Raw genomic sequence first — 69,695 nt, 5'->3', positions numbered from 1 at the left:
ATACTTCTTCATATATGCCTCATATATTATATATATTTTTTGTATTGAAAAAAAATTAAATATATTTTTGGTTCAGAATTAAAATTATTTTCGTCTTTATTTGATATTAAAAATTTGATTTATTAATCGCTAATAAAAAGTATGGTGCCAAAAAATTTTCCTATATCACTTTGTCTATTTTTGTCGTTTATTTTTTATTTTAATATTGTTAGTTTTTGGATATATTTCAATTAAATTAAAAAATTATTGTCTTCAGAACAGTAGTGCGTATTAGTGTTGTCATTAGTCATACGCTCTCATATAAGTATTGTGTTAATAATTACATTTTTATGAAAATAATTTTATGTTTATAATTCAATTTCGTTTTTAAATAATTTTATATTATTTGAAAAATATTTACTATTTTAAATATATTGAATTAGTAAGATAAAAATACTTAAAGGTGGCGTATAACTAACATCAACACTAATACGCACTATTGTTCGTGAGGTTAGTGTAACGAATGGGGAAGATTATAAAAGGCGTCCTCCTATTTTCATACATTTAATAATATTTTTAGAACACCAGTGCGTATACATAAAAAATCTTTATTAAAAAATGTATACGCAACCTTATAATGTATTTATGAAAATAATTTTAATATACATTTTTGAGTTTATTTGAAGACACTATTAATTAATAATAATAATTATATATTTTTTGGATCTTTTGCTATAATCGGAAATGTTATTTTTATAAAAAATTACCCGGTCCACGTATATCACAAAATTATGTATAATAATATTTTTATGGCGCCAGATAAATACTTCCTGATTTAACTTCTTTGAATTTATTTATTTTGTTTTTGTTATTATTTTGTTTTTATATTGTTATTTTAGATAGCCAAATTATTTTTTTAGAAATAGAACAATGGTGCGTATTAGTGTTATCATTAGTTATACGCTCCCTTGTATGTGTGGTATATTATTAATTAGATGTATTTATGTATTATACACAATCAAATTAATGTTTTAAGTCAATATTAGAAGAAATTTACATATAATTTTTGGAATTTTTTCTATAGTAGAAAAATAATTTATTTCCCTTGTCTCCGCTTGACACACAATTTTATTTTTGATTTATTATTTGCTTAATAATTTTTTGTGGCGCCAGAGTAAATACTTCCTATATTATGGTCTTGTCTTCAGCTAGTTATTGTTGTTGTTTATTTTGCAAAAAGAAAATCGTTGGTATTTTGTCTTAGCCGAGCAGAAAAAATCATCCAATCAAATGATATTTGACCTCCAAAAAGGCAAAATAGTTTTTCATTTATTTTTTTTTTGGTTATTTGGGTTTTTGTGATTTTTTTCTAAATTCTTTTTTTGTGATTTGTTCCTATTATTTGTTTAATTTAACTAAAGCTGAAATAGTTTTTTTTTGTTTCAACCATCACAAAATATTAGCAAGGCAATATATCATTTCATCAGCCGCACACAGCATACCCTAAGTTTTTCAGAGCACAATATTTAGGTCATTGAGTTTCAATGACTTTAAGGTAAACTAATTTTATTTTTTTCTTCTTCTTCTTCGCTTGGTTGAAACAATTTATTATAATTATTTTCAGTGGTCAATATGTTTGACATAGTTTTGAAATTTCGAAAGCAAAACTATTGGTGTCACATGCAAAAATTTAAGTGCAAAGAAAAATAAATGAATAGAGCAGGAAAAGAATTGGAGCGCAATTACCTTGATTTCAAACAGATTTTTTTGGCTCAAAATTGAAGCAAGAAGAAATATATATGTGGAATGAAAACAATTAAAAAACAAAATATTACTACGCTAATTTTTTATTTGGAAAAGTAGAAAGAAATGCAATTTTTAAATATTCCAGTTAGGCCACTGGGGTGTACAAGTGTTGTCATTACTTATACGCTCCCATTTTTATTAATATGATTTTATATTAATTTGTTTAATAATTATTTAATTTATGGGAATTATATTTTTAAAAATATTTATTATTTAAAAAAAAATAAAAAATATATTTTATATAGTACAAAATTAATTAAAAATATATTGTTTTTTATATTAAAAACTTTTTTTATATTAAAACAAAAAAGGACCTAAAATATTCCTATGCTCATTTTTTTTGTTCAGAGAAGCAGAATGAAATGCAATTTTCCGATATTCCATTTAGGCTAATAGAGCGTATAAGTGTTGTCATTATTTACACGCTCCCTTTTTTATTATTAATATTGATTTGTTATTATTTTTTATTATATGGGCATTATTTTGAATAAAATATTTATCCGTTTTAATAAAACGTACAAATATATATTTTTTTTGGAAAACAAATATTGCAAATATTTTTATAAATCGATAGAAAAAAATGTGTTTTTTTAATACAAAAAAGTATTTTTATGTTAAAAATTTTTTTTATATTAAAAAATATTTTTTCTATCATTATATTTATATTATTTTCGTTCCCTACATTTTCCTCTTTAAATTCAACCGAACTTTCCCTATTATTGACGGTTTAAAATTCATTTTATTAAAATAACCTTTTTTAGAACACTAGAGCGTATACATGGTGTCAATACGTATACGCACCTGTAATGTAATTTACTATTTATGAATTTTATGTGAAATCCATTAAAAAACCTGAAAAAATATTCTTCAAAAATCCACGCTTCCTTTGGAATTTTGAAAAAATTCTTCCAAAATCCAATATTCCTTTTGGACAAATTATTTTTTTTAAAAAATTGTCTTATAATTATCACATTTTTTCTATCATTTTATTAAAATATTTTTCATTTGTAGGGGGAATATAATTTAATTTTTGTTTCTCATTTTTGGCACACTCACAAAATTTCCAGAACATCCATCCATCTGCATACATTACATTAAATGTAAAATATATGAGATGGCACATAGCACCGGGCAACCATTACTTCTGTGTGTGTTCGCATTTTTTTTTTTTTTTTTTTTCTTTTTTTGTAAAATTCAATGTCTTATTTTTTGAAAGCACACACGACGCCACACAGTGGCCACTTTACCACACGTTGCGTTTAGCTAACAAAAAAAGCTAAACGAAATTATTTCAATAGCTATGTGTTTGAAATATGTGTGTATGCAAAGAATTTAGAAACGAAAAATTAAGAAAAATCACAAAATACCACGCGCCATGTCTCAAGGAGGAAATAAGTCGCCTAGAGTCTGGCATAGATGAAACAAAAAAAATTCAAAAAATTTTTTCTCACCAAAGAAATCATCTTGAAAATATTCAAGACCCCCATATATAAAATATATATATATAGATTAGCCTCAGCCTATTAAATTGTATTTAGCTATGTTATGGTTAATGACTGTTTTTGTGCTGAAGAAGATGAAAAAATATTAAAATTTTTTTGGTTCGAAAACTTTTTTGTTTTATAAAAATTTACAGCCACAACTGGAGCGAAACACCGCAAGTTCAACGACATTTTTCAAGATTGTTTTTATTTTTTGCTCATACATAAATTTTGATTTTATTATGATTTTTTTGGTTCCACCTCATAATTCATATTTTCCATCCACCACACAAAAAAAAAAACTATTTAGATCTGGAATCTACCTATGCCTACCTGTTGTTTCATTGTCTAAAGCCTTTGTGACCAATTTTTTTTCCCAAGGCTAAAAAGGTCATGTTCTCATTTATTTTTGTTTAAAATATCTCAAGAGCTGCAGGCCATAATCCCAATTCAATGTTACCTTAACATTCTAACCGGTTAAATGGGGCGGTTGAACAAAATAAAATTTGATGGCATTTTTATTGATTTTTTTCGAAATTCCTCTGCTTTGCTATTTTTGGGTTAAATCAACAATCGACGGTATGAAGGTCAATTTTTTCTTATTTTACAAGATTTTTTAGTTTACAATTTATTAAGATTTTTATTAGACACACACATAAACATAATATTTAAATTAGTTAAATAAACACTTTTTATATAAAGAAAATATAATAAAAAAATTCCACAAAAAAAATAGATTTTGTAGTAAATAAAAACATATTAAGAATAAAGAAAATAAACATAAATTTTAATAAAAAAATCAATGATAATAAATATTTTAAAATTTTCAAAATTGTGAGGAAAGTATTAACAAATGTGAAGGATTATAAAGTTGCCTTATCTTCATTTAGTTGAGTTTCAAACCTCAAAATCTCCTGAAGGTAAGGGCCTAGATTAACAATTTCTTCATTGATTGAAAGAGAATTCAGTTCTGCAAAATATCTTCTTTAAGATCATCTGAACTTTGTCTACTTTGGACTATTTAAAACTTATTTTTTTGAAATACCCACTTTTAGAACACTGGAGCGTATACATGGTGTCAATACGTATAGGCACCCTTATACGGAAAATAATTTTCAAAAATCCACTCTTCAGTTGGTCGTTGATAAAATTTATCTTTAAAAAATTTACTGTTCATGAAAATGATCTTTAAAAATCCACACTTCTGATAGATGAGGAAAAATATTCAAAAACAAATCCACATATCTGGAAAAATATTCATTCAAAAATCCACACTAACTAACAAACTATTCTCACGCTCTTTTAAATCTTGAGAAAATATTCCTTAAAATTAACGATTTTTTAAACATCGAAAAAATATTGTTTAAGAAATACAGAGTCTTTAAAAAATCCACTCTCTTTTAGTTCTTCAGAAAGTATTCTTTAAAAATCTAGGCTTTCTTTATCCTTGGGAAAATATTCATTGAAAAATCTACTATTTCTTAATCATTGAAAAAATTTCTTTGAAAAAAAAACCGTCCAATTTTAGTCTTTGAGGAAATATTCTTTAAAAAATCGTCATCTTTTAGTCCTTTAGAAAATATTCATTCAAAAATACACGCAACTATAAAAAATATTCTGTAAAAAATCAACCGTATTTAATTATTGGAGACATTTTTTATTAAAAAATCCACGCTCTTTAATTATTTGAGAAATTTGTCTTTAAAAAATCCACCGCCTTTAATTATTTGAGAAATTTGTCTTTAAAAAATCTACACTCTTTAATTATTTGAGAAATTTGCTTTTAAAAAATCCACGATCTTTAATTATTTGAGAAATTTGTATCCACGCTCTTTGTCTCCTCAAAATGTATTCTTTTAGAAAAATCCACACTTTTAATAATCTTTATAAGATGTTTTCTTTAAAAATCCAGATTTCGGAATGTCTTTTAATATATATTATTCTAAAAATCCTTGCACCATTGGTTTTAGCCATAATAAGAAGGAAGGCGTATACATACTGTCACCACGTATACGCACTGTATGCCAAAAATCTTGTTCCCAAATCTTTACGCATTTTTCATTATTAAATATTAATGTTACCGATTTCTTTTCAATGGTGACCTATAGTATAATTGTATGGAGAATATTTTTTTCATTGATATCATTCTTCTAAAATAAAATCCTACCTGAGATTTTCGCTCATTTTGATAATACATCAAATTTCAAAATAATAAATCTAATGGTCTTAAAAATTCTTGCATTACACAACCAATCACACTTTTTAAACTGCGAGAAAATATTTTTAAAAAAAATTCTCTTCCTATAAAACTTATAAAAATGTTCTTTAGAGAAAAAACAAGGCTGTTTTTATCCTTGGGAAAATATTCAATGCAAAATCTATTAGATTTAAACCTTGAAAAGATATTAATTGAAAATCCACACTCTTTTAGTCCTTGAGAAACAATTTTCTTTAGACAAACCCACAACCTTTTTTAGGCCTTGAAAAACTATTAATTGAAAAATCCACTATTTTTAATTCTTGAGAAGTATTCTTAAAAAAATCCACCTCTTTTTATATTTTGAAAAAATCATGCTTGATAGAGGCTTTTAAAAAATCCTTTAGATTAAATTTGAAATCATTAAAATCTTTAGTCGTATATTTGAGTGTCAATATCTCCTGATAAAATGGGCATATGTTACTGTTATATACATAAAGCTAATTCCGTTTCGTACATTATCTTCTTTCTTCTCATTTACATTAAAGCAATAGTTTTCTGTTTAAACCCCAATTTTTCAGTAAAATTACAAATTAACCCATATTGCGTATACGTTGTGTCGTTACTAATACGCTCCTTTGGGAATATTTTAAAATCAATGGAAATTGACGGTATTGGTTAAAGAAAATATAATTTTTAATATCATTTCAGATATTTCAAATCAATCCCTCTATTTTTTAAAATTTCTATTTAGTTGTCGTAGTAATTTTCAAGGTTTTTGGGGAAAAAATGACGCAAGAAACTTTAGTTTGTTGATTCTTCTCCCCTATGAAATCTTCAGGGTTCTGATAAATACTTTCGATATCACAAAATTTACCATACTACTAATTGTTCTTATCTCTTATCGCGTAGCATCGCAAAATATTGTTACCTTGTCCCATATATTCAAATATCAACAAAGACGGGTTTCCTTTTCCCATATTGTCTTTCTTCCACAAAAACAACAACAAGAAACAAAAAAACATATTTTCACCTTGATAACACCATGGCGATCCGGCAATTAATCTACATGCAAACAATTCTAACTATTCCGTGTTTATTTTTTCCTATTTTTTCTACTCAACAAATGACCATTTTCAATGGGTTACCATAAATTTTGTGAACAGCATGTCATGGTCATGTTGATGAGTTGAGGGTGTTTCGAAGTTAAGATACCTGTGCAATTTACACGTGCCCACATAAATCTGCAGACTATCAATTTCTAGGACTGCATTGTTGCTGTTATTGTCTATATACCATAGATAAATTTTCATGTGACATTATGGGCCGTTTTGTTGTTGCTGCTGTTGTTTTTACTCAGACATTCAATTAACAATGTATTAGATTACAAGATAACAACCAAGCCAAACCAGGTCAGACCAGAACCCACCGCAACCAACCATACTTGGCCAAACAATCGACTAACCATTATATCCGGTAAAAGCCACTACGTAAATGAAAGGAAAATTTTGCGAACGTGAGCATCAGCAGCAGGATAACATCAATGGAAGGTACGAATTCTAAACTTCGCATATTTTTTTTTTTTTTTTTTTGTAAATGAATAAAATTCACGTTTATGGAATTAATAATTTTCACATGGCCAAAAAATGAGAAGAATATTGGGAAAATGCTCTAACTCATTTAAATTAATTTGCTTATATAAAAATTAATAATTGATGTTGGGAAGTTCGTTAGTGTAGGAAAAAAAGTAAATTAATTGGAAAATCAATAACATAATGCGTAAAATATTATTGAATAGGTTGCTATGGAAATCATGGTAAAATTTAATAATATTTTTAGTAAGGGATTCCAAATCAATTGTATTGAAATTTTCTTTAAATTGATAACGTATTAAAGACTGACTTCGAAGTGAGTGCAATGAGTTTGCTCTTTACCATTTCTACAATTTTCGTAAGGTCATACGATAGATAATTGTCTCATCTTCAAATTTTTGTCTGCAGTTGCCCACAATTTTCCTTAATTCATTTGAATTTCGCTATAGTTTCGTGTTGAAAAATCACTTCGAGACCATCAGTGCGTATACATGGTGTCAATATGTATACGCACCCATGTATGTATTTTATTCTTTATAATATCCACGCTTAAAAAATTCATTAAATTAAATATCGTTAAATTGAAGTGCAACCAATTTGTTTATTTCTCAAAATTCAAACTTATCTAATGCTGTACGTTTAGTAGCTGACTTCAGAGTTCAGATTTGATTTCTTTATACCAAAAACTTAATTTTTTTCTAACTTTTCCTTCCATTTTTTAAATTTAATCCCCTTTTTTTCTTCTTCAATTTCGTCTATTCCTCTTCGTTAACATTAAATAGTATTTAGCATATTCACTCGAAAATATTTAACTCCTACATGAATTTTGAGAACATAATATTGCGGAAATTTAATAAAATATTTACATACCATTTATGCGAATTAAATTTTATTTCAATTTGGCATGCACTCGTATATACAAATTGCTTCGTATTTAAATTCCCATTTTGTTTTGCTATTATATATTTAATTTGCCTTTTAAATACCAGTTGGCGTATACTTGACACCAACACATATACGCCATGAAAGGAAGGCGTATACATGTTGATATTATGTATACACCATGTAGTATCGGGGTATACATATTGACATTATGTACGTACACCTTCTATCATTAAGGATTTTTCATATATTTATGAGGTTTTTTGTTGGAAAGGATGAGGAATTTGAAAGATAAATTATATACATAATACTGCAACTAAAAACTACTTCTGTGAGCTAAAGTGGGAATTATGGTTGATGAAAATATGATATTAAAAAAGCTGATTATATAAAAAAGCTAAGTTTGTATAATGGCATTGTAAAAAATAAAAAAAAGAATTGTTTTTAATCATTATAGTTATTGTACATTGATTAAATATTATCCATCAAATTTCTATGCAATTTTAGTCATTATACATTTTATAGTATATTTTTAAGGAAAGGGCCATTATTTTAGATAATGATTTTTAATATATGCACCTAGAAGAGTTCAAAATAATACAATTTATACAAATTGTATTAAATGGTACGATTAGCGTATACATACTGACCACACGTATACGCAATATAGGTTCAAAACGTATTCCTAAAGTATTGCCCAAAATTCGCTGATATATATTATAGTTACAAATTTCTTTTGTGTGGTAACATATAGTGAAATTTTATGAAGAATATTTTTTCCTTTGACTCCATCCTTCTAAATTTAATAATATTTCAGATTTTGACTCATATCAATAACACCCACAAAATTTTAAACAATGGATTTAAAAATTCTCATTAGTATTTCCTGTATGAAATGAAAATCTCACTGGATAATTTTATGAAAAATCCATTTGTCATTGATGTCAAATCTGTAAAATATAAAAAAAATATAGTGGGATATGAGCTTGGATCGGAATGTCTTCAAAATGAACAATTATTTTGTGCCTAGTTTTGTCATGAATTTTACAGCTTTTCCCAATTTTAGCCAGTATGAGTAGTAAATAGAAACATATTGTCGTCAAAGACTTATGGTGAAATTTAATGGGAAACATTATTTTCTTTAGCTCCATTTCTCGAAAATAAATAATTATGGTAGATTTCGAGAAGATTCGAAAGTTTCCAAAATATTACAAGATATTTAATATTTTGGTTTCAGTTCCAGAAAAGTATAACCTGGATTACTTATATTAATATTATAAATTTTGTGCCTAGTTTTGTCATGAATTTTACAGCTTTTCCCAATTTTAGCCAGTATGAGTAGTAAATAGAAACATATTGTCGTCAAAGACTTATGGTGAAATTTAATGGGAAACATTATTTTCTTTAGCTCCATTTCTCGAAAATAAATAATTATGGTAGATTTCGAGAAGATTCGAAAGTTTCCAAGATATTACAAGATATTTAATATTTTGGTTTCAGTTCCAGAAAAGTATAACCTGGATTACTTATATTAATATTATAAATACAAAATTTTTCAGCTTCCTTTATGGAAATTTGATGGAGAATATTTTCGTTCTTTGTATCCAACTTCAAAACGCAGTATTACAGGAGATATTGGCAAAATATTGTTATACGTATTAATAAAAAATTATTTTTTTCTGTATTTCTAAATTTTAACAGATATTGGTGGTATTTAGAATTTAATAATCCTTGACAATTTATAGAGAAATTTGATGGCGAACATTATTGTCTTTCGGTACTACCCTCTAAAATGCGATATTATGGGAGATTTTTTACAGAACTTAGAAGCACTCAAAAGTAGTAAATATTTTAGTTTTTCTTTATGTTCCTGTATTTCTAGCCCCGTTTCCTTAACTAATTTCAGATCTACCGATTTGCTTTGTTCAATGACTAATAGTGAAATTTCATGTAGAATATTTTCTTTCTTTGTGCAACTTCTCTAAATTCGATATTACATGAGATATTGACTAAATACTGATATGCGTATACATAATGTCAGCACTTATACGCACTGTATACTTAAAATAGGATATTTTTTGTTTCTTAATTTGAGGCAATATAGATAAGACATAGAAAGTTGCAGTCGGAGAAGACTTAGAGTGAAATTTCATGGAGAATATATTTTTCTTTATGTACACCATTGAAAAATGTTCTGGTATGGGAGTTTTTGACATAATTTGAAACTTCGAATTTCTTAATTTGGTTATGAAAGATTTTGACACAACATAGATGCACTCAAAAGTTTTAAATAGTTTATTTTTTCTATTTGTTCCTATTCCTATTGTTAGCCTCATTTCCTCATTTAATTTCAGACCTACGATTTGGTTTGTTCGGGGACTAATAGAGAAATTTATGCAGAATATTTTCTTTTTCTTACCACTTCTCTAAATTCGATATAACAGGACATATTGATCAAATACTATTATGCGTATACATAATGTCAGCACTTATACGCACTATATACATAAAATAGTCTGTTTTTTTGTTTTTCTTAATTTTAGGCGATATAGGTAAAACATAGAGTCTGAGAAGACTTATATTGAAATTTCATGAGGAATAGTTTTTTCTTTATGTACACCATGGAAAAATGTTTCTATATGAGAGTTTTTGGCATCATTTGGCATATGGAATACTATGAGTATTTCTTTGAATTATTTAATTCAATTGTATTGCATAAATTTAATTTATTTGTTGACTTTTTTATTGAGAATAGGTTTCATTCAATGTAAATACCAAAATAAATGCGTGGGTGATATTAGCAAATAATTGTCAGCACGTATACATAATGTCAACACGTATACGCATGATGTGAATAAGAGATTTATTTTTTTATTTTTTTTTCGTTTTGTAAATAATAATAAAAAAATGTTAAAGGAAATACATAAATACATCTCTTAATTTCTTTCCTTCTCTAAATTCGTTATTACAGGAGATATTGAATAAAAATGCCAGCACATATATGCCCGGTATTTAAAGTATGGTATTTTTTAATTTTAGGCGATATAGGGATTGACTTTAGACCTATGTTACGTATACGTGCTGACAATATGTATACGCCACTTTTCAAAAATTATTATTCACTACTTTTATAATAAAATTTCTAAAAGAAAATAATTAGTAATGATTCATAAAATGAAAATTTTCGAAAAATTTTCAAAAATGCAGTACAGTAATTTTAGAATTTTTCAAATAAAATAAATTTTGTCTTTACACATTTTTGTAATTCTCAAAACAAAGTGCATTGCATTATTTAAAATAAAAAAAAAATCCATCACGATAGGTAGTCCATATCTGTGGTGCTCCCTATGTTTTTACATTCTAAGAATCCATTAATAATTTTAATAATATTTTGGATACTATTGTTTATTTTACAAATTATTATATGCAACTGCATGTTTTGAAAAATTAGTTGCTATCATTTCACAACTTTGTGAAATAAAATTTATTAAAACAAATATTTTCAAAACAATTTATTTTATTATTTTATAAATCACTTTATGAATTTACGATTTTCTGAAAAATTGAGTTCATTTTTTTCCATTTCACAACCATGTAAAATAAAAATTATAAAAGAAAATATTTCGGGGATACCACTTGAAAATATTTATTTGTTAAAACATCATCTCAAAAAATAATTAATATTTTCTTTACACGTTTGGGTAATATTTACTAGGGTGCATTGCATTTGTTTTCAAAACAATGCAATCCCAATGGGATATCCCGCATTATTTTTCATTGCACTCTCCAAATTGCATCATTACATGTTTTCCATAATCCAAAATCCCGCTGGGAATGATAGATATATTAATCTCAAAACAAGATTTAATTGTTTGGAAATTAACACCCCCCAAAAAAATATCCCTTCACACTTCAAAAGTCATTTCCCACATGCATTTCTAATTAGTCACTACTTTTTGGATGTTTTCTTTGTTGTAGTCCTAACATTATGACCCAAATTTGTCTAATTCCCCCAAAAATCATCAAAGATTTCGTAATGGAAACACATTAATTTTTCTCTTTCTTTTTCGGGAAAGTTGTGGGGTTGGGGGTGGGGAAAGACCTTTGTCTTTTTTTAATCTTTACCTATCACAATAAATCTTCCCAAAGGGCCCCTACTACACTTGTAGCACAACTGCTGACCTATGACAAGACAAGAAAAATTAATTTCATGCATTTCCATTTTTTTGTTGTTGTTTTTGAATCGTGGCGTTAATTTGTTAACAGGTCCCCCCCAACTAATCCCCCTCTGAAGAACAAACATCGAATAAAAACATGCTTGTCCCCTTTTTAGCTATTTTTAAAATATCGGGAAAGCAAACAAATCAAACAGATTCCACTTGAACAAAATTGATATTTAAAGTGTTTTAGTTGTTGTAGTAGTTGTTGTTTTTGTTGATTTTTTAGCTTACCTCTCTTAAATGATCCAAATCGGCTTTGTTCCCCACCAAATATGCTGTGGGTGCATTCTGTAGTGCTTTGAATTCGGCCAGACATTTGGCCGCATATTCAAAACTGCTACGTTGTGTGATATTGTAAACGATCATGCAGGCATCGGCCCAAAGAACCTGTAAAGAAGAAGAAGAAGCAATAATAAATTAGAGAAAATTTGAAATAAAAAAATTAAGAGAACTATACAAAATTTTGTTGTTTAGAATTGTTTGGTTTTACAAAAGGAATGATAATATTAATAAATTAAAATTTTATAGAATTTTGAAAAATTGCATAGTTTTTTAATTGTTGTTGTTGTTTTTATGGTTTTGGGAGTGTGGAATTTAGTTGTGGGCCATCTGGTAATTTTTTCGCCTTACTTTTTTTGTTTGTTTTGATTGGGGTTTTTTAAAATTCATGTAATCTATAGAGTTCTAATTCTTTTGCGGATTTTTCTTGGGAAATTTTGAAATTATGGAATAAAGTATGATAAATAATATTTCATTTTTATAATTGCTGTTATAAACATATATTGGAAATATTTGAAAACATGGCCAGATCAAAGAAGCCCATATCAATTTTATTTGTTGATCCTAAGTACAAAAAATCCTTTGTAAAAAATAAAGCAAAAATATTTTTTTGGGCCCTTAAAAAAAGAAAACAATTTGGAAAGACTTCAAAATATCGAAAAACAATATTAAATAAATATTAAAAAAATAAAATTATAATAAAATATCAAAAAAAAAAAATAATAATAATAATAATATTTAAAAAAATTAATAAATTGGGTATTTAAAAATTACTGCATTCACTTTTGATATTAAAAATAAATTTTCAAAAATTATTAAAAATCAATATTTTCAAAAAATATATTAATAATAATTATTTATTTTTATTCTTAGTTTTATTTATGGAAATTTATTGAAGTCATAATAATATTTAAATAATAATATTTAAAAAAGTTAATATAGTGGGTATTTAAAAAAATTATAAAATACTGCATTCACTTTTGATATTAAAAAATAAATTTTCAATAATTATTAAAAATCAGAAAAATATTTATTTTAAAAATAATTATTTATTTTTATTCTTAGTCTTATTTATAGAAATTTATCTAACCCATTAATATTTGCATTTTGTCATTTCAATATTTTCACAGCAATATTAAAATACATTGTAATTAAGAATATTAACAAAACATAGTTTCATTAATTTTAATATTTTTAACACATATTTTTGGTAAATTTCCAATGGACAGAAAAATAAATTCAAAACATTGTGTTTTAAAATCCGCACTCAACATTTCACATTTCACAAAAAACACAAACACTCACACACATTCCATACAATAACACCAATGGCAATGTCATTATCAATTTTTATTAAAGCCAAAGAACATTATTTTCCATTTCCCCCTCACCCCGCAAAATGGACTTTACCCCCTTCCCAACACTTGTTCAACAACATTAATTTGCCAAATTAATTATTTGTTGGCTGTCTTGTTTGTTTTATTTTAATTTTTAGTTGTTGTTATTTCATTTACTTTTTGGAAAATGGACAAGCTAATAAATGTTTTTTTTTCGAATTCCTAACATGCCTTCTATTTGAAATGGTATTCATATGTATGTTTTCTATGTATGTCGTTTTTTCTATATATGTATTTAGAAGACAGATTGATGTTCCTTTTCGTGTGCCTCTAAACCAAAGAAATATCCATTAATGTTTTAAAACATTATTTTTTTGAAAATTTGTTGTTCAAATTGCAATGAGCAATAAAAATCCAATAAATGGGGTTTTTGTGGTTATATGCAAATTGCGCTTGCGACCATAACAGTAAATATTTGTATTGTGTTGAAATTTCTAAATGAAAATATTAAAATTAAAATTAATGCATAGCATTTTTGATATATTAGAAATTCATTCAAAATAATGTGATTTGTAGTGAAGAAAATTTTTCAAATTTTTTTTTTGGTGCAGGGTGTTTGCAAGAAAATAAATTTTGCTTGATAGGAAATAAAATAATTTTGAAAATTAAAGGGCCAAGCAGAATGCTCGCGTTGAGCCATCCGTCGCGTTATATGTTATCGAAAATACAACAACCACAAGGAAACGATATGCGTTTGTGTTTTCGTTTCCTTGTGGTTGTTGTATTTTCGATAACATATAACGCGACGGATGGCCCAACGCGAGCATTCTGCTTAGCCCTTAAATTTTGTACATGATATTTGTTGAAAATGTATGATAGCTATGGATTTGGTTCGTTTGAAAATCCATAGTAAAATTCGATTAAGAATATATTCTCTATTGATATTATTCACCTAAAATGAAGTATTGTGGTACTTTGATCCTATATTTGAATCAATAATTATTCCCGAAATTTTCATTATTTTATATAATTACTTTTTTCGATATGAAATATTATTGTTACAGATTTCCTTTGTTCGGAGACTCATAATGGAATTCGGTGAAGAATATTTTCCTCCTTTATACCATTACCCTAAAATGTAATATTGCGCCGATTTTGAACCCCTTTTGGAATAATTGCAAATCTTGGTCTCTTAAAATTGAAAAAAAAAAATATATCCAAATTTTGAACCGATATTTCATTGATAAATATTCTGTCTACCGATTTCTTTTGTTCGGATAATTATAGTGAAATTCGATCAGGAATCTTTTTTCCATTGGTACCTACCTCAAACTCAAATTAATAAAAAAAAATTGTACTTAAAGAAAAACATAGTTACTTTTTATTTAATATCCGAATTTCTAACCGATATTCCATTGAACTGTATTATATCTATCGATTTCTTTTGTTCGAAGACATACAGTGAATTTCGATCAGGAATATTTTTTCCATTGGCAATTTCCCCCTAAAATGTAGTATTGTGGATATTCTGACCTCTAACTCAAATTAATACAAAAATTGTACTTAAAGAAAACATAGTTTCTTTCTATTAAATAGGCGAATTAACCTATATTTCTTTGAACTGTATTATAGCTACCGATTTCTTTTGTTCGGAAACCTATAGTGAAATTCGATCAGGAATCTTTTTTCCCTTGGTACCTTCCCCCTAAAATTTAGTATTGTGGGTATTTTGACCAGAAACTCAAATTATTAATACAAAAATTGTACTTAAAGAAAAACATAGTTTCTTTTTATTTAATATGCGAATTTTTAACCGATATTTCTTTGAACTGTATTATAGCTACCTATTTCTTTTGTTCGAAGTCTTATAGTGAAATTCAATCAGGAATCTTTTTTCCATTGGTACCTTTCCCTTAAAATTTAGTATTGTGGGTATTTTGACCTCAAATTCATGTTAATACAAAAAAGGTCGTTAAAAAACATAGTTTTTTTTTTTTTTTAATATCCGAAATTTAAACCGATATTTTTTTAAACTGTATTATATTTTGTATTGGATACCGTGAAATTCAATGAAGAATAATTTTAATTTGGCATCATATACCACTTTTTTCAGTATATTTTGACCCAGTTTAGGAATTGTTGCAAATATTAGTCTTTGTAAAACCAAAAATATTTTCCTGATTTATATATCAAATTTTTGCTAATTTTAATATTTTTTTATATATCCTAATTTCGAAGCGATTTTGATTGGCATAGATTTCTGGCATTTGTAAAAAAATTGACATTTTCTAGAGAATATTTTTTCATTACTACCTTATGCGTAAAATTTAGTCTTGTGGGATTTTTCGTCCCATCTTTAAAATAACTCAAAAAATCTAAAATATTTGTATATATGTATATATCAATAATTCGGTCCGATATTTCGCTGAATCTACTATAGCTACAGATATCATTTGTTCGGAGACTAATATTGGAATTCGATGTAGAATATTCTCCCCCTTGACACCAACCCCCTAAAATGAAGTATTGTGGACATTATGGTGCAATATCTATATATCTTATTATCGAAGCGATATTTGATTGGTATATATCCTATCTATCTATCCTATCTACCGATTTCTTTAGTTCAAAGGCCTATAGTGAAATTTCCTGAAGAATATTTTTCCATTAATACCTTATTTATAAAATGTAATCTTATAGTTTTTTTGAACCCAAACTCAAACATTTTTAAATATTTTTATTTTTTTTTTTACATCCAAAATTCTGATCGATATTTCTTTGAATCTACTACAGCTACAAATTTCTTTTATTCGGAGACTAATAGTGAAATTTGATGTAGAATATTTTTGCCCCCTTAAAAACTACGGCCTGAAATGAAGAACTTTGGGTATTATGTTGCAATATTGGGAAAATTCAATTATTAATCATTGTAAAAACATTTTTCTATATATCTTAATTTCGAAGCTATATTTGATTGGTATATATCCTATCTATCGATATCTCTTGTTCGGAGGAGTATAGTGAATTTTTCTCAAGAATATTTTTTCTATTAATACCTTATCCCTAAAATGTAATCTTATGGCCTTTTTGAACCCATTCTTTAAAATAACTCAAAAATTTAAAATATTTTTTAAATATCAAAAATTCTGATCGATATTTCGTTGAATCTACAGTAGCTACAAATTTGTTTTATTCGGAGACTAATAGTGAAATTCGATGTAGAATATTTCACCCCTTAACACCAACCCCCTAAAATTAAGTGTTGGGGGTATTTTGCTCCCTTTTTGTAAACAAATACAAATTTAAGTTTATTAACATAATTAAAATTCTTATCATTCCAATTAGACCACCCATTGCTTTTTAATTCGAAAAAACATTTTCAATTTACAAGTTCAAATAAAGCTTTTAAAATTGAAATTGAGAAAAAAATCAAGGTTCATTGAACTAAAAGGAATTTGCAATTTTTGCCGAACCAAAAAAATATTTCCGATTTTTTTTCGCTTTGTTTGACCGTTCGTTTTCTACCAAAACAAATTTCAATGTCGAAAACCTTACAGATTGACAGAAAACAATATTGAGAAAAAAATATGCGGTGATTGTAAACAATTCATACGAACTATGTTTGTGTGTAATTCAATCAAAAAACATGCATGTTTTTTTTAATTGAAATAAAAAATATCCTCACCCACAAAGAAGATGTTACCTATGTATGTATGTAGGTGTAAAATTTATATATTGTATTTTTTGTTATTGTTGTGTATGTTGTCTCTCTTACCTGTTCCATGGGAAATTCATTTTGTTCATCACCATCAACACTTCCGGCATATACATCAACAATTTCCACTTCCGTCAGACCCGTTTCCAATGTTATGGTCTTATTGTATAACAAATCGGTATTTGAACGATATTCGCCTATAAACCGACCCGTCAAATAGCGTACTGTGAGAGCTGTAACGAGACGAAGAGAGAAGAAGATGATGAATATGACATGTGAATTGTCAGTGCAAATGACAGGAAAAACAATAACAACAACAATAAAGGTGACAAATTTGTTTTCATTACATTGCCACATATTTTATGCATTTTAATTGGCAAACATATTTGTTAACACATTGTCTTTTGTAGTATATTTATATTTTAAAATAAATAATGAAATATGTAAATGAATCATAACAATTAAAATTTATATTCAAAAAAATAATATTTTTCCTGGAATTTCCATAAAGAAAAATATATCATAATAATTATTATTTATTGTTTGTGTTGTGTTATACACACACACATAGTACAAGGTTAAATGTAAAAATCATTAAATTTAAAATTCAACAATAAATTGCATTTTGTATATAATTTGTTTATATTTATATTACAGTTTTCGATTTCAGTTATTATAAGCCAAAAAGAAAAACAAAATCTGCAATGTTTTTAGTGTACTTAAATGTATCTATGTGTGTGTGAGTGTTCTTTTGTTGCCTTGTCTATCATAATAAGGTCTTTTGTTTATTACAAAATCTGCTTACACAATTCCGACTGCACCTTTTGCCTTGTCTCGCCATTATACACACACCGACACACACATAATCATATTATAATATAAGATTATGAATGAAATGTATATGATAATAAATAATAACAACAACAACAAAAATAAAACACCAACAAATATTAGCAAATCATACATTTGCTAATACCATTCTTCCCCGGGACCTTATTTATGCCTTGTTTGTATAACCGATTTTGTCAGGTATGATTATTATTGTAATTATTATGTGAAATGTAGTTTAAGGCCAAATTATTAACACATTCAAATGTAAGATATTCTAATCAGATATTAGGAGGAACAAGGGGTGCGGTAATGGAAAAGTGATACAATAAATAAGAACTTAGGCAATTATTATAGAAACAATAATTTTTGGGGTCCTTTTGTGGAAGATAATTTAAATATCAGGAATCTGTTGTGTAAATTGTGAACACGTTTTCATACGTAATCTATATACAGTTATATATTGTCTGGCGACCTATAGTGAAATTCGATGGGGAATATTTTTTCCATTAGTACCATGGTCCTAAAATGAAGTATAGGGGCCGATCCGAACCCAACTTCGAATAGACAAAATAATATAACATTTAATTATGCAAATATATATCCAAATTTTGAAGCCATATTTATATGATATATATTATAGCTACGGATTTCTTTTGTTCGGTGAGTTAGGGTGAAATTCAGTGGAGAATATTTTTCTCCTTAGGAACGAACTTCTAAAATTAAGTATTATGAGTCTTATGGGTCAATATTGGAAATATTCAAAATCGCACTTTTAAAATAAAATTTTTATTTTAAATGTCATATTTTCAAAGCGAATTTTTTTTGTTAAACATTGTAGCTGCGGATTTCTTTTGCTTGAGGCCCTATAATGAAATTCGATGCAGAACATTTTCACCATTAACACCTATCGCATAATACTAACTATTATGGTTTTATACGCCAATACTCAAGAAAGGTAAAAACTGTTCTTTTAAAATCAAAAAAAAAAAAAAATTATTTATATACCCGAATTTCGAACCCATATTTTGTTGATATATATTGTAGATAGAGAATTCGTTTATTCAAAGACCTAGGGTGGAATTCAGTGGAGATTATTTTCCTCCCTAGGACCGAATCCCTAAAATGAAGTGTTGGGGGTATTATGAGCCTAGTTTGAAAATACTCAAAATCGCTCTTTTAAAATAAATTATTTTTTTAATTTAAATACCCTATTTTTCAAAGCGACATTTCTCTGGTAAAAATTATAGCTGCGGATTTCTTTTGTTCGAAGTCTTATAGTGAAATTCGATGCAGACTATTTTTCTCCTTAACACCAAGCCGCTAAAATAATGAATTATGGATCTTATGGGTCACAATTGAATATACTAAAAAAACGTTCTTTAAAAATAAAATACATTTTTAATTTAAATACACTATTTTCGAAGCGAAATTTCTTTGGTATAAATTAAAGCTGTGGATTTCTTTTGTTCGAAGTCTTATAGTGGAATTCGATGAAGAATAATTTTCTCCCTAACACCAACTCGCTAAAATGACGAATTATGGATCTTATGGGTCAATATTGAAAATACTATAAAATCGCTCTTTTAAAATAAAATACATTTTTTAATTTAAATAACTTATTTTCAAAGCTATATTTTTTTTGGTAAGAATTATAGATGCGGATTTCTTTTGTTCGAAATCTTATAGTGGAATTCGATAACGAATATTTTTCTCTCTAACACCAAACCGCTAAAATGAAGAATTATGGGTCTTATGGGTCAATATTGAAAATACTAAAAATCGCTCTTTAAAATCAAATATTTTACTACTTATTTAATTACAAGAATTTTGAATCGATATTTCTTTGGTATAAATTAGCTACGGATTTCCTTTGCTCGGAGTCTTATAATGGAATTCGGTGAAGAATATTTTTCTCTTTAGCAAGAACCTCCTAAAATGAAGTTTAGAGCGTGATTAGAGTCCATATTTCAAAGTTGTCGGTAGTCTGTCATTTAAAATCAAAATACGATTTTTTGTGTATATTCTCAGTTTTTGAACCCATTTTTCCTTAAAATGTATTTGAGATACGAATTTCTCGTGGTCGGATACTTATTCGGAAATTCGATGAATAATATTTTCACCATTAACACTATTATGGGATTATCCGCCAATACTTAAGAAAGTTAAAAACTACACATTTAACCTAATTTCTATTTATTTATCCGAATTTCAAACCGATATTTCATTCATAAATATTATAGCTTCCGATTTCTTTTGTTCGGTGACTTATGATGGAATTCGATGAAGAATATTTTTCTCTTTAACAAGAACCCACTAAAATGAAGTATAGAGGATAATTAGTGTCCTTATTTTAAAGCTTTTGGTAAAAATCTGGCATTTAGAATTCAAAACATACATTTTTGTGGATATTCTTATTTTTGAACCTAAATTTCATCGAAATATATTTGAGATACGAATCGTGTTCGGAGACTTATTCAGAAATTCGATGAAGAATATTTTTCTTCTTTACGAAAACCCTCTACAACGAAGTATAGAGGACGTTCAGAGTTAATATTCCATAAGAAATGGAAATCTGTTATTTAAAATATATTTGTATATATTCTCATTTTTAACCTATATTTCATTGAAATTTATTTGAGATACGAATTTCACGTGTTCGGAGACTTGTTCCGAAATTCGATGAAGTATATTTTCCTCCTCAATACCGACCTTCTAAAATGAAGTATTGTGGAGGTTAATGGACCAGTAACCAAGAAAAGTAGAAACTACCCTTTAAAATAAATTCATCTCTGTTATTTATATACCCGAATTTCGAATCGATGTGTCTTTGGTATATGTTATAGTTACCGATTTCTTTTGCTCAGAGTCTTATACTGAAATTCGACGAAGAATATTTTTCCCTTAAAAAGAACACCTTAAAATGAAGTATAGAGGTAGTTGTAGTATTCCAAAGCAAATTAAAATCTGTCATTTAAAATCAAAATACCATTTTTGTATATATTCTTAGTTTTTGAACCTCTATTTCATTGAATCATATTTAAGATACGATTTTCTCGTATTCGATGACTTATTCTGAAATTTAATGAAGAATATTTTTCTCCTCAATACCAATCTTCTAAAATGAAGTATTGTGGGGTTTATGGATCCATATTTAAAAGAAATAAAAAATTGTCATTTAAATGAAAATATTTTTTTTTTTACTTATATACCCGAAATTCGAACCGATATTACATTGATATATATTGTAGATAGAGATTTCATTTATTCAGAAACCTCGGGTGGAATTCAGTGGAGAATATTTTCCTCCTTAAGACCGAACCACTAAAATGAAGAACTGTGGGTCTTATGGGTCAATATTGAAAATACTAAAAATCGCTCTTTTAAAATAAAACACTTTGTTCTTTTTTAATGAAATTATTTTCTTTTATAATTAGCATTTCTATATCAATGATTAATAAAATTTCTTAAGAATAATAAAACAAAAAACATATTGCATTTGCCATTATTGCTCACTATCAATCATAAATAACAATAAAAATATCTACAACAACAAAACACTCATTGGAAATCCCTAGAATGAGCCCATACACCTGTTTCATTTTTAAAACGCGTGTACCCTTTTTGTTAATTGTCGCCGAAAGAAAAACAAAGAACATATAATTAATAAAAATGTGCATATTTTTCTACAGAATTCTGACGTTTAATAAATATACATATATGTATATGAACATATGCAAAGTCCAATTAATAAATTTATTTAACTTAATTTTATTTTGTGTTGCTTAAAACGGAATGTGAAAGGTAATTTGTATTGGCCACCATCATAAATAGAACGTAATATTTTTTTGTCTTAATTAAATGATGATTTGTATTTTGAAAGTATTTTGATTAGAAAAACAAAATAAATTAACGTATAACGCAAATGTGGGACATTATTAATAAAATAAAATTGCATAAATTATGACACATAGATGGCGTGCGTGAATTTGGCTTTATGCCATAATAATTGCTAATTATGTTGTGGTTTTAAATTTATATATACTTTTTTATTTATTATAGATTTCATTCATAGTTAAGATTGTTTTATGTTTTTTTTTTTTTTTTTTTTTGTTTTTGCATTAAAAAATCCTTGAGTATTCGCAGAACCACATAAATTGTTTTAAGAAATCCAATTTCTTATCGTTGACATTTATATTTTATTTTTTCTTTTCGCACATTTCTTGATTAGTTTTTATTTTCAATTTTATATGCCCCTCCTCTAAAATATACAGATATTATTGAGAGTTTTTTTTTGCAATGTTACCTTGAAAAAATAATATTTTCTTATTTTTCTCAAAGGAATTCTAAAGAAGTTGAAAATCATCAAGAATAATTGGCAAAACTATTTCCGGAAATTAAAAAAAAAAAAAAAATAATAAATAAATTAAATTCGATTCTAGGATGGGACATACCTACAATTGTTCAGCCACGGGCTATGAAAAATAAAAAATCGAAATTAAGTTATTATTAAGTTGTGGGACGTTGATGGCATCAGGTTTTCATCTTTTTTAATTGATTTTTTGAAGAATTTTAGATTTTTTATAACAATATTAAAAAAATCTTTTCAGAGCCAACCTTTAGGCGTGGACTTTTTAAGAACATTTTTTTAGAGCCAACCTTGGATTTTTTAAGAATATTTTTTAAGTGCCTACCATTAGGCCTGGATTTTTTAAGAATATTTTTTTAAGTGCCTACCATTAGGCGTGGATTTTTTAAGAATATTTTTTAAGTGCCTAACATTAGGCGTGGATTTTTTAAGAATATTTTTTAAGGACCTACATATGGCGTGGATTTTTTAAGAATATTTTTTAAGTGCCTACCATTAGGCGTGGATTTTTTAAGAATATTTTTTAAGTGCCTACCATTAGGCGTGGATTTTTTAAGAATATTTTTTAAGTGCCTACCATTAGGCGTGGATTTTTTAAGAATATTTTTTAAGGCGTGGATTTTTTAAAAATATTTTTTTAAGGCTTGGATTTTTTTAAAAATATTTTTTTAAGGCGTGGATTTTTTAAGAATATTTTTTTAAGGCGTGTTTTTTTAAGGCTCGGATTTTTAAAAAAAAATTTTTTAAGGCGTGGATTTTTTAAGAATATTTTTTTAAGGCTTGAATTTTTAAAGAATATATTTTAAGGCGTGGATTTTTTTAAGAATATTATTTTAAGGCGTGGATTTTTTAAGAATATTTTTTTAAGGCGTGGATTTTTTTAAGAATATTTTTTTAAGGCGTGGATTTTTTTAAGAATATTTTTTTAAGGCGTGGATTTTTTTAAGAATATTTTTTTAAGGCTTGGCTTTTTTTAAGAATATTGTTTTAATGAACCATCCGACCATCACAGCCCAGGCGTAGATTTTTTTAAGAATATTTTTTTAAGGCGTGGATTTTTTTAAGAATATTTTTTTAAGGCGTGGATTTTTTTAAGAATATTTTTTTAAGGCGTGGATTTTTTTAAGAATATTTTTTTAAGGCGTGGATTTTTTTAAGAATATTTTTTTAAGGCGTGGATTTTTTTAAGAATATTTTTTTAAGGCGTGGATTTTTTTAAGAATATTTTTTTAAGGCGTGGATTTTTTTAAGAATATTTTTTTAAGGCGTGGATTTTTAAAATTTTTTTATGGCGTGGATTTTTAAGAATTTTTTTAAGGCGTGGAGTTTTAAGAATGTTTTTTTAGGCGAGGATTTTTTAGAATTAGGTGCGGATTTTTAAACATATTTTTTAAGGCGTGGATTTTTTAGAATTAGGTGCGGATTTTTTAAACATATTTTTTTAAGGCGTGGATTTTTAGAATTAGGTGCGGATTTGTAAGAATATTTTTTAAAGGTCTATCACGAGGCGAACATTTTTAAGATTATTTTTAAGTGCTTAGAATAAGGTCTGGACTTGTAAGTATATTTTAAGAGGGTTTTTCATTGGCATGGATTTTTTCGATTATTTTTAAATATTTGAAATTACCACATTCTGGATGATTTCATAAGAAAATTTCATAACAAATTTAAAATTTAAAACTTTTAATACTACAATTGTTCTTATACATGTTTAGGTCTTTAAAAACAAGTTTCAACTCAAGAGAGAAAACAACAACAACAATAACAACTTTTCCCTGTTATATATTCCGCAATGGCATGTTGAAAAAATAAAAAAATAAATAAATATTTTACATATTGCATAAATGCATGCCGGCATGCAGATTCTATGCATATTTTATAAGATGATTTGAAAAATAAGAAAAGAAGAAGAATAAGTGAACAAGTTCATGGAACAAAAAAAATATATATTAGATCACAATGCAACACACACACATACTCATCTGTACAAGGTTGGCCAAGTGCATGTTATGATACAACATCTTATGCAGTGTACTACAGGGTCCAAAAGAGTTATGATGCTAGCTGTTTTGCATTGTTGAATGGGTGAATGGTGTTGTAGTTGTTCTTTTTTTTCAAACTGACACATTTTCTTTGAATTCGATTTTCCATTCATATATGGATGTGTGTGTGTTTTCGTTTTTATTTGTTATACGATTTCAATGTCACAATTTATTCAATTTGTTTTTGAAATAATATTCCGGGAATAATGGAGAAGGAGTTGAGGAAGAGTTGAAGTGAAAATTTTTGTTGTTAGAGGAAAAGCAGGGAAAATTATGAAGTAAATATATGTATATATTAATTTAAATTATTTTTTTATTATTTCAAAAATATATATTATTATTTTTTCATTTCTTAAATTTTAAAATACTCTTTTTGCTATTAATGTCTTTATTTTAGGAAGAGGTCATTGTACCCAAATGTATCCATATTTATTTTGGAATAATTTTTTGTATAGCTTTTACCATAAACTTTTCATTTTATGGTGCATTTATTTTTATTATTAATTACTAAACAAACATAAACAATTTCATTTTCAAAATCTTTATTTTAAAAAAATCAGATCAATGATCTTTTGAAAAAAAATTATTAAATTTAGGAAATGTTTTAATTAGTGCATATAATTAATTTTGGAAATTTCAAAAACGAGCCATTTCACTTTTGTATGCCTCCCACCATCGTAAATTTTCCAACGAAATAGAAATTGACCATAAAAACTTTCATCACAAATAGTTTTTTTTTCAAATTTTCCCCAATAAATATTTGATAAATCAATGAACTTTTTTCATATGCCACAAACATCAAAAAACAAAAACAAAAAATACTATAATTCAATTGGAAATCACGAACCAATATATGACAGCAATTTTGTGGAAAATGATGTTCATCAATAAATAACAAAATTCAAAAAAATTTGCCTGTGTCCTCTTTTTGCAAATAATGTCATTGAACCGTTGGGTGCTGTTTTTCCATTTAAAATTCATGGAAACGAATGAAATTACCCATCCCCATACCCCACAGACACACACAGAGTCACTCACTCGCATACAACATATTAATATGCTGTGTCATGTCAAGGTCTATTTTTTTCGATATGGGGTCAATAGAATTTCCAAAAAAAAAATGAAGAGATCTAAAATCAAAACAAGGTTTTTTTTTATTTTCAACAAAATCAAAAAAATCAATTGACTGTGATTGAATGAGGGATTTATTGTTTTTTGTGTTCATTTTCAACATTTTTCACTTTCACAAGATAATCATCATCATTATGATGAGCATCTCAATTATCCTCCTCTCAATTCCCATACTCATCTTCACAATAATGTGAAAGAGAAATCATAACCTTCAATTGCTGTATATATACCTTATGCTAGGTAAGACACACACACACACACTCGTACACACAGATATCCAACCTCATCACATCACCATAATTGCATTTTATGTTCTATGGTTGTGTTGGTTTTCATGTTGTCTTCTATCTCACTCACTCTCTCTCCTCAAAGATGTCAAAGGCCAGTTATAACAAATTGATTGTCATTTCCATGGTAAATTATGAACATAAAAGCCACAGGAAATAACTGATTTTGTTGCATATTTTTGTGGGCTTGAAAGCCCCCCGATATTGACTATGTGGTTTGAAGAGTAAAAGGAGGTATGGTGGGGAGGGCAGGCTTCATGGAAAAAGGAAATTGTGAAATTGTACCATTTGATTAATAAAATGTTGTTATTATTAAGAATGGCTAATTTCACTTCTTCCGTATTCTTTGATGAAGAAAAATTAAACTTTATTACAATATTAATTGCTAAAATATGAAAATATATGTAGAGGGAGGGCTCTATTCTACGATTGAGAAGATAAGAATTTCATTGATGGTAGATCCGACCACGAAAGCTAATATGTCAAGAGGTTTTTTATATGAAGTCTAATAAGAAAAATGACCGCTAAGGCCAGATCAAATTGAACCGATTTTTAATTTATCTCCTCCATCGCCGCTAAACGTTTTCTTTTCAATGGGATCTTCAGTTTTGAAAAGAGAAAAAATTACGGGAGGGAACCAAGTTCAAAACCGATATGAAGGTGATTTGTTTCGGATAATTGGATTGTGTTCAATGTCAAAGCTCCTACATTTCTTTTGATTTGCACGAAATTTGGCGTAGCGTTCTGAATTGAGTCTAGAGTGATGTGCATTGAGTTTCGTGAAAATCGGTTGAGACTTAGATATAGCTTCCATATATATTTTTCGACCAAAGTCCCTATATATCTTTCGATTTGCACGAAATTTGGCATAGCATTCTGAATTATGTGTGGAGTGATGTGCATTAAGTTTCGTGAAAATCCGCTAATATTTAGAAATAGCTCCCATATATATTTTCGTCCGATTTTATGTAAATAGTATACCAAAGCCTCTATATTTCTTTCGATTTTCACGAAATTTTACATAGCGTACTGAATTGAGTCTACAATGATGTGTGTTATGTTTCGTGAAAATCGGTTGAGATTTAGATATAGCTCCCATATATATTTTCGTCCGATTTTATGTTAATTTCTTTCGATTTGCCCGAAATTTGGCATAGTGTAATGAATTAAGCCTTGAATAATGTGTGTTAAGTTTCGTGAAAATCGGTTGAGATTTAGATATAGCTCCCATAAATAGTTTTGTCCGATTTTGGGTAAATAGTGCACTAAAGCCTCTATATTTCTTTAGATTTGCGCGGAATTTGGCATAGCGTACTGAATTAGCATTCTTAATTAAGTTTGGAGTGATGTGTATTAAGTTTCGTGAAAATCGGTTTAGATTGAAATATATCTCCCACACATATATATATATATATATTCGTCCGATTTTATGTTAATTAATTTTGCATAGATTTCAAAATGACATGTTTATGGTTTGATTTAAATTGTTACATTTAATATGTATATCAAATATTTAATTTAGTCCGGTTTGTATGTCGATGATCCTCTAAAGATAGTATGTCTGTGCTATCGACAAGACATTGTACGTATGAGCATCTCTTGTGTGTACACAAAGTGGTGAAGGTCGGCCCGTCCAACTTTGAAACATTCCTTACTGGTTTTTTGTTATAATTGTCCATTTTATTTTATTTTTAATTTATGCATTTTTATGAAATATTTTTATTATTATTTTTAAATCTAAATATTTTTGGTATATCCTTAATATATAAATTTTTAGTATATATAAAAAATTACCTTATATTTAAAATTTTATTTTTATAATATTTATGGCATACCATTGTGTGTATGTGTGTGTGTGTTTTTTTTCAATAAATTATAAATCACATAAATTTATACAAAATTAATTCAAAATATAATATAATTTTAATAATCTGAAAACCTATTAATAATGAAATTCCTTTTGGTATAATATTTATGCTATGCTGCTAGCCATGACAACAAATAATATTTTTGAATATGCCACAGATTAGTATATAAAAAAAAAGAAACAGAAAAATTAAATTTTCTCGAACAAATACTAGGCACACAGCCACACACACACACATTTACACTCACACAATGAAATGCGAAGATTTAAGCTTTGACCTGAATAGCATGTTTTTAGCAAAAATATATATACGAAAAGAATCAATTTCAAATATTTTTTCCTGGCCTACAAATACACGAACATTTTTTTTTAAATTAAAAGCAAAAAAATTTGAATGAAAAAAATTACAACTGAATACAACGACCCACTTAAAAAAAACTTTATATTGTGTGTGTGTGGTACATTCAATTCAATTCTAAGGTGTTTATGGCATTTTTTAGTTAGTTTGATTGTTGAGCTGCATATTTTGTCTAAGAAATTTTGAATGTATGGGAAGAGAGCAAGACGGAGAGCAAAAAACTCGCACGTTGTAAACAAAATATTTTTAGTTTTTTTTTCCAACAGAAAAACATTCCATGTTTTTTTTTTAAGTTGGCCTGCCTCAAGATTTATTTTTTTTCTTCCTCGATCTTCTGATCTGCCATTACCACCACAAAATTCATTGTGGTACTTCAGTAATTCAAAAAGGCATTAATTACTTAGCAGCAGCAGAAAAACACCTGCTGTTTTCATTTATTTGTCTAAAACTATTAAACTCTATCCCTTGCAGGCCACGTAAAAAAAATACGATGCGCCACAAATTGAAAACGAAACGAAAAAATGTTGCAATAGGAAAAAATTCGGCATTTGTTTTACACCACAATAAGCTTATGGCCGGCCACTTGTTGTTGTTGGTGCTGTTGCTATTATGGCTCTTGTTTTTATGGTGTAGTTTTTCATCTTTTTTTGTTTTGGTGATTCTACTCTTTTGAATATTCTTTATGATTTGTTTATTTACATGAACGACTTAGTACTTTTGTTTTATTTTTCTTTTAAAATTTTCCACTTTTCTCTCTCTCCGCCCTAAATGTCCATCATCGCTCAACACCTACCTACCTACCCAGCTACCTTTTCAGATGCAATTTTTACATCATGATTTTTGTTTTTGTTTCTTTTTCGTTGATTTTTATTAACAATAAACATTTAAAGGTGAACAAAAAGAAAAAAAGAAATAAATAATGGAAAATAACAAAAACAAAATTCGACAATTTATTACATGGAGGTGTAAAATGATGGGCAGGCATCATCATCGTCGTCGTCGCATCTTTTGTTCGATAATCGGTCGAAAAAGACCTTGTTAAAGTACACAAATTTTGCTGTGAACTTTTATTTTCGATCTGTGGGGGTTCTTTTGGAAAATTACTGGAACAGATTTTATAGCTAAGTGGAATATTTGCACATCATTTTGAATTTTTAAAGAGATTTTATTTTATAGGAGAGTGTTGGTGAAGATATCAAAGTTTTATGAAAAATATAAGAATAGAATATATAGAATTTTTTGGGGGGTTTTTAAACCAATTAGCTAAGGTAAATATATAGTACACATAACGTATACGTACTGTCATAATTCATACGTTCCATGGGAAGTGCAATATTTGTTAATACTTTTGAAACCCTACAACCGAATTAGAAGAATTTTTGGTGTCTTTTGCAAATATTTGTTACATATCTTTTTGAGGATCATAAAACCCTTAAGGCTTTATATTAAAAAATATGTGGATGAAAAAAAAGGTGTATTAAAAAAGACTGGATTTAATCAATTATAAATTTTTAAAATACTCACTTTTTATAATTTTCCAATAAGCAAAGAAAATAAATAGTATCGCAATGCGTATACGTGCTGTCATAAATCATAATTTTCATAGTAATATTATAAAGCATATTTATTGTGAGTATTTTTTGATAGGCCTATCTACCCGATAGGTAAATATTTTTTAACAAATATTTGTTGAAGGACTACCAGCCCTATATTTTAAAATAATATTTTTAACGGGCCGACAACCGAATAAATGATATTTCTATGTTATCAAGAAGTATCAGATCCGTAATTGTACTTATTTTTTAACAATATTTTTCACGAACTAGGAATACACACTATTTTTCCAGGTCATGTATAAAGGGTGATGTTTAAATATGTTTCAATACAAGTGAAAGTTTTTGTTTTAATTCTAAGGGACTTTAAAAAATATTTTATTGAAATATTTTCGTCCAGAAAGCGTAGATTTTTAAATAATATTTGAGAGTTCTTTATATATATATATATGAAGATGTAGACTATAAATCCAGTATTTTTTTCTTTTTATGGTAAAAATCATAATCTTGATGGAAAATTGTTGAACATTTTAATAAATATATTATTTATTTTAATTTTTTTATAAAATATATATATATATATATATATATATATAAGCAGTGAGGAATCCCGGGCGTATACATGTTGACATGAATCATCCGCAGTCATGGCAAATATATTAAATATAATTATTTTTAATATTAAAATTAATATTTTATAATTATAATATTAAGAAAGAAACTTTATTTTTTACACAATATATTCTGCCGGATCTCTAAGCCTAAATTTTTTTGAAAATAAAATGTTTATGAAATTATTTCAGAGAGATAGCGCAAAAAATGATTTTAAATGTTTAAGTAATATTTTTCAATGATTAAAATCACATGCGTGAAACAAATGTTTTTTTTGTTTTTTGAAGTAGTAATTTAAAAAAGGTGGAAAATATTGAGCGTTTGACAAATATTATTGATGGGAGCGTATACGTGCTGTCATAAATCATTCGCCCGATGTAATATTTGTAGAAAAATAGAACGCTAGAAATACTAAGCGTATACGTACTGACATCAATCCTACGCAATCAGGATAAACATTTTAATCAAGATTTAAATAAATATTTTATTTTGAATTTGTAGTATTAATTTTTAGAATTTTTATAATTTATATGTTTATAATTTTATTATTACATTTTTTTTTATTAATGACAATGAATTTTTAAATTGCATTTTTTTCTTAATGCTATCAATTTCTATAATTGTTCTATTTAAAAAAATCCTGTGCTACGATTTTTATTCTTGTCCAAGAAAACATATTTTTCTCCCCCATCATAAAGACCATTTCTATAAATAACAAACAACAGTAATAATATTGTTTGTCACTTTGTATAAAAATAGTCATAATAGGCCATCCAATGTATTGCTGTATTGCAAATCAATGCCAGGGTGAAGTTTTCAAACGCCCACCAAGCACTTACAGTTTCAACTTTCTTTCTTTGTTCCTTTCTTTATATCTTTCATCACGATGTTGTGTATAACAAGCATTTGGAAACTATATGATGCAATTGTATGTAATAGATATTACCTCAATTGATATAACAAAGTTTACAGTTTTTTATGTTTTATTTTTTTCTCAAATGGTTTTCTAAGAGTCTTATATGTAATACATATAAGAGGATATGTAATATATGTATATAAAAAAAACAGAAAAAATATTGTGATTTTAAAAACTGCCAATCAATAACAGATTTATTTATTGAACTCCCACACATACTTGTACTCAAAGTATTATGACTAGCAAATAAAGAAAATCGAAGAAGAAAGAAAAAAACACGAAACTTACCTGATTTACCAACATCAGCATGGCCAATAACCGCAATCCGTACTCTGGGTATGGCAGTTTTGTCTTCAGCCTTCATTTTGATGTTAACTGGAAAAAGAGAGAAGACAACAACAGACATATTAGTATGCTTATGATTACTTATGAAGAGCAGTAGATTGTTCTGAGAAAAATTTATGGCTGAACATTTTTTAAAGAAATTCATATTTTTCTTTATAACAAATTTTAATTTATTTTGACAGACAAAAAACATTTTTCAGATTGCCTTAAACATTGTCAGGTTTATAAATTATAAAACCATTAAAAATTGTGAAATATGTAATAAATGCCCACTATGGCCATACAATTCGAAGAATTTGTCATAATTCGAAACAGCTTGAAATATATATTTGAAATTAGAGTGCCTGTTACATGGAAAAATGTTTGAAAGAATTGAAAAGTTCCTGGTGCCCTTTGGGGTGTATATTTTATTAAAAGTTTTATGTAAAGGACAATGTGAAAAATTCACCCAATTTCCAAAGTAAATTCTATTAGAAATTTGTCACACTTTGGAAAAGATTCAGTTCCACACAATTAGAAATAAAATTAATTGTAACACTTAGCGTATACGTGCTGTCGTAAATCATACGTCCCGGTGGTAGAACATAATTTATGGAAATTATAAAAAATATATAAAGGCCAATATGAATAGTTCTTCAAAATCTCATAGTAAATGGTTTTACAAATTTTTTGTATAGGGATAAGATTCAGTTCCAAATAAGTAGGAATAAAATTAATTGTAACACTAAGCGTATACGTGCTGTCGTAATTTCTTGAAGGACATCAACTGAAGATGCTTGAACTTTTTAAGAATTTTTTTAATGGACATATGGAATACTTTTCCAAGCACCGTGAAAAGTAGAAATTTGTTAAATATTTTCTGAAGAACTAGCAGTCTAAAAAGCTGAATTTTATTTTAAAAATATTATTCTGGAAATTTTAAAATCTGAAATAAAATATATAGTAACAGTCAGCGTATACGTTCTGTCATATGTCATACGTCCCATGGGATGGGAAAACATATTATTATGAATATGTAGATGTAGGTGTCAGGCTGGTAGCCCTTAAGAACATTTTTTTTCAGTTTCTAATAGTCCAATAAGCGAAAATTTAACCGGAATAGCCGCCGAAGAAACGTATTTTTTCTATTTTATAAAGAACTATTAGCTCAACAAGTGTAATTTTTTAACATCTGAAAATGTTTGCATTTTTGAAGAAAAAATTTTGAAGTGTGGATTTTTAAGAACCTTTTTGAAAAACATGAAATCGAACTTAAAGCTTATTAATAATATTGTATTATAAACTTTATTCTTAAAAATTGTGAATATTGAAGGTTTCTAAGGAACTAACAGCTCAACAAGCTTAGATTTGATGAGTGCTACCCATTTAAGAACCAATGTGGATTCTAAAGTCACATTTTTTATGTTAGCGTATACATATCGACATAAATCATACGCTCCATAGGACATTGAAGTTATTATTGATTTTTAAATATTTTATTGTCAGATCTTATTGTTCAGTTTATTTATTTATTTTTTTTTTTTTTTTGGAAAATTAAATACTTGTTATCAAATTTTTTCTAAAAATAAACCATATGATATCCTTCTTAATCTACAAAATAAACAATGAGTAACCCGAATCGTATACATGTTGTCATCAATCATACGCCAACATGTGCAAATATATTAATCATGATTTTATTTTAATATTAATTTTAATTTTATTATTTTTTGTTACCATAACAAACCAAAATATATATTTACGCCTCAAATTTTTCTACTTTTTTCAACCCAATCTCCTACATTAGATTTTCTTAATCAGCTGAAACGTGATCTTATGAAATAAATAAACAATAAGAAAGAAAAAAATTATGGATAAAAAACAGAAACGGCCACTGAAGACGACAAACAATTTATATACATTGTGGATTTTTTTCTTCTTCTTCTTCTTTGTTTTACAAACAAACAACCATAACATTATATTATCATATGGAATGGGTAGGAGGGGGAAATATAGGCTATTGGTAAATATTTTCAATGTACACAATCATGAAGCAAAAGTATATTATCCGCCAGTTTAGTGTAGGCCATTTGGACGTATTTTTTGCCTCGGAGTTTATTTTCAATTTTATGTTCTTTAATTTGGCAATTTTTTTAGCATATTTATCTTTGTTATGTATTTTTTGCCCAATCTCCATTAAAGGTTAATGCTATCATAAAAAAAAAACAAATTCAGAACTAAACATATGGTTTGTATTGAAATTGTTGTTGTTGAAAGTTTCAATTTAAAAATCATTCATTGTATGGTATTTGAAATTTAGAAAAAAATATGTATTACCCTATTTTGAAAGGAAATGAGCCAATTTAATTGCTAGTATATTGCAAATAGCAGTCTTAATAGAGATAAATAGATTTAAATTTAAATATTTATAAAAGAAAATATTATACAGTGCCAATGAAAAAAAAATATTAAAATTTGTAAGAAAATTATTTAAGAACATTTGTTCAAAAATCTGATTCAGTTCTAAATAAATCTGATGTTCGATCAAAAAGAGGAAGAGAGAGCTTGAATATAATTCAATGTAATACTAAGCGTATACGTGCTGCCGTTAATCATACGTTCCATAAGAAGCGAGATATTTTATTATGGATATAAATAGATTTAAGGGTTTTATTATTTGTATAAGAAAATATTAAACTGTACCGATTGAAACCTATTCAGCCAAATTTCAAAGCGAATTATTTTAGAAATTTTCTTGAAAAATTTAATTCAGTTCGGAATAATTCTAATGTATAATTGAAATTAATACTAAACGTATACGTGCTGTCATAAATCATACGTTCCATGGGAAACGTACCACAAAATATGAAATTAAATATATTTATATCCTACACAACTATGTTGTCAGGGTATTATAGCTTTGTGCAACCCCAAAAGTTTGTAACGCCGCGAAATATTGGTCCTAGACCCACCTTGACTAGCTGAGTCGATCTAGACATGTGTGTCCGTCCGTCTGTCCATTATAATTTGTAAACACGATACAGGCCACAGTTTTGGACTAATCTTCACGAAATTTTGCCTGTAGGAAAAATGAAGATTTTAATATTTAGGGGATGAAATGGACCAAATACTAAATTTTTGTCGGTCGCTCCAGAGGCCGCAATAATGGCCCGAACATCGTGAAATTTTGCGTGGAGAAGGGAATCGGGTCAAAGAATAACCATGCCTCTTTTGATAAAGATCGGTAAATATTTAGCGGGTCAAATGGACCCTGACTTTTGTGTGAAAAATTACAAAATTTGTATTCTATAGCGTATATATTTACCCCTGAATGACATAGACCCGATACGTTGATATTATATCCAAGAGGAGTGGTTGACTTTTAAATTAGTACCAATTATATTGTTATATGTGCTCGGATACGGGATTTACACCTAAATATTTACAGGTATCTCCGTATTCGTTTATTATTTAGTAACCCATTATCACTCTAGAGATCGGAACTATAGAGCTGATCGCTTTGAAATGTTCCATGAGGTTCCAGTTATGGTCAAGGACAACGCCTATAATTTTCGGTGATGATCACATAATAATTTTGGAATGAAGTGGACCGAAAACTTATTTTTTGTGTTATTTTCGAGTCGATCTATAGACCACAAATGAAAGCCGAACATCACAACAAAACCCACGGTGAAGGGAATCTGGACAATAGCTGTACTGAATACTCGTAATATTCGGAAAATATGTCAGTGTAAAAAAGAGGTGCTGTTTACCTCTAATCGTGCAAGAGAGTGAAAATATCACGAAATATTGCCCAGGCTCGGAATAAGCATCCGCAGAAAAAGTTGTGTAGGGTATCAACAAAAATTATATTTATATATTTTTTATTAAGTTTTTATTTTCTTTAATAACATATTAAGCCGAAAATAAAATAAGGGAAAATAAAATAAACCGTAACCCTATGCGTATACGTGCTGTCATAAATCATACACACCATGGGAAATGCATTTATTTAATTATGGCCAAAAAATATAAAAATAAAATTAAAAAAGAAACAAAAATTATTATTATAACTATTTTTAATAGACTATTTGGTCAATACAATATGAAAAAAAAATATATTTTTTATTATACATTTAACTTGTTTAATAACATTTTTTTAATATATTAAAAAATTTTTATTATGGCGATTTTTAAAGAAATATTAGTCCAAAAAATACGAAAAAATATTTTTTATTAAGTTTTTATTTTTTTAAATAACATATTTAACATCTTCAGTTCCAAATAAGGGGAAAATAAAGTAAATCGTACTCCTATGCGTATACGTGCTGTCATAAATCATACGCACTATGGGAAGCGCATTTACTTCATTATGACTATTTTTAAAGGACTATTTGGACAACAAAATATAATATAAAATATTGTTAAATAACATATTTTTAATACTATATGTCAAATCCTTCGATAATATATATTTGTATATAAATTTCAATTATAGCACATAATTTTAAAATATAACATAAAATAAAAAAATGCAAACAATTTTTTTTTTTTTTTTGCTTAAAATAACATATTTACATTTTTAAATGCATTTGATAATTTAATAAATATTATACAATTAAAAAAATATAAAATACTAAAGGTGGTGGTGCGTATAATTACTGTCAGTATGTTGTATACGCTCTATATTACTCAGTAATTAAAATCATAAAATAAACGTAATGTACTACTTAAAGCAACTTTAAAAAGTAGATTTTTAAAAAACATTTTGCCTCAAAAAATTAAAATCTTTTTATTTTTTATATTAATATTTTATATTTTTATTTAATATAAATTCGAAATTTATTTTATTTTTTTATTATTTGAATACCGAACTTAGGAATTTATTATTCAATGTTTTTTTGTACCCCAGTGTAATCCAATTAAATATTATCAAATGCTGCACACAAGAAAAAAATCCCCAGATCATTTGAATATCATCATACATAATGGCTATCACAATTTGTTCTGACTGTCAGTTTTGGGTAAATTTTTATTTTCATTATCAAAAAAATTATCTTGTTTTTTATTGATAAGAAACTGAATAAGTCAGTCAGCATTTTTTGTAATATATTTCAAAAATCTTGTCTTGTTTCTTTCTTTCTCTTGTTCTTAATTCGTCGACATTTGTATTTATTCGGAATGTACGTATATATTTTTTGTTGGTGTTGTTTTTGTTGCTTTATCTGTGTATTTAGAGATTTATTTTTGAAGAAGTTATTTTGTGTTGTTTTTGTTTTTCTTTCTTTGTCAACTTGACATTTACTCGTTGTTTATAAGGAAAAAACGAACGAACAAATGAACGATGTGCTTGTGCTTTTATTTCCATAGGCTTGTTGAGATGACAATAAAAAAGGAACGCAAGCAGGGGAATGAAATGATTCCATTGGAATGTTGGGAATTTTTTATGCAAATATTTACACATTTTTTTATAAGTCTTCTTCTTGAGAAAAATATGCGGATAGAAAAGGGGGAATTTATTTTCATTTATAGTGTAGGGCAAGAACTTTTTTTTTTTTTTTTTTTTGAGACAAAAAAATAAAAAAAAACTGTAATAAAAAGTATTTTTCTTGATCACACCTAACAGCTCAAGAAAAATATATTTTTTGTTTTAGTAACAACAATTTCAATTATTTATTTGTCAATTAAACGAAACACTTGTCTTTTGTTATATTGCATTAAAAATTCTAATCATGCTGTGTGTGTGTTTGTGTGCCTCTAATTAACCAACTTTCTCGCTAGGTGTCTAGAGACTAAAGTTTAATTTAAATTATTGACGTCGTTTCAAAAGAATGTTTTCATATTCATGACTTGTTCTGCTGTTTGCTATGACAACAGTCGCTACAATGAAAGAAAAAAGTTTACACGTGCTAAACACCAGCGCCAAACACAATTAACGATTTTGGGGGTAAGAGAGAGTTCGGATTTTGGGTAATCCAAACCATCGCAGAATGCTTCATGTTTCCACAAAAAATAAATCGATTGCATTTTGTGTTTGAGTGCAAACAAAAAAAAAATATTTTTTTTCAATGTTTTCGATTTGATGGTGGGATACACGTTGCACGTTGGATTAAAGGATTGATTTTCATGATTTGGTGATTTATATAAGCATTGAAATGAATACAAAATTGTAGTTGAGGTAATGGTGCGTATAAGTGGTGTCAACATGTATACGCTCTACGTTACTCCCTTTTATTCTGACCTTGAAATGATCAAATATTCTAAAATTTATTATGAATCGGTATATTAAATAAACATATACTCTCGTTCATTGACTTCTAAATCATTTAATATTTTAATATTTAATAAATATGAAATATGTGGAATTGACTTTAGATTTTCATCGAACTAATTTACTTTTTTGGAAATATACGAAAAAATTAATTTTATAATTGAAATACATTTTTTAATATTTTGTGTATGTTTTTAATATTCGTGTTTGTGAAATTTAGATGAATATCTAAAATTTAAATAAATGAAAAAAACAGTGGTACGTATGATTGCTGTCGGCATGTATACGCTCCATATTTCTTCCTATATTTGTATGAGTGTATTAAATAAAATTGAAAATAATATAATTTTTGTATGTGAATAAAATATGTATTTTAATAAAATAAAAAATTTTGTATGTGAAAATAATATAATTTTTGTATATTAATAAAATATGTATTTTAATATTTTTTTCAGGAAAAATGTTCCTCTTGGATGAGGTTTAAATATTGGAACTAGCCTTTTTACGGTTTATATGAATATTTACAATTGAAATAAATTACAAAATAATACTGGATTCAGTGGTACGTATGATTTCTATCAGCATGTATACGCTCTATTTATTTCTAAACTTATTTAAATAATTTATTGAAATATTAAGTTTATGAAATGTTAAGTTATTAAGCTTTAATTTCATACTATTTTCGAATATATATTCTTCTATTTGAAAATATTACATGATTTTGCATAAATACTCAGAAGACATTTATTTTTTTTTAATATTTTTCCGTTTCGAATTTTGAAACAAAAAAAAATCATTTTCTATCATTTAGTTTTTGTTCAAATTATAAATTTATAAAATATTTAATTTTATGCTAATTAAAAAACTACAAAATTATTTTTTCTTCTATAAACGTCACACATGTTCACGTACCATTAAAAATATTCAAATTTCATGCGGAATTAATTCCCCATAGAGCGTATGAACAATGCTAATAATAATACGCCTAGTAGGAGAAATTCTCTTACTCATTTTTGTATTTTATGTGTCGTATGATTAATACAAATCGGGTCAATAGACTTTGCTAAATGTAGAGGAAAATACAAATAAATATTTTTTATTTTGGGAATATTAATCCCATTCTTATTCATTGAGAAGTCAATGCAAATAAATCAATGATTAATAAATTTCCCATTGAGGCGTATGATCAACGACAGTACTAATACGCCTATGTCTTTTCAACATTCATGAGCAATACGCTCAATATTGGTACTTATCCCGAGGAATGTACCATCATTTTTATTTAAAGAATATGAATCGAATTCCTATTTCAAAATCAAGTGAATTTTATTTTAGATATATATAAATTCATGATTACCAATTACCAAGCCCACTATTTTTTAAAATTGAAATATATTCATGATTAATAAATTGTCCATTGAAGCGTATGATCAACCAGATCATACATACGCCTAAGGCTCTTCAAATATTTCATGAGCAATAAAATGTCCATAGAACGTATGAGCAATATTAATAATCCAGTATTTTTATAAATGCAAATATATTCATGATTGATAAATTGCCCATTGATGCGTATGATCAACGATATCACTCATACGTCTAAGTCTCTTCAAATATTTCATGAGCAATAAAATGTCCATAGAACGTATGAGCAATATTAATAATCCAGTATTTTTATAAATGCAAATATATTCATGATTGATAAATTGCCCATTGATGCGTATGATCAACGATATCACTCATACGCCTAAGTCTCTTCAAATATTTCATGAGCAATAAAATGTCCATAGAACGTATGAGCAATATTAATAATAATACGTTTATTATTCCATGTTGGTTTGTCTCTCATACTCAATAAAAATCGGGTCAATAGACGTGTGCTACATATGTAAACAAAAAATATAATTGGTTCCAAAAAAGAAGCGATATATAATATTTGCTAAAAATCGGGTCAATAAACGTCGACATATGCAAAAGGCAAATACTAAATAAATTTTATTTGAGAATATATATCGCATTATTATTTATTACAAATTTAAATTTTGTTGACATGCAAATAAATTAAAAAAATACCAAAATTTTCCATTGGAGCGTATGATCGACGACAGCACGAATACGCCTACAATGGGAAATTGTTCGCTCTCTCTCTGTGTTTGGTTTTCAATAATATACATTAAGGTATTGGCTTATCAATACGAATAATGTTTAATAATATTTCTTGAGATCTGTATTTATTTTCAAATAAAAAAATCATATTTTCTTGTTCGACATGCGATGAATTAAAAAAAATAATAAAACTTTAAATTGATCTAAGATGATAACGCATTGGGTTCATACAATAGATAATATATTGATTTTAGGGCAAATCAAATCAAACTCAAGCTCAAAATGCTGCAAATCGGAAACCAATCGGTTAATTAATCAACTTAGAATTCATTGGAAATATAAAAATAAAATTCCAAGCATAACACGAATAATTCTTTAGAGCGTATAATTTATGGCGACATGTATACGCCTACTAAATCAGAATTACCTTTTTCGATAGGAAAATTATAAAACCTGACTTGTTTGGATGTAAATGATATTCAACGAATCGTTTCATAAAATAATTTCGTTTATAAAATAATTTCGGTATGGGATGTATGATTAACGACAGCATGTATGCGCATTGCAGCACTCTAGCTCTCTCTCTAACTGAGAGGGATCTCAGTTTAAAAATAATTGTACTATGGAGCGTATACTAATTGTTAATACGTATACGCAATGATTCCCTCTCAATTACTCAAAAAGGAAGCATTTCGTTAAATTAAATTCAATTAAATAATTGAATATAGTAGGGATCTTAATAAAATATTTTATTTTTAAATTTCTCCTGAATAATTCAAAACAATGGGAATCTCAATAAAATATTTTTGAATTCTCTTTCTCTCAATTAAATATTAATTTCCATGGAATATTTTGGCATTCAGGTGATCTCTTTATAAATTATTTGAAAATTTGATTCTCTAAGTAATAGTTGCTAATTAGAAATAAAATTTTCCAATATGATCAAGGGGCTAACATGCTGTGTCCCGGCGGGATATCCCATTTTTGTGATGGGGCTGAAAATATTTCATGTGGTGAAAATATTTCACTACGAACTATCAAGATTGATTATTTCGATCCACAGTTTGTGTGGCGGAGAAGCATCGTGATGAATCAGTCTGGGAAAAATGCAAAAAAAAAATAAATACATTTTAAATAAAGTGCGAACTAAATGCTTTTGGCATTAAATGAACAAACGATCAACATATTGTCAAGAAGTTGAAAGAATGTAAAAAAAGGCAAAAAAACAGAACGCAAATATTTATTTACTCAACGGGCGGGACACTATGTTAAAGATTAATAACAGATGTTTTTCTTTCGCCTTTGTGTGTGGTTATTGTTTATGGGGAAAAATTATGAAAATATGACAATAATAAAAAATATTGAAATTGCCAATGGAATGAACTAAGAAAAATATGATGGAAGTGAAAAGTTCTGAGGCAATTTTTTCCAATAACAAAGAGATCTATAAGCGGGATATTTTAAGGAATATCTTATGAGGGACTATCAAGAAATGTATAGAGACGTGGATTTTTTTAAAAATATTTTTTGAGGGGTTACCAAGAGGCGTGGATTTTTAGAACATATTTTTTGAGGGGTTACCAAGAAGCGTGAATTTTTAGAACTTATTTTTTGAGGGGTTACAAAGAGGCGTGGATTTTCAGAACATATTTTTTGAGGGGTTACCAAGAGGCGTGGATTTTTGAACATATTTTTTGAAGGTTTACCAAGAGGCGTGGATTTTTAAAACATATTTTTTGAGGGCTTATCAAAAGGCGTGGATTTTTAGAACATATTTTTTGAGGGCTTACCAAGAGGCGTGGATTTTTTAAAAATATTTTTGAAAGGTTATCAAGAGTCGTGGATTTTTTAAAAATATTTTTTGAGGGATTACCAAGAGGCGTGGATTTTTAGAACATATTTTTTGAGGGATTACCAAGAGGCGTGGATTTTTAGAACATATTTTTTAAAGGGTTACCAAGAGGCGTGGATTTTTAGAACATATTTTTGAGGGGTTACCAAGAGGCGTGGATTTTAGAACATATTTTTAAGGGGTTACCAAGAGGCGTGGATTTTTAGAACATATTTTTTGGGGGGTTACCAAGAGGCGTGGATTTTTAGAACATATTTTTTGAGGGGTTATCAAGAGGCGTGGATTTTTAGAACATATTTTTTGAGGGATTACCAAGAGGCGTGGATTTTTAGAATATATTTTTTGAGGGATTACCAAGAGGCGTGGATTTTTAGAATATATTTTTTGAGGGGTTACCAAGAAACGTGGATTTTTAGAACATATTTTTTGAGCATTTTTTGTTATATTTTTTGATCGGTTATCAAGAGGCGTGAATTTTTTAAAAATATTTTTGAAAGCTTATCAAGAGGCTTGGATGTTTATACCCTACACAACTATGTTGTCCGGGTATTATAGCTTTGTGCAGCCCCGAGAGTTTGTAACGCCGCGAAATATTGGTCCTAGACTCACCTTTAAGTATACCGATCATCATATCTCGACTAGCTGAATCGATCTAGACATGTGTGTCCGTCCATCCGTCTGTCCATTATAATTTGTAAAACACGATACAGGCCACAGTTATGGACCAATCTTCACGAAATTTTGCATGTAGGATGGGCTCTGGCCAATGATGACCCCTATTGTTTTTGGTAAAGATCGGTTAATATTTAGGGGATGAAATGGATCAATTAATTTTTGTCTGATTTTCTGGTCGCTCCAGAGGCCGCAATTATGGCCCAAACATCGCGAATTTGTGCATGAAGAAGGAGATTGGGCCAAAGAATAAGCATGCCTGTTTTGATAAATATCGGTCAATATTTAGCGGGTCAAATGAACTTGACTTTTGTGTGAAAAATGACAAAATTTGTATTCTATAGCGTATAGATTTACCCCTGAAGGACATCGACCCGAGAAGTTGCAAGTATATTGTTTACTTAAATATTTTCATATATATATTCATATATTATCTAGAGGGCGAAAATTTAGAGCTGATCGCTTTGAAATTTTCCATGAGGATCCAGGTATGATAAAGGACAACGCCTATAATGTGGAGATGGAGATGATCTGATAACAATTTTGGGATGAACTGGACCGAAAACTTAATTTGTGTGTGTTTTTTTTTCGAGCCGATCTATAGGCCACAATTGAAAGCCGAACATCACAACACAACCCACGGTGAAGGGAATCTGGACAAGCAATTAGAAGGGTTGTACTGAATATTGGTAATATTTGTTTACCTCTAGTCGGTCAAGAGGGTGCAAATATCGCGAATATCCAAGCTCAGAACATAGAACCACAGAATGTTAGACTTTCGTGGAAATTGTGTAGGGTATCATATGCTCGGCTCATACTGCTCCGCTCACTGGTTTAAAAATGTTTTTTGAGAGGCGTTTGAGAGTTTATCAAAAGGCTGGGATTTTTTTGAAAATATTTTTTGACTGGGTCTGTCTTTTTTATCCCTTAAAAGGGGAGTTTTTTTATTGTTTTCTTTTTCTCACTTTTTTCACATTTTCATGGCGCATTCATCTCGAAAGAATTTCCCGCTGACGATTTCTGCCACCAACGACAAATGCGCAATTATTGACGACAATGAATAATAAATGCTTACGTTTTCATTTGTTGTTTTTCATTTCATTTCAGTTTTTTTCATTTTCTTCTGTTCATAATCACTCTTTTTCACAGATCATCGAACAATATTTCATATATGTACATATTAAATGGAACATAGCCAACTAGCAAACATACATACATAAATAAAAATAAAAAAAAAAACAGAAAAAAAATTATATATAGATATTAAAATCGTGAAAGAAACAAAAATGTCACCAAAATAAAAAAATACAAAAAAAAAAGAAAAACAGTCATATACTATGTGTTGACATAAGGCAAACGACAAAATATCAGAATGGCGAAGGAACGACGGCATAAAGCAACACACACAAAATTCAAATGACGCATAGCACACGTATAAAAATTGAAAAAAAAAAAACAAGAAAAAAAAACACACGGGGAGAGAGAATGAAAGAAAACACAGATATTCAGCAAACCACACCAGCAGATCTCTAAGCAAATACTTTGCGATCTGCTGAAACAAAATGTGTGTGTGTGTGTTTTTTATTTTATTGAGTCTCCTAGCTAGGTTGATATGAGCACAAAATAGCAAATATATGTATGTGTGTATATGCAGGCAAATAGCTTGTGGCGAATTCTTCTTTTTGTGAAAAGTCTTTTATACCGTTGGGCGCCATTCTGACCGCTACTTGTTTTTTGATGGCAATTATAAATAGCATTGGAATTTCAGAATGGATGGATTTTCAAATGTTTTTAAATCGAAGGGTGCTGCGATAATACTCTACACTTGGATATGTAAATACTAACAAGGGGCAAATAATAGTTTTATGTTTTGGAATGTATTGAAAATATCAGCTGGTGGTGGCTACTTTGAAAGCAAAAAAAAAAAAAAAAAAAATTGTGTGTCCAATTTTTCAAATTTCCAAATGAGTTCTTGAAACTATGTGCAGGGCTATGCAATATAAGGAATGTGTGGTTGTTTTTTCCTTTGAAAACATTTTTCATTACAACATATTTTACAATAATTCCAAGAAATTTCCAATAATTTTCCAAAATTTATGTTTTGTAATATTTACCAAAAATAATAATTTATTAATTTTGTAACAAACAAAAATATGTTTCATATCGCCAATTATTACTTTCTTGTAATTTGTGTTTTAATTTCAAAATTGGAACATCTGTACATTTCCCATATTCTCCAGTCAGCCAACCAGCCACCACCCTTCCACTTATAAAGAGGTCAATGTGTTAAGTATTTGGCCAAAACAAAAAAATCGAAATCTTTTTAGTTCTTATTTTTGTTTTTCAATCAAACACCAAAGCATGATACAAACATGCTGGCTGTTTGCCCATGTTTTCTTTTTACCACTTGTTGAAAACATCTGAAATGGTTTCCTGGCTGATTATGGCCATCGGTTTCCTTCTTCAATGCATTGGCCAATTTAAAAGTTTTCTCCTCCTAACCAGCCCCCAATTAAGAATGGCATTATTGGGTTGGGCTGTTTTATTTCATTATTTTGATAGACAGAAGTGTGTCATTTTGTAATGAGGCTATGTGAAATGAAGCAGGAATGCGTTAAGGAATTTTAAGTACCCATGTCTGGATTTCTTAAGAAACACATTTTGAAGGTCAAACGGTGGATGTTATCAAGAGGTGTGAATTTTTTAAAAATATTTTTTGAGGATTGATAACTCCTCAAAAAATATGGATGGCGTGGATTTTTTTTAAAAATATTGTTTTGGGACATTATCAAGAGGCGTGGATTTAAAAAAAAAATTGGGACATTATCAAGAGGCGTGGATTTAAAAAAATTATTTTGGGACATTATCAAAAGGCGTGGATTTAAAAAAAAATTGTTTTGGGACATTATCAAGGGGCGTGGATTTAAAAAAAATTGTTTTGGGACATTATCAAGAGGCTTGGATTAAAAAAAAAATTGTTGGGATATTTATGACATTTTCGAAAGGCTATAAAAAATCCTGAATTTAAAGGCTATAAAGAATCCTGCATTTAAAAAAAATTTAAAGGCTATAAATAATCCTGAATTTAATAAAAATTTTCGCAAGGCTATAAAGAGTCCTGAATTTTATAAAATATTTTTTGAGAGGCTTTAAAGAGGGGTGGGTTTTTATACCCTACACAACTATGTTGTCCGGGTATTATAGGTTTGTGCAGCCCCAATAGTTTGTAACGCCGCGAAGTATTGGTCCTAGGCCCACCTTTAAGTATGCCGATTGTCATATCTCGACTTGCTGAGTCGATCTAGACCTGTGTGTCCGTCCGTCCGTCCATTATAATTTGTAAATACGATATAGGTCACAGGCATGGACCCATCTTCCCGAACTTTTGCATGTAGGATGGTTTCTGGCCGATGAAGAACCCTATTGTTTTTGGAAAAGATCGGTTAATATTTAGGTGATGAAATGGACCAAAAACTTTATTTTTGTCTGATTTTCCATCTGTCCATTATAATTTGTAAACACGATACAGGCCACAGGTATGGACCCATCTTACGAAATTTTTCATGTAGGATGGGTTCTGGCCAATGAAGAACCCTATTTTTTTTTTGTAAAGATCGGTTGATATTTAGGGGATGAAATGGACCAAAAACTTAATTTTTGTCTGATTTTCTGTTCGCTCCAGACGCCACAATTATGGCCCATGAATTTTTACATGGTCCAAAGAATAAGCATGCCTGTTTAGATAGAGATCGGAATTATATTCTATAGCGTATATATTTATTCCTGAAGGACATAGACCCGAGAAGTTCATAGTATATCCAAGAGGACTGTTTGACCTTTTAATTGATACCAATTATATTGTCTTATATACTCGGATGTGGGAGTTACACTTAACTATTTACAGGTGCTTATGTACTCAGATATTATTTAGTAACCAATTACCACACTAGATGGTGGAAATATAGCACTGATCGTTTTGAAATTTTTCACGAGGATCCAGTTATGTTCACGGATAATGCCTATAATTTTCCGTGATGATCAGATAATAATATTGGGATGAAGTGGACCGAAAACTTAATTTTTTGTGTTTTTTGAGTCGATGCCAATAGTAGGCCGAACATCACAACAAAACCCACGGTAAAGGGAATCTGGACAATTCATTTGAAGGGCTGTACTGAATATGAATAGTAATATTCGGAATATATGTCAGTGTAAGGATGAGGTGCTGTTGACCTCTAATCGGGCCATATTGAGGAAATATCACGAAATATTTCCTAGGCTCGGAATAAACATCCGCAGAAAGGTAGAGTTCCGTGGTAGGTGTATAGGGTATCGTATAGTCGGCCCCGTCCGACTATACTGCTCCGCTCACTTGTTTCATTTTATTTATTTATTTTTTTATTTATTCTTCTCCGTCTTTCGATTTTTTTATTTCCTTTAGATTTCCACTCCTCTTCCCCTTTATTAATTCCTTAATTATTTTTTCCCATTACATTTGCACTTTCCCAGAAGTCATCAGCAACAAATCGCATAAATCCCACATCTAACATTAGTGTCATGTGTCAATAACAAAAGTCAAAAGTTCCCTCATAACTACCCATCATCATCATCACCATCGGCATCTATACTCTTCATCATCACACCCCCTTCATCGTCAGTTCTTCTCATGAAATTTTCCATTATTTTAGATTATTTCCGTTGGTGTTGTTGTTGACGTTGGCGTTACAGACCCGTCTACCACTTGTTGCTATCTTGTGTTCCCCACTAATGGGCGGCCGGAGTTGTGGATGTTATTTTTACCCACCAACGCCAGCCAGCCAACCAGTCAGCCCGCACAAATGTCCTTACAAATCGTCATGGTGGAATTGTGTGTATGTTTGTGTGTGGGTTTCAAATGGAGAAATGCCAGTGAAAATTTACGATGTTATTGTGACATTTTTCACGTGCTCAAAATTAGTTTTTATTTCTGGGTCCATTTGCCACACACACACATACACACACGCACACGAATATCCTGCTGTTACACAGAGAGTCGAATAAAATTACTCAATGATTTTTGTGTTGTCTCGCCAAGTGAAAGGGCAAAGGGGGAGACGGATTTCATATTGCAATAATTGGATGTGAGAGTGTATGCGTGGGTGCTCTCAGCTCGTGGGAATTTTGTGCACGTGTTGCTAATAGTTATGTATGTACGAGTATGTGTTCACATATGATTTCTGTTGATGCCTTGCTTACATAAAAATACCAATGGAAAAAGAGATTTTTCTCCCAAATAAAAATTAATCAACAGTTGATTAATTTTTAAGCGGAAGTCCTCATCATTGGGTATTTAAGGCGAATCACTGGTTTTCTATTTGCCAGGAAACAATTAATTGTCATTAAGCAAAACGTTTTATTGCAGATGCCAACATGTGAAATCTAAGGAAATGGAATGGAATTTTTTCCATGGTGAAATTTTGGCAATTAATTAAATGTTCGAATTATTGGGATAGGAGGTGATGGTTCATATAGGTTTAATTAGGAAAATTTTCCTTGAATGTGGCAAATAAATTTTATTGGGCGTTATTAATTTTATTAATGTCATTTTATTTCTGAGAAATATTTTATAATAAATAAAAAAGTTGTTTAATTGTGATTTCTTCTAACTTTCAGCTTCCCATATTCCACCCTCTCTTCAACATCCTACTTTTTTCTCATTGATGTGTGAAGAAGTCTAACTAAAATTAATTACACTGCAATTTAATTATGCACGAATAAATAAAAAGTAATTTGCCAACCAACCTACTTTTTCCCCCATTTTCCCACCCATCCCTCCCCCTTTCCAGTGCATTATTGGCACGTGTTGATATTAAGATTACAACAAACACCAGGAGGTCTAATTATTTTGCCATCCATATTTTCTTTTTTTATTTATAGTTTGCCTAGAAAAATAATGGCTTGTGTTCTATTTACATATATATATATATATATATAGCGGCGAAAGGATATGCAACAGCAGAGCCTTATTCCCTGTTGTGTTACAGATTTCACAGGATATTGTCTAGGCAACATAAGAAAGTACTTAACCTTAAAAACACACAACAATAACTATTTTCTAAGAGTGTGAAGATTTTGTTAGAAGGCAAATGATAAGAGGGCATAGAGAGTGTGCAGATTTTGATAGTATGCAAATGATAAGAGGGCTCAGAGAAATGTTTTTGGGGACACTCCCAAGATGCGTAGGACTATCAACAGGCGTGGATTAATTTTGAGGGTATATCAAAAAGTGAGGATTTAAAAATCAATTTTTAGGACTATCAATAGGTGTGGATTTTTAAAATATTTTTTAAAATAATTTTTAAAATAATGTATTTGTGGGCTATCAATAGGCGTGGATTTTTTACAATATTTTTTTTTTGAGGACTATTAATAGGCGTGGATATTTAAAATATTTTTTTGAGGACTATTAATAGGCGTGGACTTATGAGACCTGGAAATAGGGGTGGACTTATGAGGACTATTAATAGGCGTGGACTTATGAGACCTGGAAATAGGCGTGGACTTATGAGGACTATTAATAGGCGTGGATTTTTAAAATATTTTTTTTTGAGGACTATTAATAGGCGTGGATTTTTAAAATATTTTTTTTGAAGACTATTAATAGGCGTGGATTTTTAAAATATATATTTTTTTGAGGACTATTAATAGGCGTGGATTTTTAAAATATATATTTTTTTTTGAGGACTATTAATAGGCGTGGATTTTTTAAATAATTTTTTTGAGGACTATTAATAGGCGTGGATTTTTTAAATAATTTTTTTGAGGACTATCAATAGGCGTGGATTTTTAAAATAATTTTTTTGAGGACTATTAATAGGCGTGGATTTTTAAAGAATATTTCTTCAAGGACTATTAATAGGCGTGGATTTTTAAAGATATTTTTTTTGAGGACTATTAATAGGCGTGGATTTTTAAAATATTTTTTTGAAGACTATTAATAGGCGTGGATTTTTAAAATATATATATTTTTTTGAGGACTATTAATAGGCGTGGATTTTTAAAATATATATTCTCAAGAACTTTCAGGCATAGAAGCGTGGATTTTTAAAATATATATTCTCAAGAACTTTCAGGCCTAGAAGCGTGGATTTTTAAAATATATATATTTTTTTGAGGACTATTAATAGGCGTGGATTTTTAAAATATATATATTTTTTTGAGGACTATTAATAGGCGTGGATTTTTAAAATATATATGTTAATATTCGTGGATTTTTAAAATATTTTTTTTTTTTTTTTGAGGACTATTAATAGGCGTGGATTTTTAAAATATATATATTTTTTTTGAGGACTATTAATATTCGTGGATTTTTAAAATATATATATTAATATTCGTGAATTTTTTAAATATTATTATTATTATTTTTTTTTTTTTTTGAGGACTATTAATAGGCGTGGATTTTTGTACCCTTCACCACACTGTGGTACAGGTTATAATGTCTTTGTGCATATGTTAGTAACAGACAAAAGGAAACGAGATAGGCACATGGTTCCTTTTGAGAATATGCATAGAATCACTTTCTAATTCGATTTATGCATGTCCGTCCGTCCGTCTGGCTGTCTGGCCTGTAAATTGTAAACAAAGTACAGGTCGCATTTATGATCCGAATTGGATGAAATTTGGCATAGGTCACTTATTCGGCCCAAGGACGAACCCTATTGAAAATGGGGAAAATCGGTTCAGATTTAGATATAGCTCCCATATATATTTTCGTCCGATTTTAGGTAAATGGTGCACCAAAGTCCCTATATATCTTTCGATATACACGAAATTTGGCACAGCGTAATGAATTGGGTCTAGAATTATGTGTGTCAAGTTTCTTGAAAATCTGTTCAGATTTCGATATAGCTCCTATATATAATTTCGTCCTATTTTAGGTAAATAGTGTATCAATGTCCCTATATATCCTTCGATTCGCACGAAATTTGGTACAGCCTAATGATTTAGGTCTAGAATGATGTATGTTAAGTTTCCTGAAAATCGGTCCAGATTTAGATATAGCTCCCATATATATTTTCGTCCGATTTATGGTAAATGGTGTACCAAAGTACCTATATAATGATTTAGGTCTAGAATGATGTGTGTTAAGTTTCCTGAAAATCGGTCCAGATTTCGATATAGTTCCCATATATAGTTTCGTCCGATTTAAGGTAAATACTGCACCAAAGTCCCTATATATCCTTCGATGTGCTCGAAATTTGGCACAGCGTAATGAATTGGGTCTAGAATGATGTGTGTTAAGTTTCCTGAAAATCGGTTCAGAGTTCGATATAGCTCCCATATATATTTTCGTCCGATTTAATGTAAATGGTGTACCAAAGTCCCTAGATATCTTTCGATCTGCACGAAATTTTGCACAGCATAATATATTAGGTGTAGAATGATGTGTGTCAAGTTTCTTGAAAATCGGTTCCGATTTGGATATAGCTCCCATATATATTTTCGTCCGATTTTAGGTAAATGGTGCACCAAAGTCCCTATATATCTTTCGATTTGCACGAAATTTGGCATAGCGTACTGCACTAACTCTAGAATGATGAGTAGTGGGTTTCAAGAAAATCGGTTCAGAGTTCGATATAGCTTCCAAGTGTATTTTCGTCCAATTTTATGTAAATGGTGCATATTTGGCATAGCCTACTGAATTGAGCCTGAAATGATGTGTGGTAAGTTTCGGAAAAATCGGTTCAGATTTCGATTTAGCTCCCACAGATAGGTACGTATATATCGTCCGATTTCACATAAATGGTGGACCAAACTCCCAAAGTTTATCCGATTAATACGAAATTTTGCACAACGCATCAAATTGGGACTTGAATGACGTTATTGCTTTTTATGGAATTTCGAATTCTGATTTAAATTAAATTTTTAACATAAATTTTGCTATAAATCGTGTTCCATAAATTTGTCCCATTTTTGTATTTTTGGTTTTTGAGGGACTATTGGAAGGCGGGGATTTTTTTTAATCTTTTTTTATTGGTCTATCATATTATAATTTTACCATAATTTTTCTCTGAGTGTAAACAGATGCCTTAGTGTTATCAGTCAGTCTTTTTATTCTTTTTTTACTTTATTTAATTGTCATAAAAATTTGTTGTTTTAATCGTTCCTACTACTATTGCGTCAAGACAATTTAAAATTAAAAATATTTATAAATTAAATAAAAACGGTGAAATGTGTGAACATCACAAAAGATGTCAAGTACGCAGACTGATGCTCCAAGCAGCCACTCGGGCATAGTCTGATTAGAACTTAATTGGTAGAAATGTAATTAGCGGCTGTGCTCAACTGTTCAACTCACCTGTTGAATTATATTCCAATTGAGAACGAGAGAGAGATTGAGATGGAGTGGTGTGGTGTTACAACAACTTCAGATGTTGTAATTGATAATAAAATGTGGACAAATGTTCACTTTGTATTTGTTGTTCTTTTTTTAATTAAATTGTTTTCAAAAAATGTAAATAACACTTGGGGTTTGGATTTTTTTAAGATTTCCTCTTGGTAACTGTTTTAGATTTTTAATATTTGCTTTCTTTTTTTTCTTCAAATAGATAATTTTTGAACTTTTTCAATTCTTTCACAGTTTAATGTAAGATTTTTAAACATTGTTGTTGGTTTTTGTGTAATATTTTCAGAACTTGATTTTGCTTGCTCTTTGGCTTTCCAAAAAAGGTTTTAATTTAATCTCAATTTGGTAAAAGAAAAAAATATTTCAATATTTTTTTTCTTATCGCTTTTTCACTTAGATTTTAGGGCATTTAATGGTTAACACTTTCACTTCAAATTGAAAATGCCATAAATTTGGATTTTTTGTAAACTTTTATATAAAATATCAAATCGTTCGTTTTCCCCACAAAAAATTGACGGTTGTAAGGGAAAACTGAATAAGCTTTTTTTGCCGAAAGCCTTTTATTTTTTTCTTTTGATTTGAATATTTCTTTTTAACGGTTTCAAAATTTTCTTTGATTTTGTTTTCTATTGCGAAAGTTGTTGTTTTATTTTTATATAAATATTTTTCTTTTGTTGTAGTGGTAGATTTATTATTTCAAAATTTTTGAATTTTATCTATGTTTTCAATGCTTTCCGCTTAGCACATCTTATTCCGACGATATCTCATATAAAACTGTTTTGCTTTTCCAAGCAGATATCGCTGATATAGATGACAAGATGTTTTAAATGAAAATTTGTTGTTTTCTTAATTCATTCTGAAATTGAAACATTCCACAGTTGAGTGGAATGCCTGTGCCGGAGGGGTATTTATGTGGAACGTAAATTCATTTGTTTAACAAAGAGAGGCCACGAAAATCAAAACAGAAATCAATACATTTTTAAAAAAAATTTTTTTTTAAAAAATAAAAAATTATATATTCATATATAAAAAGCTTGTATTTTTTAAAAAGTATTTTTTGACGATCTATTAATAGGCGTGGATTTTCTAAAAATTATTTTTTGAGGGCGTGGATTTTTTAAAAATTATTTTTTGAGGGCGTGGATTTTTTAAAATTTATTTTTTGAGGGCGTGGATTTTTTAAAATTTATTTTTTGAGGGCGTGGATTTTTTAAAAATTATTTTTTGAGGGCGTGGATTTTTTAAAATTTATATTTTGAGGGCGTGAATTTTGCAATAATTATTTTTTGAGGGCGTGGATTTTTTAAAAATTATTTGTCATTGGCATTATCAAGGCGTGGATTTTGTAATAATTATTTTTTGAGGGCGTGGATTTTTTAATAATTTTTTTTTGAGGGCGTGGGTTTTTTAATAATTATTTTTTGAGGGCGTGGATTGTTTAAAAATTATTTGTCAAGAGGCATTATCAAGGCGTGGATTTTTTAAAAATTATTTTTTGAAGGCGTGGATTTTTTTAAATTATTTTTTGAAGGCGTGGATTTTTTTAAATTGTTTTTTTTTAAGGCGTGGATTTTTTTAAAATTATGTTTTAAAGGCGTTGATTTTTTTAAATTTATTTTTTAAAGGCGTGGATTTTTTTAAATTTATTTTTTAAAGGCGTGGATTTTTTTAAATTTATTTTTTAAAGGCGTGGATTTTTTTAAATTTATTTTTTAAAGGCGTGGATTTTTTTAAATTTATTTTTTAAAGGCGTGGATTTTTTTAAATTTATTTTTTAAAGGCGTGGATTTTTTTAAATGTATTTTTTTAAGGCGTGGATTTTTTAAATTTATTTTTTTAAGGCGTGGATTTTTTAAAATTTATTTTTTAAAGGCTTGGATTTTTTTAAATTTATTTTTTAAGGCGTGGATTTTTTTAATTTATTTTTTTAAGGCGTGGATTTTTTAAATTTATTTTTTAAGGCGTGGATTTTTTAAATTTATTTTTTTAAGGCGTGGATTTTTTTATATGCGTGGATTTTTTTTAGAGGCGTGGATTTTTTTAAATTTATTTTTTAAAGGGGTGGTTTTTTAATGCGTGGATGGTTTTAAAATTACTTTTTGAGGACGTGGATTTTTTTAAATTATTTTTTGAGGGCGTGGATTTTTTTAAAAATTATTTTTTGAGGGCGTGGATTTTTTTAAAAATAATTTTTTGAGGGCGTGGATTTTTATAAAATTATTTTTTAAATGCGTGGATTTTTTTTAAATATTTTTTAAAGGCGTGGATTTTTTTTAAATTATTTTTTGAGGGCGTGATTTTTTTCTAAATTATTTTTTGAGGGCGTGATTTTTTTTCTAAATTATTTTTTGAAGACGTGGATTTTTTTTAAATTATTTTTTGAGGGCGTTGATTTTTTTAATTATTTTTTGAGGGCGTGGATTTTTTAAAAATTATTTTTTGAGGGCATGGATTATTTAAAAATTAATTTTTTAGGGCGTGATTTTTTAAAAAACTATTTTTGGGGGTCTATTGATAGGCCTGGAGTTATTAGGAATAATTGTTTAAAGTTCTATCATAGGTCTGGAGTTATTACGAATATCTTTTGAGGTTCTATCATAGGCTTGGAGTTTTTAAGAATATTTTTTGAGGCCTGTGAGGATTAAGAGTATTTTATGAGGGCCTATCATAGGCATGTGGGGTTTAAGAATATTTTTTTAGGGTCGATCATGGGCTTGGAGTTTTTAAGACTATTTTTTAAGGATCTTATTTGCCATCTTATTTCTTACAGTGTTTCTAGCGCAGGCGTTCTTTAATCATTTTCCACTTACTCAATTTCCCTCTCTCTCTCTCTATTATGATAAAAAAAATCTTATATTGGTAAGAGTAATTTCACCCATGAAAAGGTAAACACAAAACAACATTGCCCTCATGCCGGGAGAAAAACACTCAAAAAATCAGCTGTTCGTTGCATTTGTGTGGGTGAACTTAATAAGAGGTGTTCGGTGTAGTTGTTGTGAGGAAAACGTTGGTTGATAACAGGCATCTGTTGTTTGGAAGAAAATAAACACACACGCATTGGCAAGCGTGCCAATGGGTATGGATGGATGGACCGACCCGTGTTTCTTTGTACAATTTTCAGGGAAAACATGTTTTCTTCTCTCGCTCACAATTTGCAAATATATTTTGAAAATTTTTCTGGGAAAACAGATGAGCAAAAATTGTCATTCATAAATTTGCCCAACAATACATTCATGTTTTTGTGAATTTTATCACATTCACAAAAACATATTCAATAAGGTAGAATCCTCCAGCCCCTTTCCCCTGGGTATTTTGTTTTGTTTTCATTTTGAAAACCACGCACAATCCTCGACCCAGTGTACGAGTATAGTAAACAAACAACAATTATCTCAAATAAAATATTGCCCGTCTTGGTTACGTTTCACTTCGATGGCGAGTGCGACTGCCATTGCGGCGCAAGAGTACCTGTTGAATCATTTTGGATTTTTATAAAACTTTCATAAATTCTAATTGAAATGTTCGTCCAACAAAAAAAAAAAATATTTCAATGTTAGCCACAGCCAAAAAATATGCCAAATTGCTAATTTTGAAATTTGACCTTTATTTGTAATTTACAATTAAACAAAATGGCAAAATAGCGATTCGCAAACTATTTTTATAGCAAACAGCAAAATGAAACATCGATTTGTATGCTCGAGCGATTGGCCGGATTGCAATAAGTGTGTCATCAGCGATGGAAATGGAAATTACAAAGCATAAGAAGAATTGAAGCATCAGGCATAATAAGGTGCATAAGAAGAATATATAGGTACAAGGAATATCAGAGGCGTAGATTCTATAAAAATAATTTTTGAGGTATATAACGAGAATTGGATTGAATTGAATTGAAAGTCGTGGATTTTTTTAAAAATATTTTTTTTGAGAGACTGTGAAAGGCGTGGATTTTTTTAAAAATATTTTTCTTGAGAGACTGTGAAAGGCGTGGATTTTTTTAAAAATATTTTTCTTGAGGGACTGTAAAAGGTGTGCATTTTTTAAAAATATTTTTCATGAGGGACTGTAAAAGGTGTGGATTTTTTTAAAAAATTTTTCTTGAGGGAATGTAAAAGGTGTGGAATTTTTAAAAATATTTTTCTTGAGGAACTGGGACCGTGAAAGGCGTGGATTTTTTTTAAAATATTTTTCTTGAGGAACTGTAAAAGGTGTGGATTTTTTTAAAAATATTTTTCTTGAGGGACTGTAAAAGGCGTGGATTTTTTTAAAAATATTTTTCTTGAGGGACTGTAAAAGGCGTGAATTTTTTTAAAAATATTTTTCTTGAGGGACTGTAAAAGGCGTGGATTTTTTTTAAAATATTTTTCTTGAGGGACTGTAAAAGGCGTGGATTTTTTTAAAAATATTTTTCTTGAGGGACTGTAAAAGGCGTGGATTTTTTTAAAAATATTTTTCTTGAGGGACTGTAAAAGGCGTGGATTTTTTTAAAAATATTTTTCTTGAGGGACTGTAAAAGGCGTGGATTTTTTTAAAAATATTTTTCTTGAGGGGCTGTAAAAGGGACTATGAAAGGCGTGGTTTTTTTTAATATTTTTCTTGAGGGGCTGTAAAAGGGACTATGAAAGGCGTGGTTTTTTAATATTTTTCTTAAGGGACTGTAAAAGGCGTGGATTTTTTTTTTAATATTTTTCTTGAGGGACTATAAAAGGCGTGGATTTTTTTTAATATTTTTCTTAAGGGACTGTAAAAGGCGTGGATTTTTTTTAAATATTTTTCTTGAGGGACTGTAAAAGGCGTGGATTTTTTTAAAAATATTTTTCTTGAGGGACTGTAAAGGCGTGGATTTTTTTAAAAATATTTTTCTTGAGGGACTGTAAAAGGCGTGGATTTTTTGTTTTTTTAATTTTTCTTGAGGGATTGTAAAAGGCGTGAATTTTTTTAAAAATATACCTTCAAGGAACAACATAAGGCTTTTAAAACAATGATTAGCCGAAAATCATAAAATGTTTACAAAAATGCTTTCATCACCCACTCATATTACAGGTAAAAAGAATTCTAACTGAAAAAAAATTTAAAATCGTTCAGTAAACTCTATTCTGATGAAATTATTATCAAATACACTACACCCTGTCAACCTGCAGATTATTATTTTCCCAAGAATTCCCACAATGGCACATAACGAATGACAAGCATTTCGGGGTTTTCCTATGCAAAAAAGTAGACAATAATTACCAAATTTGGTGTTGTGCAAGAATCATAATTTCAATAATTCCCGAACAATGACAAATCCCAATTATGATGCTCTGCTACTGGCCATGGTGATGTCAATGAACATCGTTCAACATTCACAGAGGAACATCTGTTAGACAAACAAATGAAACACATTTTGGAAATAAGGAACATTTCCTAGAAATCCTATGGTCGATAGACAATAATGAATCACGTTTACCTTGACTGCAGGGACTCCTCTCCCAGTGACCGAATTGTTTCATAGGAATATGTCGTGAATTTTCGATTAAAATATGCAAACAATTTCAAAACACACAAAAATTTTGGCAACGAAAATTATGTCCACTTTTGAGAATAATTTATTGACCAGCTACATACATATATTTTTTTTTAGATATAAAACGTTTATATATTAAATGGTTATCGTTTGTCTTTGATGACAAATCAAAATTAACCAAACGCAATGGAATATTAATTTTCGTGTGAGAAAAAAATGTATTAGATATATGTATGTATGTATATATATGTATATATATATCTTGTGAAATACCATAGATTCCAAATGGAAACAAATTCGGCAATTAGTAAAAGTAGGTTATAGTATTCCAAAAAAACTTAAAAATAAAATATCCACGCGTGTGAAGGTCAATGAAAAAATATTTTTAAAAATGACGCCTTGAAAAAAATAATTTTTAAAAATCCATGGATATGTTGGTCCTTATTTTTTTTAATCCACCCATATGATAGTCCATAAAAAGATATATTTATAAAAAAACACGCCTATGTTGGTCCTTGGAAAGATATTTTTATAAAAAACCACGTCTATGTTGGTCCATGGAATGATATTTTTATGAAAAACCACGCCTACGTTGGTCCCTGAAAAAAATATTTTTTAAAAAAATGCACGCCTATGTTGGTCCTTGGAAAGATATTTTTATAAAAAACCACGCCTAGGTTGGTCCTTGGAAAGATATTTTTATAAAAAACCACACCTACGTTGGTCCCTGAAAAAATAGTTTTATAAAAAATCACGCCTATGTTGGTCCTTGGAAAGATATTTTTATAAAAAACCTCGTCTATGTTGGTCCTTGGAAAGATATTTTTATAAAAAACCACGCCTATGTTGGTCCTTGGAAAGATATTTTTATAAAAAACCACGCCTATGTTGGTCCTTGGAAAGATATTTTTATAAAAAACCACGCCTACGTTGGTCCCTGAAAAAATAGTTTTATAAAAAATCACACCTATGTTGGTCCTTGGAAAGATATTTTTATAAAAAACACGTCTATGTTGGTCCTTGGAAAGATATTTTTATAAAAAACCACGCCTATGTTGGTCCTTGGAAAGATATTTTTATAAAAAACCACGTCTATTTTGGTCCTTGGAAAGATATTTTTATAAAAAACCACGCCTATGTTGGTCCCTGGAAAGATATTTTTATAAAAAAACACGCCTACGTTGGTCCCTGAAAAAATATTTAAAAAAAAATCAACGCCTATGTTGGTCCTTGGAAAGATAATTTTATAAAAAACCACGCCTATATTGGTCCTTGGAAAGATATTTTTATAAAAAACCACGCCTAGGTTGGTCCTTGAAAAAATATTTTTAAAAAATCCATGCTAATGATAATCCTGGTTTATGTTGGTCCCTGAAAAAAATATTTTTAAAAAAATCCACGCCTACGTTGGCCCTTAAAAAATATATATTTTTAAACCAATGAGCGGAGCAGTATAGTCGAACGGGGCCGACCATATGATACCCTTCAGAATTTTCACGAAAATCTAACTTTCTGTGGTTCTATATTTTAAGCATGGACAATATTTCGTGATATTAGCACCCTCTTGACCGACTAGAGGTCAACAAATATTACTAATATTCAGCAGAGCCCTTCTAATTACTTGTCCAGATTCCCTTTACCGTGGGTTGTGTTGTGACGTTCGGGTTTCAATTGTGACCTATAGATCGACTCGAGAAAACACAAAAAATTAACTTCATCCCAAAATTATTACCGAAAATCATAGGCGTTGTCCTTGACCATACCTAGATCCTCATGGAAATTTTCAAAGCGATCAGCGCTGTATATTCGCCCTCTAGTGTGGTAATGGGTAAATATTTAAGTGTAACTCCCACATCCGAGTACGTACGGCAATATAATTGGTATTAATTTAAAGGTCAACCTTTCCTTTTGGATATACTATCAACTTCTCGGGTCTATATCCTTCAGGGGTATATATACGCTATAGAATAAAAATTTGGTCACACAAAAGTCCGGGACCGATTTTCATCAAAACAAACATGCTTATTCTTTGGCCCGATCCCCTTCTCCATGTAAAAATTCGCAATGTTTGGGCCATAATTGCGGGTTTTCATTGACCAGAACCCATCCTACATGCAAAATTTCATGAAGATTGGTCCATAACTGTGGCCTGTATGGTGTTTACAAATTCTAATGGACGGACAGGCGGACATACATGTCTAGATCGACTCAGCTAGTCGAGATATGACGATCGTTATACTTAAAGGTGGGTCTAGGACCAATATTTCGCGGCGTTACAAACTGCACAAAGCTATAACACCCTGACAACATAGTTGTGTAGGGTATAAAAATCCACGCCTATGTTGGATCCACACTTATTAATAGCCCTTAAAAATTATTTTTAAAATATCCACGCCTCTGTTGGATCCTCACTTATTAATAGCCCTTTAATTTTTTTTTTAAAAATTCACGCCTATGTTTGGTCCACACTTATTAATAGCCCATAAAAAATAATTTTTAAAATATCCACGCCTGTGTTGGGTCCACACTTAATAATAGCCCTTAAAAAATAATAAAAAAATCCACGCCTATGTTGGATCCTCACTTATTAATAGCCCTTGAAAAATATTTTTAAAAACTCCACGCTAATGTTGGCCCCAGAAAAAATATTTTTAAAAATTTCGCGCTTTTGATAATATCTGAAAAGATGTGCTTGAACATCCACAGGCAAATTTTCAATAATTTTTCAAATGAAAATATTTATAACGTGCATTTTTTTCAAAATAATATATTCAACCTATTTTTTCATTACAGATCTAAATGGCTCTTGGAAGGTGAAAGAGGATCCATCGCTCTACGTGTCAGACAGAGAACCTGAAAATTTTCCATCTCGAGCTCAACATTCTGATATTTTGTAAATTGTATTGCAATATACCGAATATTTTTTTCCAAATTACATAACCGTTCTTAATAAAAAGTGTTAACTGAAATTCCTTGTTACAATTAAATTGCAAACAATTTTAACATTAAGCAAACGCCTGCAAATTGATATATTAATTCCAAAATGGGATTTTTCCATGGCCAGCCTTGATGAAGAATTGCCAAAAACACACAAAGCAACAAAACATTTACACTTGAGATTTTGAAGAGGTTTTCCCCCAATATTGTATTGTATTTTTCACATGTGATATTGAGAGCAGAGTTAACATAAATTTTGTTTTGGAAAACACAATAAAAGAAATATTTTATTAAAAAATTCCTGATTTTTTCTCATTTAAAATGGTTCATCATTTTCGTTCCCCAATAAAAAAGTGAATTGAAATTACACAAAGATGCATTGTATTCGTAACACCTCCCGCCCAAAAAAAAAAACAAAATATGGCAAAGAGAAAAAAAACATAGACAAAAACTCTTCCGTATATTTCACACTTCTTACAAATTGCATATTTTGAATAGGCCCGTCTAGATTGGCAGCAACAAAAACAGAAAATAATAAGAAAAACAAAAACAACAATTACATGTGTCTGATGGAGAATGAGTGGATAAATAAATAAAATAAGTTCAATAAAATTCCCACGAAGAATTTGCCAAATGTTTTTCATGTTTCATTGCCATGTGAGCGATAACAGCAACAACAACCGCACCAACAAAGACAATTGCCCAAAACTTGCGCCAGAGAAATTATCAGCTAAAAAGGCCACAAAATGCTTATGGTAGAGTTAAATTGTACTGCAGCAGTGCCAATAATGGGCAAACTGAGAAATATGAATATCAACAACAACACAAGTTATATACCGCGACCATCACCCTTCCGCCACAATTAAATGGGCAGATGGTGTAGTACACTCGAGGAAAAATATTAAATATATATAAACTTTCATTTAAAGACCAGCAATATAAAAAAAAAGTTATGGTAAAAATAAATAAGGTATGCAATTTTTATAAATTCGTCGTCAGCGCCATCTATTGATTGTCATGATTAAAATCATGCAAAGTCCAAACTCCAAGCATATAACTTTTTAGCAGATAATCTTATTAAAATTTAAAAAAATTCAAAATTATTACTAATTAACAAGAAAGTATGGAATTGTATCTTTTATATGACATCGATTTTTTTTAATTATCTACACTAGGTCAAAAGTTATAGGAAATACATGTCAAAAAAATCTTTAAAAAAATCCTTGAAACTTTGATAAATATTGCTAAAAACTCTCCACCCTATCGGTACATAAAAATTTCCTTAAAGAAATTTTTTGTAAAAATATGCAAAATTAAATCTTAAAATATTTGTTTTTCCAAATTGTTTAAAACGGATTTGATTCAAATAAGCAAGGGTTAAGATCAATATTTCAGTGGGGCACATTTTTACCATAGCTAACCCTCATTAATCATAAGGCTGAGGGTATACAAAGGTCCCAATCTAGCAGTGAAAAAAGTTCCAATCCAGCAGTACTTGTTCTTCAAAATATATATATCCTATAATACTTGGAAAAAAATATTTAAAACTCTGCTCTAAAATTCAGTTATCCTGGTATTTATAGTTTAATAAAAATCATGCATCGAATATTTGTTTTTTAATGACACACATAAAAACTACATCACTCCCACTATCCAATAGTGAAAAAGTTTCATTCGAATATTCCCAATAATCTCGGAGTTATGGCCATTAGAAATTTACCATGTGGCAAAATATAGCTGCTACACGATTCTGTTTGCCTGGTATGGAAAATGGAAAAATTAAAGAAATTGCAGTTCTACAAAAACAGGAACATTTAAGATGTGTTGCCACATTGTCTGCATTATGTAACGCCTAAACATATGCTCACAATTCCCCAAAGTTTCATGGAAACACAAGGCAAACAATCTGGCAACACAGCTGAATCTTTCGGTTTATGTAGAACTGCAATTTCTTCATTTTTTCCATTTGCCATACCAGGCCAACAGAATCGTGTAGCAGCTATATTTTGGCACATGGTAAATTTCAAATGGCCATAACTCGGTGATAAATGAATATATTTGGATGAAACTTTCACTACTGGATAGATGAATGGATGCAGTTTATTTCACGGTGTATAGATACTTGAAAATCCTACTTTTAGTAATCCTAGCTCTATTGAAACATGGATAGGTGGTATTTTTAGTTAGTAATACCAATTTTTCTGTTTTTATGGATCTGCAATTTCTTCAATTTTTCCATTTGCCATACCAGGCCAACAGAATCGTTTAGCAGCTATATTTTGACACATGGTCAATTTCAATTGACCATAACTCGGTGATGAATGGATTTATTTGGATGAAACTTTCACTACTGGATAGGGGGAGTGGTGTAGTTTTTATATGTATCAATAAATTAGCAGAAACGAATAATAACATCTCTGTATAGTTCCGTAGACCTTCGCAAACCGTAATCTGAGGGCATACATCTATCGGCAACACCGACTGACACTTTTTTACTTGTTTAATTTATCTTTTATTTTTTATTCCAGATTGTTGTGCATTGTATACCTTCCGATTTGTATATGGCGACAATCAAAAAGGATCTACACATAAGTTGAAAATATGGCATGTCCGCCTATAACGATTTTGGATTATCCTAAAATCATAAAATTCACCAAGGAAGGACTGCTATATGATAGACAGAATGACTTGGTTGAGTTGCTACGAAAATTATTTTTATATTAATATGTATTATATTTTTAAAATGATATTGTATATTTTTTAAAAAGACTTTTAAAAAATGAAAAATAAAACGAATTTACTAAAAAACGTATTTGTTTTAATTTACGGATACAAATGTGGTAAGTATGCATGCCCCTAATCAAGCGACATATATCTATGCGATGACGTCACAATTTTTCTTTCATCTGGTTTTGGGCATTTTTAGGCAAATTTCACGAAAATACCAGGCGCCCAGAAAATGTAGAAAGTAGCCCGCCAAAAAAAAAAAATTAAAAAAAAACAAAAATGTAGCATACTTTTAGGCGCTAATTTTTTTTGGCGGGGCTACTTACTACTTCATTCTGTGCGCCTGGTATTTTTGTGAAATTTGCCCAAAAATGCACCAATTTCTTGGGATTTTTTTTAAATCACTGTTTTACAATTTAATATTGAGAGCCCCCACTGACAGATTTTTTAGACATCCATAAGTAAATAAAAACACATTTTTAGTATTTTCTTTTAAATCTGTTTATTTGTTGTATTTCAATTCAAAATAAATTAAGTACATACAAACATGAACTACATACATTGCTTACTTAATAGAATTTAATATAACAGGAAATAATGATGAATGAAGCCTGAAAGTTTGATGTTGGTATTTTCTTTCGAAAATTGCTCAAACATACCATGCAACCAGCAAAAATCAATTAATTGACCAACTGCGGTCTTTCAGCTCCTTAACATGTACCACGATAGATACTGGGAATAAAATTTTGGGCGTTATATCAGGATATAAAATTCCAAAAATTCATCATAACTTTTTTGGCAGTCTTTGAAGAAAGGCGATTGCTCTTCTCTAGTAATATTTAAAGAAATGTTATTAAAAAACGGAATTTCGTAATGTTCGGATCAATGTTTATAAAATTAAATTTTTATAAAAATACTCGCTTGAAACCAAAATATTTCAAAATAGACAAATATTTTTAACAAATATAGATATAAAAAATAGGGTGGGTTTTTTTTAAATTTTCTTTCAAGCACCAAAAATTGGCCTGGATTTTTGTAAAGATATTTTTTTCAGGAACAACACATAGGTGTCGGTTTCTTTAATATTTTTCCCAAGGACTATATATAGCTGAGCCAAATCTATTGATGAAGGAGTTGGACATTTAATAAATGCAAAATTTAATGTTTTACCATAGCCAACACTCATTAGTCATAATTAGGGTATACAAAAGTTCCAATCCAGAAGTCAAAAAAGTTCCAATGCAGCAGTATGTATTTGTTCTTCAAAATATATGTCCTACAATGTTCCTCTATTAGTACTTGAAAACTCTGCTCTAAAATTCAGTTATCCTGGTATTTTTAGTTTAATAAAAAATCATGCATCTAATATTTTTTCCCTGTATTTTAATGACACACATAAAAACTACATCACTCCCACTATCCAATAGTGAAAGTTTCATTCGAATATCCCCAATAATCTCGTAGTTATGGTCATTTTAAATTGACCATTTGTCAAAATATAGCTGCTACACGATTCTGTTTGCCTGGTATGTCAAATGGAAAAATTTAAGAAATTGCAGTCGTATAAAAACAGAAAATTGTAGAACTGCAATTTCTTCAATTTTTCCATTTGCCATACCAGGCCAACAGAATCGTGTAGCGGCTATATTTTGCCACATGATAAATTTCAAATGGCCATAACTCGGCGATGATTGGAGATATTTGAATGAAACTTTCACTATTGGATAGGGGAAGGGATGCAGTTTCTTTCACGGCCAATAGCTACTTGAAAAATGCTACTTTAAATAATCCTTGATCTATTGTAGAGGTGTGCAACGAAAAAATTCTGTTGCCACATGGTCTGCAATGTGTATTTTTGTGGATCTGCAATTTCTTCAAATTTTCCATTTGCCATACCAGGCCAACAGAATCGTGTAGTAGCTATATTTTGGCACATGGTCAATTTCAAATGAATATAACTCGGTGATGAATGGAGATATTTGGATGAAACTTTCACTACTGGATAGGGGGGGTGGTGTAGTTTTTATTTTTATCAATAAATACGTGAAAGGAATAATAAAACCTGTGTATAGTTCTGTTGACCTTCGCAAACCGTAATCTGAGGGCATACATCTATCGGCAACACTGACACTTTTTACCTGTTTAATTTATCTTTTATTTTTCATTCCAGATTGTTGTGAATTGTATATGTTCGGATTTCCGTATGACGACAATTGAAAACGATCTACAAATAACTTGAAAATATGTCAGGCTAGCCTAATACGATTTTGGAATTACCCTATTCTCTCAATCATATAACTCATCAAGGAAGGACTGGAATGCGATAGGCCAAATAAGTCAGCTGAGTTGTTACGAATTTTATTTCTTAAAAATTTATATATTTTTGAAATGTTTATATTTTTTGAAAAGACTTTTAAAAAAATAAAAATAAAACGAAAAATTAAAAAAAAAATAAAACGAAATATTTGTTTTTATTTGCGGATACAAAAGTGGTAAGTATGCATGCCCCTTAATCAAGCGACATATATATATCTATGTAAAGACGTCACAAATTTTCTTTCACTTGGGTTTGTGCATTTTTAGGCAAATTTCACAAAAATACCAGGCGCCCAGAAACTGTAGAAAGCAGCTCGCCAAAAAATATAAAAAAATACAAACATTTTAGCTTACTTTAAGGCGCTCGAATATTTTATTTTTTTGGCGGGCTACTTACTATTTTATTCTGTGCGCCTGGTATTTTTGTGAAATTTGCCCAAAAATGCACCAATTTCTTGGGATATTTTCACGAAACTTAGCACACATCATTCTAGACTTAATTTAGTACGCTATACCAAAATGCATGCCAATCAAAATATTAGCAGGGATTTGGTTCACCATTTAGCTAAAATCAGGCGAAACTATATATGGAAGCTATATCTAAATCTGAACAGATTTTCACGATACATACCACACATCATTCTAGACTTAATTAAATGCGCTATGCCGCAATTCGTGCAAATCAAATGATTTTCAGGGACTTTGGTACACAATTTACCTAAAATCGGTTCGCCCGATATTTATGTGAGCTATTTGTAAATCTGAACCGATTTTCACACATCATTCAAGACCTAATTCAAATTTCGTGCAAATCGAAAGATATATACGGACTTTGGTAGACCATTTACCTAAAATCTGGCGAAACTATATATGGGAGCTATATTTAAATCTGAACCGATGTTCACGAAACCAAGCACACGTCATTCTAGACTTAATTCAATACGCTATCCCGCAATTCGTGCAAATCAAAGGATTTTCAGGGACTTTGGTGCACCATTTACCTAAAATTGGGCGAATCTATATGAGGGAGCTATATCTAAATCTGAACCGATTTTCACGAAACTTAGCACACATCTTTCTAGACCTAATCCAGTAGGTTAAACCAAATTTCGCTCAAATCGAAATATATATAGGGACTTTGGTACCCCATTTACATTAAACCGGACGAAACTATATATGGGAGCAATATCTAAATCTGAACCGATTTTTTTTAAATTTCAATAGGGTTTGTCCTTGGGCCAAATAAATGAGCTGTGCCAAATTTCATCCAATTCGGATCATAAATTGGACCTGTACTTTGTTCACAAAAATACATGGACGGACAGGCGGACATGCATAAATCGACTCAGAAAGTGATTTTATGCATATTCTCAAAAGGAACCATGGGTCTATCTCGATTATTTTTGCCTGTTACAAACATATGCACAAAGACATAATACCCTGTACGACAATGTGGTGAAAGGTATAAAAATCCAATTCTAAAAAAAATATTTTTAAAAAATATTTTTTGAAAATGATTTGATCGATCATTTTTCTTCGAGCGTTTCTTTCCCCTGTGATCATTCAACTTTTGCATCATTTTTATTGAATTACCTGCTGTTGTTATTGTTTTACTGCCATGGTGCTTTTTTTAAATAAACAAACGCAACAAATGTTTAAACAAAAAAAAAAACGGTAATTCATCATTAAACACAGGTTGTTTAAATATGAATGAAATAAGAAATCATAAAATAACGACGTTTTGTTATTTTAGCGCTAAAGACAATTTAATACAGCAGCAACAAAACATGTGAAGGAACTTTACGACCTTTCTTATTTTTTAGAACCACAAAACAAATACCAAAAAAAAAAAAACAATTCATGAATATTTTAACAAAAGACCCATAGAAATAGAAATGCTCTCAAAAACAAAACTAAAAAAAAAATTATTCCAAAATTCATCGCTGGAGATTGGTCTAGACGGAAATTTCAAATGTAATAAATTTCGACCGTACTTAGAGAATTTTCGGAAATGCTTAACGTGAAGAAAACGGAAAACAACAAAAATACAAAAACATTTTGAATTACGACTTCCATATAAATGGGCTTTGCATAAAGGTGGGTATGTGTTTCTGTGTGCGAAGTGATATCTGGGAACCTCAACTTAAGGGGAATTTTTTCATACATTTTTAAATGGAAGTAAATATTGTTTTTGTTCTTCACAATTCATAGCAGAAGTGGTCTCTGTCTCTAGCTAAAATGCAATTAGAAAATGTAAATCCACTGTAAACAGGGTCTTATGAAATACTTTTCACCACAGAAAAATATTAGCTTAGCAAAGCAATTTCGGCAAAGACCTTAATCCCTTATGGCTTCTGTGTAAAACAACGAAACATAAAACAAATGATGATGATGATGATGATGATTTTATTCTGTGAATTTATAGAAGCCATATTGATGATACACACAAACACACATACATGTGTTGTTGTATGATGAAAAGGGGATTCCTTTTATAATGTGCATAGAAAAGGTGAAAAAATCGTGAATCTGCATAAGGCGTGGATTTTTTAAAGAATATTTTTCAAGGGTCTACAAAAGGCGTGGGGGTGCCGTAGGGGATGATAGATACCAAACAACGGCTCAGATTGGCTTTAACAAGGCGAAGTCCAGGCTTATCTTGTGTGTCAATTGTGAACACTGACCTACCCGCGGTGCCACCTGGGGAGCTTTTTTCATCACCCGATGAAATAGTGAGCTAATATGTGTCGCGAGTTCACCCATAAGAACTATAAAAAAAGGGTTGAGGCGTCGGGTAAGTTGCCCACACTCGGAAAACCCCTCCTTCTATGAAAAAGCAACGAAAAAGAAAACCAAACCCTCCTAATGTTGACGACCCCCGCAAACGTATAAAGGACCACGATCTGCGAATCTGCACTTGGAATGTGCGCACGTTGTACAGAACAGGAGCAGTTTTCGCCTTGGCGGATGTACTCAAGAAGTACAAAGCCGATATTATTGCCTTACAGAAAATGTTATGGAAAGGGACTGGCGTAAGTAAAACAGATTATTACGCCCTATATTATAGGTGCCATGAAAAGAGGCGTGAATTTGGTTGCGGATTTTTGGTTAATAGGAGAATAAATGACCTCGTATCCAGATTCACTCCAGTAGATGAGCAATAAATATGATCTGTATAAAAGCGAAATTCTTTTACATCAGCCTTATTTGCGTCCATGCTCTGGCGGAAGACAAAGATGATCATAACATAGAGATTTTTTACGACCGCCTAGAAGCTGCATATGATCGCTTCCCTGGCCATGACATTAAAATTCTGCTAGGAGATTTTAATGCAAAAATCGGAAGGGGAAATATGTTTTGTCCCACCGCAGGAAAATTCAGCCTCCATGAAGAAACATCCAACAACGGCATGAGGTTAATTGACTTCGCGACAGCAACGAACACGGTAGTTAGCAGTACCAAATTCAAACATCTCGATATACACAAGGCCAATTGGATTTCTCCCGGTCGAAGGCATTCATCCAGTGTTTTAAACGTCCGATCGATACGAGGATCCAATATTGATTCGCACCATTACCTTGTGACAGCCAAGGTTCGCACCCGTCTTAATGTAGCATTAAAGGTGCGATCTAATGTAACACGGAAATTCGACGTCGAAAAACTGCAAACACAACAGCTGGCAGAGACCTACTCCGCTCAACTTACCCACCTGCTTGACGAAAGCACTTCTTGTCCCGATAATAGTATATGAGCACAATGACAAAGAATTGCTCACTCTCTACATATTGCAGCAAAAGCGACACTTGGTTACCAAAAACCACCACCAAGAAGCCCATGGTACGATCAGTAGTGTCGTAATGCTACTGATGTGAAAAACGCAGCGTATAGGCCAACCCTGCAGACAGTAGTAACACGTAATGTGATGGAGAATTGTCGGGAGAAAATGAGATAGGAGAAACGTGTTTTCAGAACAAGAAAAACTTGAGCGTGACCAAATCGAGTTGTACAGGAGTCAGAATGAAGTCCGGAAATTTTACCAACAAGAAAAATACCAAACCGAAGGTTTTGGTGCAGGTACATCCTACTGTAGAGATGAAGAAGGAAACATAGATACATACAGCATGTTGAGGATCTGGAAGGATCATTTTGAAGAG

General features: G+C 29.4%; 1 protein-coding gene across 1 annotated transcript; it reads right to left on the bottom strand.

Annotated features, from left to right (window-relative positions):
• Positions 1-12,379: 12,379 nt before the first annotated feature.
• LOC133327221 (ras-related and estrogen-regulated growth inhibitor-like protein) lies at positions 12,380-31,823 on the bottom strand. Its single transcript, XM_061535783.1, has 3 exons — positions 31,740-31,823; positions 17,549-17,721; positions 12,380-12,544 (listed from the first exon to the last, which is right to left on the bottom strand). The coding sequence occupies exons 1-3, from the start codon at positions 31,813-31,815 to the stop codon at positions 12,380-12,382; spliced, it is 414 nt and encodes a 137-aa protein (XP_061391767.1). The 5' UTR covers positions 31,816-31,823.
• Between the last annotated feature and the right edge of the window lie 37,872 nt (positions 31,824-69,695).

Source organism: Musca vetustissima, unplaced genomic scaffold (assembly GCF_032173495.1).
Source record: "Musca vetustissima isolate MV318-11 ecotype Yass unplaced genomic scaffold, APGP_CSIRO_Mvet_v1 utg33590, whole genome shotgun sequence".
NCBI classification, from domain to species: domain Eukaryota; kingdom Metazoa; phylum Arthropoda; class Insecta; order Diptera; family Muscidae; genus Musca; species Musca vetustissima.
Note: the sequence above shows the minus strand (reverse complement) of the source record. Positions and strands in the feature narration are given on the sequence as shown.

Bases quoted from the DNA above. Each gene is read 5' to 3' on its own strand.
- LOC133327221 (XM_061535783.1), bottom strand. From the start codon at position 31,815: ATGAAGGCTGAAGACAAAACTGCCATACCCAGAGTACGGATTGCGGTT. The intron at 17,722-31,739 runs GTAAGTTTCGTG...GTCTCGTTACAG, and splicing joins TGCTGATGTTGGTAAATCAG to CTCTCACAGTACGCTATTTG. The intron at 12,545-17,548 runs GTAAGAGAGACA...TCTTCTTTACAG, and splicing joins ATGAATTTCCCATGGAACAG to GTTCTTTGGGCCGATGCCTG.